The sequence below is a fragment of the Oncorhynchus clarkii genome, chromosome 4 (assembly GCF_045791955.1).
Source record: "Oncorhynchus clarkii lewisi isolate Uvic-CL-2024 chromosome 4, UVic_Ocla_1.0, whole genome shotgun sequence".
NCBI classification, from domain to species: domain Eukaryota; kingdom Metazoa; phylum Chordata; class Actinopteri; order Salmoniformes; family Salmonidae; genus Oncorhynchus; species Oncorhynchus clarkii.
Genome location: NC_092150.1, coordinates 27,730,521 through 27,802,609, shown reverse-complemented (window position 1 = coordinate 27,802,609; position 72,089 = coordinate 27,730,521). Strand labels below are relative to the sequence as shown.

Below are 72,089 nucleotides of genomic sequence, written 5' to 3'. Positions count from 1 at the left end.
TCTCACCCACTGTTACCCCTCACCTCTCACCTACTGTTACCTCTCACCTACTGTTACCCCTCACCTCTCACCTACTGTAACCCCTCACCTCTCACCTACTGTAACCCCTCACCTCTCACCTACTGTAACCCCTCACCTCTCACCTACTGTACCCCTCACCTCTCACCTACTGTAACCCCTCACCTCTCACCTACTGTACACCTCACCTCTCACCTACTGTTACCCCCCTCACCTCTCACCTACTGTTACCCCTCACCTCTCACCTACTGTACCCCTCACCTCTGCATGAAAACAAAATCATCCCTCCCTTTACCCCTTCCGTCCCTCTCTCCATCTCCACCTCCCATCTCTCTCCCCCAGAGGTATGTGGTTTAGGGTTAGGGTTATGGCTCGTGTTAAGGTTGAGCCAGGGTGTGGACATGTAGCTAGGGTTAGAGTTAGTTTAGGGCTCGTTTACGGCTGACCCTAGCCTTATGTTCAGGGGTAAAGAGAGGGAGATGACAAGGATGAACAGAAAGAAAGAAAACATTTGAGAAATGCATAAGGTGTTGATGAACTCAACAAAATCCCCTCTGCTCAGTTCCCCACAGCAGAGTCCAACTGGATCCTACCATGCAGGCCTTGCAGTCCCACACTGAAAGACTGGATTCTGAGAAAAAGTGTGTGAAAAAGTGAGTGAACAGGAGAGAGAGGTCGGAGAGCAGCTTGTGCTTCCGATAAATGATCGCTCACCTTCTAACACACCTCACATACTTTATCCTTACCCAGAGCCAAAGAAAGATTGGTGCAGTGTGTGCGTGTGTACGTGTGTACTTGTGCGAGTGTCCACGTCCCATTGGGAGTATCTAAACTTTCCTAGAGTTCTAGAGCAGTTTAAGCTTGCTACATTGGAGGTTGTTTCTAAGCTGTCTCCAATTTCTTTTCCATTACAATTTCAGAAATCAAAGCCACGAAAACAATTGAACTGAACTGAACTGAAGGACCAATATATAGCTACATGCACATTCTTACACACACACACACACACACACACACACACACACACACACACACACACACACACACACACACACGTTTAGCCAGCTGCAGAGATATGAAAACTGACATAATTAGGGAGGATGGGGGGGGGGGGTGATGGAAAGAGAGAAAGGTTATTCATCAGAACTTCACGATAGTTTGTGATTCATCAGAGAGAAATATTAGCTGTTTTTAAGCTTAAATTACAGTGTATTATGTTCAAAACAACATTTTTGGGCAATACAAGAATTGAGTTAAAGAAATTGATCAATGATGGAGTACTGTGGATACCATTCTTCCTGAGAGCTTCCCAGGACTATGTTGCCCACTATGGGTTAAGAACATAAATTGTTGTTGAATATTTCTGTTGAGTATTTCTCCTTTCTCCTCTCAGCCTCCAGTATTTATGCTGCAGTAGTTTATGTGTCTGGGGGCTAGGGTCAGTCTGTTATATCTGGAGTATTTCTCCTGTCTCAGCCTCCAGTATTTATGCTGCAGTAGTTTATGTGTCTGGGGGCTAGGGTCAGTCTGTTATATCTGGAGTATTTCTCCTGTCTCAGCCTCCAGTATTTATGCTGCAGTAGTTTATGTGTCTGGGGGCTAGAGTCAGTCTGTTATATCTGGAGTATTTCTCCTGTCTCAGCCTCCAGTATTTATGCTGCAGTAGTTTATGTGTCTGGGGGCTAGGGTCAGTCTGTTATATCTGGAGTATTTCTCCTGTCTCAGCCTCCAGTATTTATGCTGCAGTAGTTTATGTGTCTGGGGGCTAGAGTCAGTCTGTTATATCTGGAGTATTTCTCCTGTCTCAGCCTCCAGTATTTATACTGCAGTAGTTTATGTGTCTGGGGGCTAGAGTCAGTCTGTTATATCTGGAGTATTTCTCCTGTCTCAGCCTCCAGTATTTATGCTGCAGTAGTTTATGTGTCTGGGGGCTAGAGTCAGTCTGTTATATCTGGAGTATTTCTCCTGTCTCAGCCTCCAGTATTTATGCTGCAGTAGTTTATGTGTCTGGGGGCTAGGGTCAGTCTGTTATATCTGGAGTATTTCTCCTGTCTCAGCCTCCAGTATTTATGCTGCAGTAGTTTATGTGTCTGGGGGCTAGAGTCAGTCTGTTATATCTGGAGTATTTCTCCTGTCTCAGCCTCCAGTATTTATACTGCAGTAGTTTATGTGTCTGGGGGCTAGAGTCAGTCTGTTATATCTGGAGTATTTCTCCTGTCTCAGCCTCCAGTATTTATGCTGCAGTAGTTTATGTGTCTGGGGGCTAGAGTCAGTCTGTTATATCTGGAGTATTTCTCCTGTCTCAGCCTCCAGTATTTATACTGCAGTAGTTTATGTGTCTGGGGGCTAGGGTCAGTCTGTTATATCTGGAGTATTTCTCCTGTCTCAGCCTCCAGTATTTATACTGCAGTAGTTTATGTGTCTGGGGGCTAGAGTCAGTCTGTTATATCTGGAGTATTTCTCCTGTCTCAGCCTCCAGTATTTATGCTGCAGTAGTTTATGTGTCTGGGGGCTAGAGTCAGTCTGTTATATCTGGAGTATTTCTCCTGTCTCAGCCTCCAGTATGTATGCTGCAGTAGTTTATGTGTCTGGGGGCTAGAGTCAGTCTTTTATATCTGGAGTATTTCTCCTGTCTCAGCCTCCAGTATTAATGTTGCAGTAGTTTATGTGTCTGGGGGCTAGAGTCAGTCTGTTATATCTGGAGTATTTCTCCTGTCTTTTCTGGGGTCCTGTGTGAATTTAAGTATGCTCTCTCTAATTCTCTCTCTCTTTCTTTTTCTCTCTCTCTCTCGGAGGACCTGAGCCCTAGGACCATGCCCCAGGACTACTTCGCTTGATGACTCCTTGCTGTCCCCAGTCCACCTGGCCGTGCTGCTGCTCCAGTTTCAACTGTTCTGCCTGCGGCTATGGAACTCTGACCTGTTCACCGGACGTGCTACCTGTCAAAGACCTGCTGTTTTCAACTCTCTAGAGACAGCAGGAGCAGTAGAGATACTCTGAATGATCGGCTATGAAAAGCAAACATTTACTCCTGAACCACTGTGATTATTATTATTTGACCCTGTTGGTCATCTATGAACATTTGAACATCTTAGCCATGTTCTGTTATAATCTCTACCCAGCACAGCCAGAAGAGGACTGGCCACCCCTCATAGCCTGGTTCCTCTCTAGGTTTCTTCCTAGGTTCTGGCCTTTCTAGGGAGTTTTTCCTAGCCATCGTGCTTCTACACCTGCATTGCTTGCTGTTTGGGGTTTTAGTCTATGTTTCTGTACAGCACTTTGAGATATGAGTTGATGTATGAAGGGCTTTATAAATAAAAACAAATGTGGTAATATTGTAATTAAATCAAATCCATTTTTATTGGTCACATACACATGGTTAGCAGATGTTATTGCGAGTGTAGCGAAATGCTTGTGCTTCTAGTTCCGACAGTGCAATATCTAACATGTAATCTAACAATTCCCCAATAACTACCTAATACACACAAATCTAAGTCAAGGAATAGAATAAGATTATATATAAATGTAAATATATGGATGAGCAATGACAGAGCGGCATAGGCAAGATGCAATAGATGGTATAAAACACTGTACATATGAGATGACGAATGCAAGATATGTAAACATTCTTAAAGTGGCATATTAAAGTGACTAGTGTTCCATTTATTAAAGTGGCCAATGATTTCAAGTCTGTATGTAGTCAGCAGCCTCTCTGTGTTAGTGATGGCTGTTTAACAGTCTGATGGGGTCACGACTTCCGCCGAAGTCCGTTCCTCTCCTTGTTCGGGCGGCGTTCGGCGGTCGACGTCACCGATCCACCTTTCATTTTCCATTTGTCTTGTTTTTCCTTGCAGTGCCTGGAGACAGAGAGTCCCTCCAGCGCCCTCCCCAGCACCACTGGGGTCTCCAATACTCACCCTCTCCACACCCGGGTCCAGTGGGATTCGTCTCGCACTTCCCAGGGAATACGACGGGACGGCTGCACGCTGCCAGGGTTTCCTGTTACAGCTGGACCTTTATCTGGCAACCGTCCACCCAGCTCCTTTGGGCCGTGAGAATGTGTCCATCCTCGTCTCATGCCTCTCGGGGAATGCCCTGGAGTGGACCAACGCCGTGTGGGGAGAAGGAGATACGACTTTGGACCATTTCGAGGATTTCACCACCCGCCCAAGGGTAGAGTGGCGGGTGAACATCTCTTTCATCTGAGACAGGGGACGAGCAGCGCCCAGGAGTTTGCTTTGGACTTTAGGACCCTGGTTGCAGGCGCGGGATAGAACGACAGGGCCCTGATCGACCACTATCGCTGCAGTTTGCGCGAGGACGTCCGTCGGGAGCTGGCCTGCAGGGACACCACCCTCACCTTCGACCAGCTGGTGGACCTGTCCATTCGGCAGGATAACCTGTTGGCCACCCGCGGACGTCCAGACGGGGGTCTGTCGGTTCCATCCCCCAGCACTACCGCTCCGATGTCCATGAAGCTGGGAGGTGCTGCGCTCAGGGAGACCGGAGGAGGTACCGTCTCGTACACCATCTGTGGCTGCAGAGGTCACACTGCCCGTCGGTGTCGGGTTGGTTCCTCTGGGGGTCAAGGCAGCAGGCAGGGTTCTCTGGCATCACCCCAGGTGAGAAGGTACCATTCTCACCCAGAGCGCTCTGTTGCACACATGTTTTTGTTTGCTACTTTTCCCCGCATTCCCAGCATAAGGCGCTCATCGATTCAGGCGCGGCTGGGAATTTTATAGACCATTAGGGTCAGGGTTGATTAGGGAGGCCACCGCTCCTCTGGGCATGGTGACGCAGGGGGGTCACATGGAGAGAATCAGTCTTTTCCTCATTGACTCTCCTGCGTTTTCCATGGTGCTAGGCCTACCCTGGTTAGCTTGTCATGACCCCACTGTTTCATGGCAACATAGGGCTCTCACGGGGTGGTCGCGAGAGTGCTCGGGGAGGTGTTTAGGGGTTTCCGTTGGTGCTACTATGGTGGAAAGTTCAGACCATGTCTCCACCGTGCGCATTACCCCCGAATATGCCGATTTGGCTCTCGCCTTCTCCAAAAAGAAAGCGACTCAATTACCACCCCATTGACGGGGGGATTGTGCAATAAATCTCCTGGTAGACGCCGCACTTCCCAGGAGTCACGTGTATCCCCTGTCACAGGCGGAGACGGTGGCTATGGAAATATATGTCTCAGGATCCCTGCGTCAAGGGTACATTCGGTCCTCCACTTCATCCGCCTCCTCGAGTTTCTTTTTTGTGAAGAAGAAGGAGAGAGGTCTGCGCCCGTGTATTGACTATTGAGGCCTAAATCAGATCACTATGAGGTACAGTTGGGGCGGCAGGGTAGCCTAGTGGTTAAGTTCGAATCCCCGAGCTGACAAGGTACAAATCTGTCGTTCTGCCCCTGAACAGGCAGTTCCTAGGCCATCATTGAAAATAAGAATTTGTTCTTAACTGACTTGCCTAGTTAAATAAAGGTTAAATCAAAAATAATCAAAATAGTTACCCGCTACCTCTTATCGGCACTGCGATTGAGTCAATGCACGGAGCACGCTTCTTCACCAAACTAGATCTCAGGAGCACTTACAACCTGGTGCGTATCTGGGAGGGAGACGAATGGAAGACGGCGTTCAGTACGACCTCAGGGCATTATGAGTACCTCGTCATGCCGTACGGGTTGATGAATGCTCTATCAGTCTTCCAAGCCTTTGTAGACAAGATTTTCAGGGATCTGCACGGGCAGGTCCCTGATTGACTCCCAACACGGTAAAGGAGGTGCAGTGATTTCTAGGGTTTGCCAATTACTACCGGAGGTTTATCCGGGGTTTTGGTCAGGTGGCACCCATTACCTCACTGCTGAAGGGGGGTCTGGTCTGTTTGCAGTGGTCGGCTGAGGTGGACAGGGCTTTTGGACACCTGAGGGCTCTGTTTACTTCGGTTCCCGTGCTGGCCTATCCGGATCCCTATTTGGCATTCACAGTGGAGGTGGATGCGTCCGAGGCTGGGATAGGAGCCGTGCTCTCTCAGCGCTCGGGTATGCCACCGAAGCTCCGCCCATATGCCTTCTTCTCGAGGAAACTCAGCCTGGCTGAGCAAAACTATGACGTGGGGGACCGGGAGCTGTTGGCTGTTCTCAAGGCCTTGAAGGTGTGGAGGCATTGACTTGAGGGGGCTAAACACCCTTTTCTCATCTGGACTGACCACCACAATCTGGAGTAGAGATCGCGGTGGTACATCAGGAGACTGAACCCTCGCCAGGCAAGGTGGGCCATGTTTTTCACCCGTTTTGTTTTCACCCTTTCTTACAGACCAGGTTCCCAGAACGTGAAGGCAGACGCACTGTTCCGTCTGTACGACACAGAGGAGCGGCCCATGGATCCCACTCCCATACTCCCGGCCTCCTGCCTGGTAGCACCGGTAGTTAGAATTTAGGTAGCCTTGTTCTCAAATTTTCTTTGTTAAACTCCCCAGCTACAGTAAATGCAGCCTCAGAATATATGGTTTCCAGTTGCATAAAGTCCAGTGAAGTTCCTTGAGGGCCATCATGGTATCGGCTTGAGGGGGATATACAGGCTATGACAATAACCGAGGAGAATTCCCTTGGGAGAAAATACAGTCGACATTTGAATGTGAGGAATTCTAGGTCAGGTGACGCACAAAAAATGCAGGTGGCTGAACTCCGACAGCATATCCGAGAGAGCCATTTTTCAGTGAAACAGAGTATGTTACAATCCCTGATGTCTCTCTGGAAAGCAACCCTTGCCCTAATTTTGTCTACCTTGTTATCTTGAGACTGGACACTCAGTGAGTAATACACTCAGAAGCGGTGGGTGGTGTGCTTGCATCCGAAGTCTGACCAGAAAACCGCTCCGTCTACCTCTTCTCCGGTATTATTGTTTTGGGTCAGCCTCTGGAATCAGTACAAATGCCCTGGGTGGTACGGACAAAGGATACGCTTCGGGAAAGTCGTATTCCTGGTCATAGTGCTGGTAAGTTGACGTCACTCTGCTATCCAAGAGTTCTTCCCGGTTGTATGTAATAACAGATTTTCTGGCTAACAATGTAAGAAATAATAATAATACATAAAAAAATGAAATAGTGCAAGGTTTCCTAAGGACTAGAAGCAAGGCAGCCCTTAAATTGTATTGTATTGCACCCTCTAAACTTTTTCTGCCTTTCCCTTATCCCTTATTCAAAATCTGTTGTTGCTAGCAATATTCATAAAATTACATTGAATATATATATACTGTATATACAGTACCCCTGCACTACCGCAACACCATGCAACATTATCCCTCTATTGAATCTCTATTGAGATTCATCTGTGTCCAGGAAACACAAGTATATTCCAGGTTCTGCATGAAACATGTTCATGTCTGCAGTAGAAGTAATAATAACAACCTGTCCACATGGAGAACTAAGAGGACTGGCTCCTGGATGACTGCATGCTTATAGTTAGCTTTATTACTGGTCCTCGGAGCCTTGCTAGGTAGAAGATAAGGGCCTTTGCATGTACAATATGTTCTCCTAATGAACTCACTAGAGGAACACACAGGAGTGAAAGCCACTCTTTCCCACCACACACACCCAATACTGCTCCACCCAGACTCCCAGACATTCACACCACATACTCCTGAGGAATGCAGCTCATATGACAGCCTGCTAATGAGCTCATAAACAGTGAGATTAAACAATTAACTAACCCAGTGGAACCTCCGAACCTCAGTCCCATTCTCCAGCTGGGCTGTCGCCATGGAATGTCCCGTGTAAAATCTCGCCCTAGGAGAATATGGGACTCTATAGTCATATACTGTACGTAGCTATAGATAGTCTAGTATGTTAGATTACATTGTCTGTACAATGAAACAATCCCTAGAAAACTGTTATTTTGATGGTGGACTGATGTATTATTTGCATTTATAGACTGGTTTTACGCAGCACAAACTTTATATTAAAGATGCGAGAGAGGTAGGGCTAAGGTAGGGTTACTGAAGTAATTACATTACTGCTGTCTGCCAGGATTCTAAATGGCAGTACGGCGATACCGTAGGCCTATAGCTTCGTGAAACATGAGAAAATCCCAACCAAATAGCATCACATAATCTGATACCCTGTAGATAGGCAGCCGCGTAGACGTCACAATTTCAGGACCATGGACAGCGATCAGTAGTCTCTACTTTGAGAGTAAATTGAGTGTGTAGAATGCTTATTGGTCATAATATGGATATAGTTAGTATGCCAAAAGTTCCCGGATGTCGTACTACATTCGCAAAAACACGAACTATACAAGCAGTGGACACAATTTCCGTGCTTTTAGGGCCTATAATGGAATTCTTCAGAAAATGGGCGTGGCTTCACAGCATTTTGAGATTTGAAGAAAATGCTGAAAAATATGCAGTCAAAGTCCGATGAGCGCGGATACAAATTCATTGCTTTAACAAATGATGACAAATGTTAAGAAAATGTTAAGCAATGTAATAAAGTCATGACTTTTCAAATAAGTTACATTACACTTTATGTTGGCTGACAATTTGTTAGCTACGCTAGCCTTATGAACCGCATAGCATATCATTACAGCAGTTGCTTGTCTGTACCGGTATGTTAGCTAGTTACTAATACATCGAACTTGCCAGTATATTAACTATATATGCTATCTAACTAACTAGCCAATGTGCAGTGACTTGATTATTTACATCATTCTTAGCTTAGCTAAGTGGTATAGTCATTGTGCGTTGCCAATGGACATTGTTAATGAAGTCATAAGATGTCTAGCTAGTCATTTGTTATGCTAACAAGCTAGCAAGAAGTTGCATAACAACAGCATCAACTTCCGTCAGACAGGCGAAGCGCTAGTACACTCAACTGAAATGAAACCGTTCGTTCATGCGATACTAAAATGAACAAATAGTATGTAGTATATACTCATTAAGTATGTAGTATACAGCATGTTAGAATGGGTACTCGAACACAGCTTAGGATTCTGCTCTATTTTTCAAGCGGCGACGTTGGTGTTGATCACAGCAGAAAACGTAGCCTGTGCGGTGATACGTCAGCACATGCGTCCAACAACAGGACCATCTAACTTGCCCACTCTAGCTATAGCTAGCTAGCTAGCTGTCAGGCTAGCACTATCAGTTTAAAGAGTCACGTTTAATAATACAAATCATTGTTTCCTAATCGATTTTTGGATGTAAATACGTTTTATGCATGATTATGGTGTTATAGCAATTTACTTTATGCACGTCAATAATGTTTGTTTATTTCATTGCTATGGTCACCCGGCGGCTGTCACCCTCTTGTGTAAAGGCATTAGCCGTTTTGACGAGAGGGACAAGTGGTGTACTGTCTGAAAAGAGCTTAAAGCTGCAATATGTAACTTTTTGGTTGACCTGACTAAATTGACATGTGAATTATGGATCTAGCATTCTTATTGAAAGCAAGTCTAAGAAGTGGCAGATCTGTTCTGTGTGCACTATTTCTTCTTATGTTTTGGTTTTGCGTCTTTTACGTTCGGTTTCAGCTTCAAACATCTGAAAATCCGTTTTTGGTTATTGAAAAGATATTTCACAGAAGTTTAGTTGGTACAATGATTCTCTTCACTATACTTGCTTGTTTCGTCACATAAACTGAAATTAGGCAAACTATTAAAAAAATTGCAACCATTTAATGGTGGAGTGATTTCTGCATATTGCACCTTTAACACCTCCAACACTGTCAAAACATAATTTATGTGGGTGTCATATCTGATTGAATCTAGGCCTTTGCCCTGTTAACATCGTGACATATTTCATTACGCCGTAAATAATCTTTATGCAATCTTGTTCTGCTACTGGACAGAGAGCACAGGGTTTCACAACACAAGACAAGGTGGAGGAGAGTCTCTAGTCAGAGATCACATTTATTTAGGGAGATTGCGAAGTATGACGTTTTCATTCAAGACAGGAGAAACAGATGGTTTCAGTTGATAATAAAACAGGTTTCATTTAGTTACTTTTCCCAAAAGTTGTTTCTAAAACGTTCTAGCAAGTCAAGTTATCATACAAAGCAGCTAGCTAGCTAGCAACCTCCACCTAATAATTATAATCTAAAACAAACGTCATTACCATCACAATAAACTAAAACGGGAGGCAACAGTCAAAGTATAACTGGCTTAACAGCCAATGTGTATTATATTTTAACATACTATTATGATATTACTCACTTATAGGAATTGGCCATTGTTTACAAGTTGCTAGATATCCCATAAACCCATTCCAAACACGTAAAAGACGCACCCTTTCCCCCCATCCCTCAAATTAAGTGGAGACTTCTGATGACATATCATGACGTCTGACGAGTTTACACTTGCAGGGCAAGGGGCGAGGGAGGAAGGAATTCATTTTAAATGGACTGCTCTTGCCCGGAAAATAGTCACTCGTTTGTCCCGCAACGATTGTGTTTTTAGCCACCGGTAGCTTGTGGGTGCTTTAAATGCCCTACAGTCAATTATGATTGCATGTCTACTTATATAAACTATATAATTATTAATATACGCCTACTGTATGATAGCTGGCAAATTAATTTTCTAACTAACGTTAGCCTGTCTAGCTACTTCTGAAGAAGGATTTTTTTTTCAACCATTTCCAAAAGCTAACCAAACAAAAACAGAATTACTTTTATAAGACGTGTTTATGCATTAGTAGCACAATTTCTAACTTATTTACATTCGTTTTTACTTACACGTGTATGTTGACTCCATATTGACGTTGTGGTTTTAAGTTTTGGCGGACATTTCTTAGCAGATGTACAGTTATCACAAATTGAATTATGGGGCTTTTCAGGCCCGAAGTGAACATAATTGTACACTCACAAACTCCATTAAAAACGAGGACTGAGGGGCTTACATTGCAAACTTCCCTTGCTTGGCTAATCATTTGGACCAACGCCATATATATATATATATGTTTAACCTTCATTTAACTAGGCAAGTCAGTTAAGAATAAATTCTTATTTACAATGACGGCCTACACCGGCCAAACTCAAACAACGCTGGACCACTCCAGGGCCCTCAAATAAGGCTGCAGGGATTCCCCCCAAGGGCACAAGGTGGACGAGTGTGTGTCTTTTATGCCTTTGAAACGCAGCCATAGTAAAAAAAAAAAACACGTGTTTTCATGTTCTTCTGTGGTTTGGTGACTTCCTGTTCTTCATTGGACTCTGGCCAGACTAAAGATTAAGAGTTTTGAAAAATACGAGGTACAGAGAACGTATATAAACAGAGCCTTCAAATGCAAGGAGGCGTTAAGATTCCACTCTGTTGCGGACGCTCCCGATTCAGATGAATGACATTTGGCGCAATGTAACGGGGTGCTTATGGTTAATGTGAATGAGGCTTCCCGCCTCAATCACACCTACAGCATCATCTGGATATGTGTGCAACAAAGTTCAACGGTCACCTTCTGTTAACATTTATGTCAATTCGTCTACATGTACAATTTGATGCATACGTTCGATAGATAACTCCAACATATGCACCACACATAACGCACTGAAACTGCCACTGCAGCAAAAAGCCTTTGCCGTGATTGTAACGGCTGTCAAGGAGGAGTAGTAAAGAAGGATCGGAGGACCAATGCGCAGCGTGGTAAGTGTTTATATATTTTAATTAGGTAATAGAACACTTGAACAAAACAATAAACGACCAACGAACAGTCCCGTAAGGTGAATGACAAAAAAAACACTAATCGGGAAAATAGTTCTGGCTGGTGCAGACACACGACAGAAAATAATCACCCACGAAACACAATAGAAAACAGGCTACCTAAATATGGTTCTCAATCAGGGACAACGATTGACAGCTGCCTCTGATTGAGAACCATACCAGGCCAAACACAGAAATAGCAAATCATAGAAAACGAACATAGACAACCCACCTAACTCACGCCCTGACCATACTAAAACAAAGACATAATTAAAGAACTAAGGTCAGAACGTGATAGTGATCGAGGTTTTAGGTTTCTATTCAATGTGTATCGCGGAAGTTCAGCATTACGGCGTGTTTTAAATATAAGGACAATGTTCCCTCTTTAGCAGCTGCATAATAGGAGAATTACCGTTACATTTATATGACGGAATTTGCTTCAGCATTACAGATTGAAAATAACCCTTAATATGGACCATTGTAGGATTGTTTTTTTTAGGGCTTTGGTGGGTCTAGTATAATCCAATACTGTATGTACTCTGTTTTGTTATGACATTGTGTAACTATTGTTTTATGGTAATAAAGATGAGATATTAATGTCAATGTTTGTGTTAGGTAAATCAGACAGACACACAACACACAAGTCGGCCTCTCTTACGCATCACTTCCTTTTCCAAGTCTATTGTTTGTTCAGATGAACTTGGTACCTTCAGGCGTTTGGAAATTGCTCCCAAGGATGAACCAGACTTGTGGAGGTCTACAATGTTTTTTCTGAGGTCTTGGCTGATTTCTTTTCAATTTCCCATGATGTCAGGCATCACTGATTGGGAACCATACTTAGGTAGCTCTTGCCCACATGGGTTTTGTGGGTAGTTGTTTTCTGTATTGTTAGTTTCCTTACATAACTGTTCGTTTTCCTCTTTGTTATTTTTTGTTCTAGTGTTCTGATTTTAATAAAATATCATGAACATGTCTCACGCTACGCTTTGGTCCAGTCATTCACAGGAAGAGGATCGTTACAGCTTGTGTGTGTGTGTTGTCTCTGTCAGTCCTCTGTGTCTGTTTCAGATAACAGGATTTTCTCAGATTCATGTCAGAAAATATCCACTGTTGATTAGAAATGCTAGAATATAATTTCAATTAAATCTCAATGTGCTTTTTTGGATTAATACAACAGAAAAAGCATTATTGGAATTTTAAAAAAATCATGAACTCTATTTCATGTACAGTATTTTGGGAAACTGGAAGATGTAATTTTCCCATAAAGATCCTGCTTTTGGAACATAATCTTGGGTAAACCAGATTATCACTACTCCCTCATGTTATTGTTTGTCGCTGATCCACCACCTACGCATCTAGTCTGTCAGAGAATTGAATGAGATCATGGAAACCATTCAACTGTCTTCATTGTAATCTAACACCTTCACATAATTGGATTTACTAAAACTATGTTAGCAGCTTCTAATACCCTCTACATTTCCTCATGAATCTGCCTGTAGTGAGTAGATGTGTTTAGACTGGTGTTGTCTTCTGTCTGGTTTGAAACACAAACATGTTAGATGGATGCAGGTGAGAGGTGGAAGGCCATGGTACTAACACCACTGTCCTCTCAGAACCTGGGTTCTAACACCACTGTCCTCTCAGAACCTGGGTTCTAACACCACTGTCTTCTCAGAACCTGGGTTTCAACACCACTGTCCTCTCAGAATCTGGGTTCTAACACCACTGTCCTCTCAGAACCTGGGTTTCAACACCACTGTCCTCTCAGAACCTGGGTTTCAACACCACACTGTCCATTCAGAACCTGGGTTTCAACACCACACTGTCCTCTCAGAACCTGGGTTCAACACCACTGTCCACTCAGAACCTGGGTTTCAACACCACTGTCCACTCAGAACCTGGGTTTCAACACCACTGTCCACTCAGAACCTGGGTTTCAACACCACACTGTCCTCTCAGAACCTGGGTTTCAACACTACACTGTCCTCTCAGAACCTGGGTTCTAACACCACACTGTCCTCTCAGAACCTGGGTTTCAACACCACACTGTCCACAAAGAACCTGGGTTTCAACACCACTGTCCACTCAGAACCTGGGTTTCAACACCACACTGTCCTCTCAGAACCTGGGTTTCAACACCACACTGTCCACTCAGAACCTGGGTTTCAACACCACACTGTCCTCTCAGAACCTGGGTTCTAACACCACACTGTCCACTCAGAACCTGGGTTCTAATGCCACACTGTAATTTCAGAACCCTGGGTTCTAACACCACACTGTACTTTCAGAACCTGGGTTCTAACACCACACTGTCCACTCAGAACCTGGGTTCTAACACCACACTGTCCTCTCAGAACCTGGGTTTCAACACCACACTGTCCACTCAGAACCTGGGTTTCAACACCACACTGTCCTCTCAGAACCTGGGTTCTAACACCACACTGTCCTCTCAGAACCTGGGTTTCAACACCACACTGTCCTCTCAGAACCTGGGTTCTAACACCACACTGTCCACTCAGAACCTGGGTTCTAACACCACACTGTCCTCTCAGAACCTGGGTTTCAACACCACACTGTCCTCTCAGAACCTGGGTTCTAACACCACACTGTCCACTCAGAACCTGGGTTCTAACACCACACTGTAATTTCAGAACCCTGGGTTCTAACACCACACTGTACTTTCAGAACCTGGGTTCTAACACCACACTGTCCACTCAGAACCTGGGTTCTAACACCACACTGTACTTTCAGAACCTGGGTTCTAACACCACACTGTCCACTCAGAACCTGTGTTGTAACACCACAATGTACTTTCAGAACCTGGGTTCTAACACCACACTGTACTTTCAGAACCTGGGTTCTAACACCACACTGTCCACTCAGAACCTGGGTTCTAACAGCACACTGTACTTTCAGAACCTGGGTTCTAATACCACACTGTCCTCTCAGAACCTGGGTTCTAATACCACACTGTCCACTCAGAACCTGGGTTCTAATACCACACTGTCCACTCAGAACCTGGGTTCTAATACCACACTGTCCACCCAGAACCTGGGTTCTAACACCACACTGTCCACTCAGAACCTGGGTTCTAATACCACACTGTCCACTCAGAACCTGGGTTCTAACAGCACACTGTGCTTTCAGAACCTGGGTTCTAATACCACACTGTCCACTCAGAACCTGGGTTCTAACACCACACTGTCCACTCAGAACCTGGGTTCTAACACCACACTGTCCACTCAGAACCTGGGTTCTAATACCACACTCTCCACCCAGAACCTGGGTTCTAACACCACACTGTCCACTCAGAACCTGGGTTCTAACACCACACTGTCCACCCAGAACCTGGATTCTAACACCACACTGTCCACTCAGAACCTGGGTTCTAATACCACACTGTCCACCCAGAACCTGGGTTCTAACACCACACTGTCCACTCAGAACCTGGGTTCTAACAGCACACTGTACTTTCAGAACCTGGGTTCTAATACCACACTGTCCACTCAGAACCTGGGTTTCAACACCACACTGTCCACTCAGAACCTGGGTTTCAGCACCACACTGTACACTCAGAACCTGGGTTCTAACACCACACTGTCCACTCAGAACCTGGGTTCTAACACCACACTGTCCACTCAGAACCTGGGTTTCAACACCACACTGTCCACTCAGAACCTGGGTTCTAACACCACACTGTCCACTCAGAACCTGGGTTCTAACACCACACTGTCAACTCAGAACCTGGGTTTCAACACCACACTGTCCACTCAGAACCTGGGTTCTAACACCACACTGTCCACTCAGAACCTGGATTCTAACACCACACTGTCCACCCAGAACCTGGGTTCTAACACCACACTGTCCACCCAGAACCTGGGTTCTAACACCACACTGTCCACTCAGAACCTGGGTTCTAACACCACACTGTCCACTCAGAACCTGGGTTCTAACACCACACTGTCCACCCAGAACCTGGGTTCTAACACCACACTGTCCACCCAGAACCTGGGTTCTAACACCACACTGTCCACTCAGAACCTGGGTTCTAACACCACACTGTCCACTCAGAACCTGGGTTCTAACACCACACTGTCCACTCAGAACCTGGGTTCTAACACCACACTGTACTTTCAGAACCTGGGTTCTAACACCACACTGTCCACTCAGAACCTGGGTTCTAACACCACACTGTACTTTCAGAACCTGGGTTCTAACACGACACTGTCCACTCAGAACCTGGGTTCTAACACCACACTGTCCACCCAGAACCTGGGTTCTAACACCACACTGTCCACTCAGAACCTGGGTTCTAACACAACACTGTCCACTCAGAACCTGGGTTCTAACACCACACTGTCCACTCAGAACCTGGGTTCTAACACCACACTGTCCACTCAGAACCTGGGTTCTAACACCACACTGTCCACCCAGAACCTGGGTTCTAACACCACACTGTCCACTCAGAACCTGGGTTCTAACACCACACTGTCCACCCAGAACCTGGGTTCTAACACCACACTGTCCACTCAGAACCTGGGTTCTAACACCACACTGTCCACTCAGAACCTGGGTTCTAACACCACACTGTACTTTCAGAACCTGGGTTCTAACACCACACTGTCCTCTCAGAACCTGGGTTCTAACACCACACTGTCCACTCAGAACCTGGGTTTCAACACCACACTGTCCACTCAGAACCTGGATTCTAACACCACACTGTCCACTCAGAACCTGGGTTCTAACACCACACTGTCCACTCAGAACCTGGGTTTCAACACCACACTGTCCACTCAGAACCTGGGTTCTAACACCACACTGTCCACTCAGAACCTGGATTCTAACACCACACTGTCCACTCAGAACCTGGGTTCTAACACCACACTGTCCACTCAGAACCTGGGTTTCAAAACCACACTGTCCTCTCAGAACCTGGGTTCTAACACCACACTGTCCACTCAGAACCTGGGTTCTAACACCACACTGTCCTCTCAGAACCTGGGTTCTAACACCACACTGTCCACTCAGAACCTGGGTTCTAACACCACACTGTCCACTCAGAACCTGGGTTCTAATACCACACTGTCCACTCAGAACCTGGGTTCTAACACCACACTGTCCACTCAGAACCTGGGTTCTAACACCACACTGTCCACTCAGAACCTGGGTTCTAACACCACACTGTCCACCCAGAACCTGGGTTCTAACACCACACTGTCCACTCAGAACCTGGGTTCTAACACCACACTGTCCACTCAGAACCTGGGTTTCAACACCACACTGTCCACTCAGAACCTGGGTTCTAACACCACACTGTCCACTCAGAACCTGGGTTCTAATACCACACTGTCCACTCAGAACCTGGATTCTCACACCACACTGTCCACTCAGAACCTGGGTTCTAACACCACACTGTCCACTCAGAACCTGGGTTCTAATACCACACTGTCCACTCAGAACCTGGGTTCTAACACCACACTGTCCACTCAGAACCTGGATTCTAACACCACACTGTCCACTCAGAACCTGGGTTCTAATACCACACTCTCCACCCAGAACCTGGGTTCTAACACCACACTGTCCACTCAGAACCTGGGTTCTAATACCACACTGTCCACTCAGAACCTGGGTTTCAACACCACACTGTCCACTCAGAACCTGGGTTTCAACACCACACTGTCCACTCAGAACCTGGGTTTCAACACCACACTGTCCACTCAGAACCTGGGTTCTAACACCACACTGTCCACTCAGAACCTGGGTTCTAACACCACACTGTCCACTCAGAACCTGGGTTTCAACACCACACTGTCCACTCAGAACCTGGGTTCTAACACCACACTGTCCACTCAGAACCTGGGTTCTAACACCACACTGTCCACTCAGAACCTGGGTTTCAACACCACACTGTCCACTCAGAACCTGGGTTCTAACACCACACTGTCCACTCAGAACCTGGATTCTAACACCACACTGTCCACCCAGAACCTGGGTTCTAACACCACACTGTCCACCCAGAACCTGGGTTCTAACACCACACTGTCCACTCAGAACCTGGGTTCTAACACCACACTGTCCACCCAGAACCTGGGTTCTAACACCACACTGTCCACCCAGAACCTGGGTTCTAACACCACACTGTCCACTCAGAACCTGGGTTCTAACACCACACTGTCCACTCAGAACCTGGGTTCTAACACCACACTGTCCACTCATAACCTGGGTTCTAACACCACACTGTACTTTCAGAACCTGGGTTATAACACCACACTGTCCACTCAGAACATGGGTTCTAACACCACACTGTACTTTCAGAACCTGGGTTCTAACACCACACTGTCCACTCAGAACCTGGGTTCTAACACCACACTATCCACCCAGAACCTGGGTTCTAACACCACACTGTCCACTCAGAACCTGGGTTCTAACACCACACTGTCCACTCAGAACCTGGGTTCTAACACCACACTGTCCACTCACAACCTGGGTTCTAACACCACACTGTCCACTCAGAACCTGGGTTCTAACACCACACTGTCCACCCAGAACCTGGGTTCTAACACCACACTGTCCACTCAGAACCTGGGTTCAAACACCACACTGTCCACTCAGAACCTGGGTTCTAACACCACACTGTACTTTCAGAACCTGGGTTCTAACACCACACTGTCCTCTCAGAACCTGGGTTCTAACACCACACTGTCCACTCAGAACCTGGGTTTCAATACCACACTGTCCACTCAGAACCTGGATTCTAACACCACACTGTCCACTCAGAACCTGGGTTCTAACACCACACTGTCCACTCAGAACCTGGGTTTCAACACCACACTGTCCACTCAGAACCTGGGTTCTAACACCACACTGTCCACTCAGAACCTGGATTCTAACACCACACTGTCCACTCAGAACCTGGGTTCTAACACCACACTGTCCACTCAGAACCTGGGTTTCAAAACCACACTGTCCTCTCAGAACCTGGGTTCTAACACCACACTGTCCTCTCAGAACCTGGGTTCTAACACCACACTGTCCACTCAGAACCTGGGTTCTAACACCACACTGTCCCCTCAGAACCTGGGTTCTAATACCACACTGTCCACTCAGAACCTGGGTTCTAACACCACACTGTCCACTCAGAACCTGGGTTCTAACACCACACTGTACTTTCAGAACCTGGGTTCTAACACCACACTGTCCTCTCAGAACCTGGGTTCTAACACCACACTGTCCACTCAGAACCTGGGTTTCAACACCACACTGTCCACTCAGAACCTGGATTCTAACACCACACTGTCCACTCAGAACCTGGGTTCTAACACCACACTGTCCACTCAGAACCTGGGTTTCAACACCACACTGTCCACTCAGAACCTGGGTTCTAACACCACACTGTCCACTCAGAACCTGGATTCTAACACCACACTGTCCACTCAGAACCTGGGTTCTAACACCACACTGTCCACTCAGAACCTGGGTTTCAAAACGACACTGTCCTCTCAGAACCTGGGTTCTAACACCACACTGTCCACTCAGAACCTGGGTTCTAACACCACACTGTCCTCTCAGAACCTGGGTTCTAACACCACACTGTCCACTCAGAACCTGGGTTCTAACACCACACTGTCCACTCAGAACCTGGGTTCTAATACCACACTGTCCACTCAGAACCTGGGTTCTAACACCACACTGTCCACCCAGAACCTGGGTTCTAACACCACACTGTCCACTCAGAACCTGGGTTCTAACACCACACTGTCCACTCGGAACCTGGGTTTCAACACCACACTGTCCACTCAGAACCTGGGTTCTAACACCACACTGTCCACTCAGAATCTGGGTTCTAACACCACACTGTCCACTCAGAACCTGGGTTCTAATACCACACTGTCCACTCAGAACCTGGATTCTAACACCACACTGTCCACTCAGAACCTGGTTTCTTATACCACACTGTCCACTCAGAACCTGGGTTCTAATACCACACTGTCCACTCAGAACCTGGATTCTAACACCACACTGTCCACTCAGAACCTGGGTTCTAACACCACACTGTCCACTCAGAACCTGGGTTCTAATACCACACTGTCCACTCAGAACCTGGGTTCTATCACCACACTGTCCACTCAGAACCTGGATTCTAACACCACACTGTCCACTCAGAACCTGGGTTCTAATACCACACTGTCCACTCAGAACCTGGGTTCTAATACCACACTGTCCACTCAGAACCTGGGTTCTAACACCACACTGTCCACTCAGAACCTGGGTTTTAACACCACACTGTCCACTCAGAACCTGGGTTCTAACACCACACTGTCCACTCAGAACCTGGGTTCTAACTCCACACTGTCCACTCAGAACCTGGGTTCTAATACCACACTGTCCACTCAGAACCTGGGTTCTAACACCACACTGTCCACTCAGAACCTGGATTCTAACACCACACTGTCCACTCAGAACCTGGGTTCTAATACCACACTGTCCACTCAGAACCTGGGTTCTAATACCACACTGTCCACTCAGAACCTGGGTTCTAATACCACACTCTCCACTCAGAACCTGGGTTTCAACACCACACTGTCCACTCAGAACCTGGGTTCTAACACCACACTGTCCACTCAGAACCTGGGTTCTAACACCACACTGTCCACTCAGAACCTGGATTCTAACACCACACTGTCCACTCAGAACCTGGGTTCTAATACCACACTGTCCACTCAGAACCTGGGTTCTAACACCACACTGTCCACTCAGAACCTGGGTTCTAATACCACACTGTCCACTCAGAACCTGGGTTTCAACACCACACTGTCCACTCAGAACCTGGGTTCTAACACCACACTGTCCACTCAGAACCTGGGTTCTAATACCACACTGTCCACTCAGAACCTGGGTTCTAACACCACACTGTCCACCCAGAACCTGGGTTCTAACACCACACTGTCCACTCAGAACCTGGGTTCTAACACCACACTGTCCACTCGGAACCTGGGTTTCAACACCACACTGTCCACTCAGAACCTGGGTTCTAACACCACACTGTCCACTCAGAATCTGGGTTCTAACACCACACTGTCCACTCAGAACCTGGGTTCTAATACCACACTGTCCACTCAGAACCTGGGTTCTAACACCACACTGTCCACTCAGAACCTGGGTTCTAACACCACACTGTCCACTCAGAACCTGGGTTCTAACACCACACTGTACTTTCAGAACCTGGGTTATAACACCACACTGTCCACTCAGAACCTGGGTTCTAACACCACACTGTACTTTCAGAACCTGGGTTCTAACACCACACTGTCCACTCAGAACCTGGGTTCTAACACCACACTGTCCACCCAGAACCTGGGTTCTAACACCACACTGTCCACTCAGAACCTGGGTTCTAACACCACACTGTCCACTCAGAACCTGGGTTCTAACACCACACTGTCCACTCACAACCTGGGTTCTAACACCACACTGTCCACTCAGAACCTGGGTTCTAACACCACACTGTCCACCCAGAACCTGGGTTCTAACACCACACTGTCCACTCAGAACCTGGGTTCTAACACCACACTGTCCACTCAGAACCTGGGTTCTAACACCACACTGTACTTTCAGAACCTGGGTTCTAACACCACACTGTCCTCTCAGAACCTGGGTTCTAACACCACACTGTCCACTCAGAACCTGGGTTTCAACACCACACTGTCCACTCAGAACCTGGATTCTAACACCACACTGTCCACTCAGAACCTGGGTTCTAACACCACACTGTCCACTCAGAACCTGGGTTTCAACACCACACTGTCCACTCAGAACCTGGGTTCTAACACCACACTGTCCACTCAGAACCTGGATTCTAACACCACACTGTCCACTCAGAACCTGGGTTCTAACACCACACTGTCCACTCAGAACCTGGGTTTCAAAACCACACTGTCCTCTCAGAACCTGGGTTCTAACACCACACTGTCCTCTCAGAACCTGGGTTCTAACACCACACTGTCCACTCAGAACCTGGGTTCTAACACCACACTATCCCCTCAGAACCTGGGTTCTAATACCACACTGTCCACTCAGAACCTGGGTTCTAACACCACACTGTCCACTCAGAACCTGGGTTCTAACACCACACTGTACTTTCAGAACCTGGGTTCTAACACCACACTGTCCTCTCAGAACCTGGGTTCTAACACCACACTGTCCACTCAGAACCTGGGTTTCAACACCACACTGTCCACTCAGAACCTGGATTCTAACACCACACTGTCCACTCAGAACCTGGGTTCTAACACCACACTGTCCACTCAGAACCTGGGTTTCAACACCACACTGTCCACTCAGAACCTGGGTTCTAACACCACACTGTCCACTCAGAACCTGGATTCTAACACCACACTGTCCACTCAGAACCTGGGTTCTAACACCACACTGTCCACTCAGAACCTGGGTTTCAAAACGACACTGTCCTCTCAGAACCTGGGTTCTAACACCACACTGTCCACTCAGAACCTGGGTTCTAACACCACACTGTCCTCTCAGAACCTGGGTTCTAACACCACACTGTCCACTCAGAACCTGGGTTCTAACACCACACTGTCCACTCAGAACCTGGGTTCTAATACCACACTGTCCACTCAGAACCTGGGTTCTAACACCACACTGTCCACCCAGAACCTGGGTTCTAACACCACACTGTCCACTCAGAACCTGGGTTCTAACACCACACTGTCCACTCAGAACCTGGGTTCTAATACCACACTGTCCACTCAGAACCTGGATTCTAACACCACACTGTCCACTCAGAACCTGGTTTCTTATACCACACTGTCCACTCAGAACCTGGGTTCTAATACCACACTGTCCACTCAGAACCTGGATTCTAACACCACACTGTCCACTCAGAACCTGGGTTCTAACACCACACTGTCCACTCAGAACCTGGGTTCTAATACCACACTGTCCACTCAGAACCTGGGTTCTATCACCACACTGTCCACTCAGAACCTGGATTCTAACACCACACTGTCCACTCAGAACCTGGGTTCTAATACCACACTGTCCACTCAGAACCTGGGTTCTAATACCACACTGTCCACTCAGAACCTGGGTTCTAACACCACACTGTCCACTCAGAACCTGGGTTTTAACACCACACTGTCCACTCAGAACCTGGGTTCTAACACCACACTGTCCACTCAGAACCTGGGTTCTAACTCCACACTGTCCACTCAGAACCTGGGTTCTAATACCACACTGTCCACTCAGAACCTGGGTTCTAACACCACACTGTCCACTCAGAACCTGGATTCTAACACCACACTGTCCACTCAGAACCTGGGTTCTAATACCACACTGTCCACTCAGAACCTGGGTTCTAATACCACACTGTCCACTCAGAACCTGGGTTCTAATACCACACTCTCCACTCAGAACCTGGGTTTCAACACCACACTGTCCACTCAGAACCTGGGTTCTAACACCACACTGTCCACTCAGAACCTGGGTTCTAACACCACACTGTCCACTCAGAACCTGGATTCTAACACCACACTGTCCACTCAGAACCTGGGTTCTAATACCACACTGTCCACTCAGAACCTGGGTTCTAACACCACACTGTCCACTCAGAACCTGGGTTCTAATACCACACTGTCCACTCAGAACCTGGGTTTCAACACCACACTGTCCACTCAGAACCTGGGTTCTAACACCACACTGTCCACTCAGAACCTGGGTTCTAATACCACACTGTCCACTCAGAACCTGGGTTCTAACACCACACTGTCCACCCAGAACCTGGGTTCTAACACCACACTGTCCACTCAGAACCTGGGTTCTAACACCACACTGTCCACTCGGAACCTGGTTTCTTATACCACACTGTCCACTCAGAACCTGGGTTCTAATACCACACTGTCCACTCAGAACCTGGATTCTAACACCACACTGTCCACTCAGAACCTGGGTTCTAACACCACACTGTCCACTCAGAACCTGGGTTCTAATACCACACTGTCCACTCAGAACCTGGGTTCTAATACCACACTGTCCACTCAGAACCTGGGTTCTAACACCACACTGTCCACTCAGAACCTGGGTTTTAACACCACACTGTCCACTCAGAACCTGGGTTCTAACACCACACTGTCCACTCAGAACCTGGGTTCTAACTCCACACTGCCCACTCAGAACCTGGGTTCTAATACCACACTGTCCACTCAGAACCTGGGTTCTAACACCACACTGTCCACTCAGAACCTGGATTCTAACACCACACTGTCCACTCAGAACCTGGGTTCTAATACCACGCTGTCCACTCAGAACCTGGGTTCTAATACCACACTGTCCACTCAGAACCTGGGTTCTAATACCACACTCTCCACTCAGAACCTGGGTTTCAACACCACACTGTCCACTCAGAACCTGGGTTCTAACACCACACTGTCCACTCAGAACCTGGGTTCTAACACCACACTGTCCACTCAGAACCTGGATTCTAACACCACACTGTCCACTCAGAACCTGGGTTCTAATACCACACTGTCCACTCAGAACCTGGGTTCTAACACCACACTGTCCACTCAGAACCTGGGTTCTAATACCACACTGTCCACTCAGAACCTGGGTTTCAACACCACACTGTGCACTCAGAACCTGGGTTCTAATACCACACTGTCCACCCAGAACCTGGGTTCTAACACCACACTGTACTTTCAGAACCTGGGTTCTAACACCACACTGTCCACTCAGAACCTGGATTCTAACACCACAACTATTTAGTTATGTTCAGTTCTTGAAAGACTTCTCTCTCCTGAAAACGGACTTTACTGCAGATAAAATTACATTGCCCTTTCCTCACTCAGTCACACAACATGACACTGTACATACACACTCACACATTCACACACACACACCCAGGCACGCACACACATACACTTGCTCCTCTGCTCTGCCAAAGTGGGAAATCAACTCCTCTGAGCCCTCTCGAGTTCACTGTGTATGTGTGTGTAAATTACACCCGTATGACCTAAATACTTATAATTACAGTACTTCCAGTCCTATTTCCTATGGTGTCTGTGGTGTTTGTTGTTGACTGGAACTGTTGCTGGTGTCTGTGCTAACACATTTTACCTTCAAGAAAAGTATAAACACTATTTTAAAAATGGGAGGTTCTTCTCGAGTCCAGCTCCTGTGCCAAGATAGATGTGTGTAGAATACTACCTTCAGTAACAATTTGTTTTTAAAGTGTTGTTCATGACATAAGTGTTGTCAATATCTTACTGCTAATGTAAAGAAATATAGACAAATATGACTCTCAAGTTGTTGCAGTTGACATAAGCTTTTATAACATTTTGGCCACGTTTTGAATCGTGTTATGACACTTATGGACGCTCTTAAGACACTGTTACGGAGTTGTCATGAACAACACTTCAAGTGTTACCTTATTTTCATTAGACCCAGTTCAGACATGAAACTGACACTACAGACCATCAACATAAACCCATACAGTCAAGACTAGACTTCACATAGTTGTGTTTATAATGGGATTTTTATTTAAAACCACATGTAGTAGAGCTAAGTACATTAAGCAGAAACAAAAATGTTGCTAATAATTATTTTGTACAAAATGAGACAATACAAAAATACTAATAGTGAATTTTAATACAATTGTAGGTTTGTTTTCAATGCAGATTAAAAACTTACTACCACAAATCTACAATATTTGAGTTAACTAAATAAAAAAATCTGTAAATCAATGCTTTTTAAGCAGCACTTGGTAGAGAACAGAGGTTGTCGTTTCATAGTGGACAATAGTTAAACATAAGAAATAATATCTTACAGAGTTAATTTTTGTGAACTATACATTATTTATATATTTATAAAATGAAAAGGAAAGGGTTTGCCAAAAAGATAGGACGGACTAAACGTGATTAGAAAGATGTGCAACGTTTTGAAGTGGTGATGTTGAGAAGATGTCTTAGGTTCCATCCAAAATGGCACCCTATTCCCTATCTAGTGCACTTATTTTAGCCAGAAGTGCATCCTATAGGGAATAGCATGCCATTTGAGATTTGCCCTGAGTAAGCTGAAGTGTAAAATAAAATGACTGATGGGGAGCAGTTAGTTAATGACATGACTGGACTAGCACTGAACATGTTAAAGATGCATCGTAGCAGAAAATACAAATATTAAATCCACAGTTTTCTAACGTTCTCTGGACAGGGTCTCAGTCCTCCACCTCTGGCCCTCTCTGACACACACACACACACACACACACACACACACACACACACACACACACACATATAGTGGCACACATTCTTGGCACAGACAATGGTGTGTGTGAGGAGGGTTCATTCTACACACACACTACCCGGAGGGTTCATCAAAGACACACACACACACACACAAATACACAGGACACACAAACCTATACACATCACACATACACAAAAGCAGAGACACTGGCAGGCACCAACACAGTAACACACAGGACACATACATACATACCGCTAACGAGTGATTGGATGGGCCAGAGCCCCTCCCTGCCAGCGGAAAGAGCCCCTACCCCATAATGTCCCAGTTTAGCTGTCAATCAACCCTGTGTCCATGGTGACAGACCACACCCCCACATACGCAGCCAATCAAGCGGCAGCATGGCACAGCCACGCCCCCAGACAGGGTGACAGGTGGCTGAGAGATATTTACCTCCACCTCCTCTTCCTCCCCCGAATCCCCCAAACTAATACCAATCAATATCCCTAATATCCACCCCCCTCTTTCAGAAAGCATCATCCCAGGTTAGGTTACCCAGAGGGGCAGCTAGAAGAGCCTTGTCGAACTGAGAACTAGACTAGTCCAAACTTCTACTTGGTGGTAGGAGCTAGAGTAGTATGGGTCTGGTTCCTCTCCAGGTCTCTTCCTTCTCTAGTAGTAGTCAGTAGCTGGTGGACAAGTTAACTATTTACAGGTTTACTTTATCCCTCTACGTCACGTGTCACACTCATTCAACGGAGGGCAGAGTGCCTGCGGGTTTCCGCTCCTCCCTTGTACTTGATTGATGAATTAATTAATAAGTCACTAATTAATAAGAAACTCCGCTTACCTGGTTGTCTAGGTCTTAATCGAAAGGAAAGACCAAAAACCAGCAGACACTAGGCCCTCCATGGAAAGAGTTTGACACCCCTGCTCTATGTGATCATCAACAAGTGTTCTAATAGCTGCTCCATCTGGTGGCGAGTAGTGATAATTGACAGTCAACTGGATTATAGTGCTGTAAGTTATTCTGCTCTATATTGTTACTCATATACTGTATGTGTCCTTTGCTAGTAATTTTGCAGTAATATCGTTCCTATCACTAAGGAAGTTGTTATCCTATGTCAAGGCCTCAGACAGAGACTGTCTTTCTTTCCTTGCTTCATTCATTCACTCATTCATTTATTTTTTTTACACTTTTTTCCCTTTGTGTAGTTACAAAGTGTTCTGTTTCAGTGGCTCTGCACTGCTGTCTGTCACTTCTTGTCTTTTAGCTTTTGAGTCTTCTTTTTGCTCTAACTTGGGCTCAAATCAGAATAGTAGTAATAACAATAGTAGTTAAAGAATCTGGATAGTGAGAGTGGTCTCTGCAGGGCAGGTCTCAAATAACAGGCTATTTCCTAAGTAGTGCACTACTTTGGACCACAACGCGTGATAAGTAGTGCACCACTTTGGACCACAGAGCGTGATAAGTAGTGCACTACTTTGGACCACAGCGCGTGATAAGTAGTGCACTACTTTGGACCACAGTGTGTGATAAGTAGTGCACTACATAAGGAACAGAGTGTGATATGAGACACGGCGACAGTCTCTCTGGTCGCTACATTCTACTGTCCAATGGGAGGCAAACAGTGCTGTGATAGGCTCCTCGGTCATGGGAAGGGCGGGGCCTGTCTCACACCATGTTGTGGTGGTTGTTCCGCTCGATGATGTCAGCAGGGGGGAGGAGCTCCTTCTTGATGGGGGAGGGAGGGGTTGAGGCAGGCTTCACCCTCGGCTTGAACAGGTCAGATACATAGAACACCTAGAGAGTGATAGAGATAGAGAGAGAGATAGAGGGAGAGAGAGGTGGAGGGAGAGGGAGCGAGAGAGAGATAAAGTACCTACACATAATAAGCAGCATCATATAATGAGGAATTTGACCAGAGGAAATGACTGAATATGGCTCACAGTGACCACAGCCCTACATCATCATCATCATCATCATCATTAGGACTAGAACACAGTGAGCCAGGCGTTTCTCCCTTCCTCAGCCCTCTCTCCACCCTCTTCCTCCCACTCCCCCTCAGGTAGTGAGCTCACTGTGCCCTAGCGTGGGAGGCAGAGGGAGGAAGAGAAACGGAATTGCCAGTCTCTTCCTGAGGTCACCGCTCTATCCTTCTCTTTCACCCATCTCCTCCCTGAGAACTAGACTAGTCCCCTCTCCTCCCCACTCTTTCCACCATCCGCCTCACCCTTGGTCTCCCGAGAGGGAGGAAGAGATATGGAGGTCCTGATGACATCATCGGGCCAAACAGGAAACCGGGAAGACTGGGCAGGAAGTGGGCCTATGGAAAAGGCTCTTAGCAACGGGATTATCAGCCCTTAGCAACGGGATATTACAACTTAAGCCCTGAAGACCCCTTCTCTCCTTCACTACTCCTTCCTTCTCTTCCTCTTTTCCCCTTCTTTCTCTCCATTCTTCTCTTCCTCTTTTCCCCTTCTTTCTCTCCATTCTTCTCTTCCTCTTTTCCCCTACTTTCTCTCCATTCTTCTCTTCCTCTTTTCCCCTTCTTTCTCTCCATTCTTCTCTTCCTCTTTTCCCCTTCTTTCTCTCCATTCTTCTCTTCCTCTTTTCCCCTTCTTTCTCTCCATTCTTCTCTTCCTCTTTTCCCCTTCTTTCTCTCCTCCTTACTTCTTTCCTTCTCCCCCACATCCAAACAGGCTCAGCTGATGGGGACCGATATAAAGGTGAGGGGTCATATTCCAGACCGCCTGCTGTCAGAGCATGACCTTTAACAACCTTTACTAATGACCTTTGACGGAGTCATGACATCATCATAGAGAGACCCATAATAGACTCTACCAGCTCAACAACACACAAAGACACTTCACTAGAAAAAGGCCCTGTGTGTGTGTGTGTGTGTGTGTGTGTGTGTGTGTGTGTGTGTGTGTGTGTGTGTGTGTGTGTGTGTGTGTGTGTGTGTGTGTGTGTGTGTGTGTGTGTGTTTGTATGTCTGTTTGTGCCTGCGTGCATGTGTGTGTGTAGATTCGTACATACAAATGTAAATTCATATGTGGCGTGTTAGAGTTTATTTGTATTTTTACAAGGACAGTGCACATGAATCAATGTTTCAGTAAAAGGGCCGGTTACAATAACAATGCAGACAATCAATGAGCAGTGAGCCCATGCAGAGCAACATAGGACAAGCAAGACATTGCATGCAGACAGAGCAACATAGCACAAAAAGCAACAAGACAAAATCCATAAAAGCAACAAAGTGTTTCCACACCTCACAAGCTACAGACAACAGACAACATGAAAAGCGGCAATACACTACTAGGGATTATGTTCACAAGTCTGATTAGCCATGTCTTCGTGTTTTTTGTGAAAGTGTGATAGGTGCTGCAGTTATGTGTGTCTGATGGCAGTGTATTCCAGACATGGGAAGCTCTCACAGAGAAACCAGATTGACTAAAGGTGTTTTTCCTTAAGGGAACTGTACAGTCACCTCTCATGGCAGACCTTGTGGATCTGCTGCCATATGTTTGGGTTTTCAATTTAACAAAAGTACTGATTGGAGGGGGAGCCAAGCCATTTAGGATCTTGAATACAAGACATGCGTCGGTGTATTGCACAAGATTTTCCCAACTCAGGAGCTCATGCTTTCTGAGGATGTAACAGTGATGATGGCTATTGGACTTCCTATCAAGCACTTTGAGAGCCAGTTTGTAGACAGACTGAATAGGTTTTAATGTTGTACAGCAAGCTTGGGCCCAACTAGTCAAGCAGTATGTTAAGTGGGGGAGTATCATAGATTTAAAGTACAGTTTTTCTACCTCTGAAGTCAAACAATTTCGTATAAATCGGAAATTAGCTTGGTTGAATTTGGTTATCTGAATTACCCTTTTCACCTGCTTTTTAAAAGAGAAGTTGGAATCAAGTATGATGCCAAGGTACTTAAAATCAGATACCACCTGGAGCTTCTCCCCTGACACATAGACATCTGGCTCAGTAACATCAGTTGCCCTCTTTGTGAGGAACATGCAGACTATTTTTTTTACATTGAGATGCAAACACGAGTCACTGAGCCACTTCGTGACCTGGACCATTCCAGTAGTGAGTTCTTGTGCAGATTGTTGTTTGCTCTTTGCATGCACATATATCACTGTAGCATCTGTGTGTAGCAGCGCTTTGAGCAGAGTGGTGAATGGTATCATATATCTGCCCACTATAGTTAAAGATGTGGGCGGCATTCCAAAACCCTTCCTCAGACGGGATGCATTCCAAAACACTGTCCTCACAAGGACCTAGTCATCCAATCAGAGCAGGCCTTGTCCCCCTGCTGACCATCTCTGACCTCTCACCCCTGGCTGGTCGTAGCATTATCACAGCAAAGAGGCTTCCTGTGCACACACACACACACACACACACACACACACACACACACACACACACACACACACACACACACACACACACACACACCACCTTCCAGCCTATTGTGTGAGAAATGCAGACTCAGCAGCAGACACCAGGAGAGTAGGGGAATGTGTGCTCCTAAATATGGTCCTACTGGAAACATGCCAGTGGAATATTTAAAGGGGGCACACTGTCTCAGGGAGTCAGGGAGAAGTCTGGTGTGTATAGAGTGTGATAGATAGAGGATACAGTCATCCCCACTGATGGAGGCGTGTTTCGTCCCTCTATCCCTCCTTTCATCAGACCGCTCCATCACTGCGTACAGCCTGGCACGGGTCTGCATTTGCCGAGGCGAGATTGCAGTCATAATACTATTTTTGACGGCAGTCTGCTAGTCATGTTTAGAGTCCTCTGTCACACCATGTGAATCACGAAGACACTGAGTCAGACATTGTGGCATGGCAGGAAGGAAGTGAGCATGTCTAAAATGAACAAGCACAGCTCACTGTGTTTTATAGAATACAGCGCCTGATACAACCTGTGGCTTTCATCAGAACCTACCACAGCTCATAGCGTGTCTAAAGCAAACCTCTTGCTCCTACAGCTTGGTGTGTGTGTGTGTTTTTCTAAAGCTAACCCCTCGCTCAGAGACCGCATGAGATAGCAGTATGGGGAATTGTCAGATTATATATAGAGACCTTCAACATCACTAACAGAGAAGCCTCTATACACTGAGTATACTAAACATTTGGAGCACCTGCTCTTTCCAGGACATAAACCAGATGTATTTAACCCTACGAAGTCCGGAGCCTGCTGGTTTTCTGTTCGACCTGATAATTATCCCATCAGTCGGAGCCTGCTGGTTTTCTGTTCGACCTGATAATTAACCCATCAGTCGGAGCCCTGTCTAAGCCGGGGGAGGGGGTTCTGCTAAGCTATACAGAATTGTTTTAAGAAGGTCATACCAAGGATCATTTAGTTATTTGATTTTGGATTTTATATTCTACCAAAAATATATATATATTGTTATAAAAAAGTATTTTTGGCCTTACTGCTATTAGCCCATACAAACGCATTGAATAACAGATTCACTACATGGAACAACAAATAATCCCCCACAAAAAATCTAAAGGAAGTTCATTCTGAAGTGTCTCTCCTATATCTGAGAGATAAAATAAAGATCAGGAGGACATCGACCTTAGTGCATTAATTGCACACACCTGGTCAAAATCAGTCCCTGATTAGAGGGGAGCAATGAAAAAATGCAATGGAACTGGCTTCGAGTTGAATTTGAAGGACATGCAGTAGACTGACCAGGTGAAACCTATGATCCCTTATTGATGTCACTTCTTAAATACACTTCAATCAGTATAGATGAAGGGGAGGAGACAGGTTAAAGAAGGATTTTTAAGCCTTGAGACAATTGAGACATGGATTGTGTGTCATTCAGAGGGTGAATGGGCAAGACAAAATATTTAAGTGCCTTTGAACGAGATATGGTAGTAGGTGCCAGGTGCACCAGTTTGAGTGTGTCAAGAACTGCAACGTTGCTGTGTTTCACACTCAATGGTTTCCCGTGTGAATCAAGAATGGTCCACCAACCAAAGGACATCAAGACAACTTGACACAACTGTGGGAAGCACTGGAGTCAACATGGGCCAACTGTCATGCCCTGACCATAGAGCGCTGTTTATTCTCTATGTTGGTTGGGTTGGGGTGTGATTTAGGGTGGGTTATCTAAGGGAATTGTGTTTCTATGGTGGCCTGATATGGTTCCCAATCAGACAGCTGTTTATCGTTGTCTCTGATTGGGGATCATATTTAGGTAGCCATTTTCCCATTGTGCTTTGTGGGATCTTGTCTAGATATAGTTGCCAGTGAGCATTATTATTAGCGGTTAGTTTTTTTTCTTTTTACCACGCTGCATCTTGGTCTGCTCCTTATGACGAATGTGACACCAACATCCTTGTGGAATGCTTTCGTCACATGTTCCAGACGAATTGCGGCTGTTCTGAAGGTGTTCCTAATGTTTTGTAGACTGACATGTCTGTGTGCTTCTATAGAAGTTCTTCAGACATCAGAAAAGGCCAGTGGGTGAGAGTGGTATGAACACGCAGGTACCTTCATCTCTCCACTGTAGCTTATTGAGAGGGTTAAATACCTCTAAATTGCTAGAATCACCCATATCTCCACCTCCCTCCCTCCCCCTCTCTTAACAGCCCCTCTAAAGTGATCCCAGATGTTTCTGTGTTTCAACTCTGATTGGAGAAGGCAGCAGCGTCGTTAAACTAGCTAAGCCGATAGCCGCGACCTGCAGCAGTGTGTGTATGTGTGTGCAGGTCTCTTGGCTGTTGCGCTGAAGAATAGCTGAGCTCTCTATGAAATACACATGTACACAGAGCTAAGAACTCCTCCCTCTCTTCTCCTTCTGCCTTTCTCTCCTCTTCCCTATCGCTCCTCCCTCTGTCCTCTCATTCGTACAGTCTTACAAAAAAGGGTTCCAAAAGGATTCTGTGGCTGTCCCTATAGAAGAACCCTTTCTGGTTCTAGGTAGAACACTTTTGGGATCCATGTAGAACCCTCTGTGGAAAGGGTTCTACTTGGAAGCAAAAGGGGTTCTTCAAAGGGTTCTATGAGGACAGTCGAATAACCCATTATCTGAACTCATTTCAGTATATGTTGATGTTTCTCTTATTAATATTTATATTGTTCCAGATGATTGACAGGGCAATAAGAACAGCTTACACAGTTTAGATTGGACCAGAACCTCTCCCACAACCTCTCCTACCTAGTGGAGTTTTGGGCAGGGAAGGGAAGGTTCTCTAAGTTCAGCCTGGTAGAAACGTTCTAAAAAAGAAAAGGGGTGCTGTCAGTACCCCAGCCCAGCCCTGGCAATATGTGTGTAAAGGTTGCCAGAGTGGTGTGTGTGGCAGTGCCAGAGATATGTCAGTAGCTGAGTCTAGGCGCCACCATGGCCTCTCCCACTTTATGAATCTAACCATTTCCATTCCTGAACTGAATGGGGGCAAGGCAGGAGTGTGTGTGTGTCATGCTGAGGTGATAAAACCAGAGCAGCCAAATAAAAAACAAACAAATAATTAACAACCTCATTTTTGTTTCAAAGTCCAATCTCCCCGATCTCTCTCTCTCTCTCTCTCTCTCTCTCTCTCTTTCCCCTCACCCAAATGTTTTCCTTGGCAACATACGGCTTATAAAGCTATGATGGTTACAGATTGTAGGGACTCTCGCTCTGCCTCTCTCTCTCTCTCACACACACACACACACACACACACACACACACACACACACACACACTCTCCCTCCCTCCCTCTCTCTCACACACACACACACACACACACACACACACACACACACACACACACACACACACACACACTCTCCCTCTCTCTCTCTCTCTCACACACACACACACACACACACACTCCTGGGGAGCTGGCTCCAGGCAATGTGCTATTCATTAAAGGGAATCAGATTCTCTTCACTTCGGAGCCTGTTTTTTTTCACAGAGGGGTAGAGAGAGAGGGAGGTAGAGGGAGGTAGCAAGAGAGAGAGAGTGAGGTAGAGAGAGAGAAAGAGGGGTAGAGGGAGGTAGAGAGAGAGGTAGAGGGAGAGAGAAAGAGAGAGGTAGGCGAGAGAGGTAGATAGAGAGGTAGAGGGAGAGAGGGGGGTAGAGGGAGGTAGCGAGAGAGAGGGAGTGGGAGAGAAAGAGAGAAAGAGAGAGAGGTAGGGGGTAGAAAGACTGAAAAAGAGAGAGCAAGGAAAGGGGAAAGGCGGAATTGAGAGAGAGAAAAAGTAGGGGACAAGATCTGGAGAATGTCTTGTAGTAGTTTAATGCCTCAATACATTCTCTCTCTCTCAGCCCTAATATCTCTGATTACCTGATCTGGTCTGACTCACAGCAGACTAACCTTGACCTCTAACCCTAACCCTTACAGTCACAATACAATAGATTACTAACAGTGACTCATCATGCAGTAGGCCAGCGTTTATTAGTTCTGATCCTGGGGACCCAAAGGGGTGTTCAGTTTAGTTTTTTTCTCTAGAACTACACACCTGATTTAAATAATCAACTCATCAAGCTTTTTGAACTGGGACTGAGTGGAATCAGGTGTGTAGTGTTAGGGCAAAAACAACATGTACCTCCCTACTAGTGGAATCAGGTGTGTAGTGTTAGGGCAAAAACAACATGTACCTCCCTACTAGTGGAATCAGGTGTGTAGTGTTAGGGCAAAAACAACATGTACCTCCCTACTAGTGGAATCAGGTGTGTAGTGCTCGGGCAAAAACAACATGTACCTCCCTACTAGTGGAATCAGGTGTGCAGTGCTAGGGCAAAAACTAAAATGTGTGTGTGTTTGTGTGTGTCTGTACTCACTATGCAGTAGGCCACCAGGGCGCCCTGTACAAAGCCGGCCAGTACATCTGTGGGGTGGTGCTTGTGGTCGGAGACACGTGATAGGCCGGTGTAGAATGCCATCATCAGCAGCGTGAACTGGACGAGGGGGCGGAGCAACCGGGCACCTCTCCACGTGAACCTGGACTGGAGATAGAACTGATGGAGAGAGGGAGAAAGAAAGGGAGAGAGAGAGAGAGTGAAAGGGATTATTATTTGAGTGGATGACCACAGAAAGACATTGAGCAGTATGTGTTTGATCTTACACAGAAAGATTTATAGTGTTACACAGACAGATTTATAGTGTTACACAGACAGATTTATACATCAGATATGAAGCACATGTGTAGATATGTATTTCATCAGGAGAAATTCCTTGGTAAAAGGGAATACGTGTGAAATATATTGTGTTATATTACTGAGATGAGTGTCTTTAAGAAGCCAAGGTCTCCCTCACCCCCTCTCTCACCCAACCACTCTCACCAAGTCCTAATAAGCAGACCTACAATAACAACAGCCCTGCCTAACTCCCGCTCCTCCCCCATAATGCCATGGATTCCCAGAGGAAGGTATGGAGGAGGCTGCTGGCTCTTCCTGGAAGACAAGCTCATCATTATTGTTGTCTTCGAGGAAGGAGAGGAAGGCACCCTCCCATTCCTCACTCCCTCTCTCCTCTCAGGGATGTTTAGAGTTCTGGCTTCCGCAGTCAGTGGCGGACTTACCATTAGACAGAAGAGGCAATTGCCTCAGGCCTGACATCATCAGGGGCTTCGTGAACTGGTCATTATAATAAAATAAAATAAAAATTGTAATCAAAACTGAATATAATAATAATTGATCAGCACGAGGCCCCGCCTCATACAGACGAATAATAATGCATCATAAAATCAATGATTTCTTTCCATACATATCAATATTAATATAATCCACGTTTTTCTAATAGCCGCCTATTTAAATGCATGATTGTAATGCTGTGTAATAACATGAATGTAATGCTGTGTAATAACATGAACGTAATGCTGTGTAATAACATGAACGTAATGCTGTGTAATAACATGAATGAATGATTGATTGAGACATATTGAAGCAGGTTAGGATAAAACAGGACAGTTCGATGGTGGATAGATTATACTGTATGAGGCTACTATAGCCAATACAAGAGTCAAGAGCAAAATAATACAATTGATTACATTATTACGTGCTAAATGTTTCTGATCAGTGATGAGCAAACTAATGAATGAGCTACCACCTCCACTTATTTGACCAGACAGAATTCAATTAACAATTGATTATCAGACAAGTCACTAAGTCCCCCCCTGTCCGCAGGTCTGGGGGGGGAACGGTGAAGGGAAGGAGGGAAAAGGTGGAGACCAGGCAAAAGGAAGAGGGTAAGACAGGAATATCTGTCCTTCACAGCCATGATGTTAACTAGGCCTACTGTAGCAGTGTCAAGGGCTGTCCTAGTCTTAGAGAGATAGAGGCTGGAGTTCCAGTCCTGGTCCTAGAGAGATAGAGGCTGGAGTTCCAGTCCTGGTCCTAGAGAGATAGAGGCTGGAGTTCCAGTCCTGGTCCTAGAGAGATAGAGCCTGGAGTTCCAGTCCTGGTCCTAGAGAGATAGAGGCTGGAGTTCCAGTCCTGGTCCTAGAGAGATAGAGGCTGGAGTTCCAGCCCTGGTCCTAGAGAGATAGAGGCTGGAGTTCCAGTCCTGGTCCTAGAGAGATAGAGGCTGGAGTTCCAGTCCTGGTCCTAGAGAGATAGAGGCTGGAGTTCCAGTCCAGGTCCTAGAGAGATAGAGCCTGGAGTTCCAGTCCAGGTCCTAGAGAGATAGAGGCTGGAGTTCCAGTCCAGGTCCTAGAGAGATAGAGCCTGGAGTTCCAGTCCAGGTCCTAGAGAGATAGAGGCTGGAGTTCCAGTCCAGGTCCTAGAGAGATAGAGCCTGGAGTTCCAGTCCAGGTCCTAGAGAGATAGAGGCTGGAGTTCCAGTCCAGGTCCTAGAGAGATAGAGGCTGGAGTTCCAGTCCAGGTCCTAGAGAGATAGAGGCTGGAGTGCCAGTCCAGGTCCTAGAGAGATAGAGGCTTCTGTGTGAGTATGAGATACATTTTCCCACCACAGACTGAGGAATGTCTTAGATAATTTGTTTTGTGTTTGTGTCCTAAGAAAAACAGCAATAAAAAAACAACAATAGTCTTCTCATAAGTTTAGTGGTTTCTTAGAAAATTCTACTCGAGAAGAGAGATGTTTTCTCTCTGACTCACATAATAACTCCGGGACAGATATAAAACACACAACTGAGCAAGAGATAGAAAGAGAAAGAGATTTCCTGCCGTCATTCCGCACCAGCACAGAATGCCTGTAATATTGTTTACTAGCCATCTATTTGAAAAACAGGATCCTTGGAGTGTGTGCTGATGCGTGTGTCGCTGTGTATAGTGTACAATCTGACTTGTTGGTCAGTTTCTATTTCCTAGGAGAGTTGGCTATTCTCTCCTCGCTCTTTTCCTTCTTCCCTCTCTTCTTGCTCTTCTGTGACTTCACCGCACTCCACCTCCCAGAAGACTTGTTCGTGGTTTAAATATCAAGCCTGTGCTCTGAAAGCACCACCTCTCTCCTTCCCTCCCTCTTTTACACTCCCTCTCTCCATTCTAACCGAGAGGCTGCCAGAGAGAGGCGGGGATATATCCAGAGCTCGCCACAAAATACCAAACAAAACCCCAGGAGGCATGGGCCAACCAACCATGCACACCCAACAGCCTGTACAACCCAGCTCAGCCAAGCTAAACCTAACCTAGCCCAGCCCAAAACACTGACTGAGTCACACTAGGTCAGTAGTGAGCATAGTTGTGGAAATATCTGCAGTCGTAATAGAGGAGAAGAGGGAACGAGAGATGGAGGGGATAAAGAGGGGAGGGCGAGACAAAGAGATAGGGGGAGAGTGGGGGTAGTGGATGTAATACTAATTAGTGTGTTGGTAGGATGGAGGCCCCCCGGGGCACAGAAACTGACCTATGAACCACAACAGGTGGAGAGAGGAAGGGAGAGAGAGAAGGAGAGAGGAAGTGAGTTCAGCTGTTAAGAGGAAAAGAGGTGGAGAGCATCCATCCATCCATCTAGCCATCCATCCATCCATCTAACCATCCATCCATCTATCCATCTATTCATCTAGCCATTCATCTAGCCATCCATCCATTTATCCATCCTTCTAGCCATCCATGAAGAGGAAGAGAGAGACTTCAGCTCATTAAACCTACTTCCCATAATGCTCTCTGTCATCTGCACTCTATTGTTTCTGTGTACCACAGTGTGTGTGTGTGTGTGTGTGTGTGTGTGTGTGTGTGTGTGTGTGTGTGTGTGTGTGTGTGTGTGTGTGTGTGTGTGTGTGTGTGTGTGTGTGTGTGTGTGTGTGTGTTACTCACAGTCAGGTAGAGCATAGTAAACATAGAGAAGGAGGCATGTCCTGAGAAGAAGGATTTCCTGAAAAACAAACAAACGTGTACCACCATGAGGGCAGACACCAACAGAGCACAGTATGGAGTATCACATAGTAGAGGGGGCCAGGACTCAGAGTGTGTGTGTACTGACCTGGCCTCCTGTACTTTGCTCTCAGGGCCATTACAGGTGTAGGAGGTGATGTATCCAAGGGAACAGTTGATGGCTGACCAGTCAGGATTACACACATCCAGGAAATGAGGTCTCATTCTGCCCACTGACACCTTGGCAATGTCTGTGAACGACTGGCTGATGGCACATCCAAATATAAACACTCCAACCTGGAGGATGCAAACAACCATTAGTACCACGGTGTACAACTATTAGCATGAACACATTTAGGTATTTTTTTATGTATCATTTATGGTCTGTCTCTACCCTCCCACACCTCTACTGGTACTCACCTGTTTGTAGAGAGATGAGACATAAGGGTTCCCAATGAAAGACTTAGATCCCTCTCTGCGATGGTGAATCCTGTAACACTCTCCTATAACAATCTATATAGAGGAGAGGAGAGGAGAGGATTTGCAATGAAAAGGTGGAAAGAATTGAACCTTACAAACAAACTCTTGATGATGCTCCGATGAGTGATACTGTCAACTCTCATGCTGTTAGGTCAAACACGCATGCATGGACACAGTGACAATCTATCGTTAATCATTCTCATGTTGAGTAAGTGAAGACATGGATAAAACAGGGAGGATGGAGAGACAGAGACAGTGAGGATGATGAATAGATAATAGACAGATGGAGAGATGAGCATGGCCTGACGTTCCCTCAGGCACCACTGGTATGGTAACTAATGATGAGGCTTTAATGACCGAGGAGCTGATGGAGGGGAGGAGGAGGGGATGAGATGGACAGATGACACCTCTAACAGAGACAGATAGAGATAACACAGCTTATATCTATGGCTCTGGCCTTAGCTCTGTGGGTTAACACTGTCTCATACAATCCTGCAGTGATGTTGTAACACTAGAGCTGAACTTTTCTAGCAGGGCTGGGCTGCGGTGGGGTACAGCCTAACCCCCCCCCCCCCCCCCCCCCCCCCCCCAAGAGACACAGAGGCACGCCATCCCGTTTGCAGACCCCCTGGATCTCCGAATGTCCACACACAGCCCTCTGTGCAACAACCACCCACCCTCTCCTCTCTCACTATATCTCTCCTTTCCTCTGAGACAGCTAGAGATCTACTGTACCTCAACATTCTCCCCATATACTATCCATCTCTCTCTCTCTCTCTCTCTCTCTCTCTCTCTCTCTCTCTCCCTCCCTCCCACTCTCCATCACTCTCCACGCTGCCTATCTCATCTCACTGTGCAGACAGAATCTGTCAGGGATGGCAGCAGGAGATGGAGGGTGAGAAGGGGAGAGGAGGGGAGAGGAGGGGGTTTCCCTGGGGAAAACACAGCCAAGAGGCCATGCTAGGAAAGTGTGTGTGTGTGTGTGTGTGTGTGTGTGTGTGAGAGAGTTTCTGCATGCGTGTGTCCGAGTAGGATTGGTGTCAGAATCACAGGAGACACCACTAATGATATACAGATGTGTGGACTCCACCAGCTTACCCACACCATGAGCTGTGAGAACACACACACACACACACACACACACGCACACACACATACACTCCTGGTTTGAATAAGCCGAAGCGCTGAGCTGGTAGCTAGATTGTACCACCATGAGGGCAGACGCCAACAAAGCACAGTCTAGGGTCTCATATAGTAGACGGGGCTAGGACTCAGTGCAGGGTGTGTGTGTGTGTGTGTGTGTGTGTGTGTGTGTGTGTGTGTGTGTGTGTGTGTGTGTGTGTGTGTGTGTGTGTGTGTGTGTGTGTGTGTGTGTGTGGTGAGCGAGGGCACTGGGGGCACCAAGCCTTGAGGGCAGGCAACAAGAGGCATGGAAATGAAGTGTATCACATCAACAGCTCAAACCAGGAGTGTATGTGTGTGGTTCAAATGCACAAGCACACACACACACACACACACACACACACACACACACACACACACACACACACACACACACACACACACCCTCCCTCACTCATCAGAAGAATGGAAACAGTCTGGAGACAATGCTGGTATGGCGATGGAAAATTACTTCACACAGAGCACACAACACATGAAACAACACATACATAGACAGACAGAGAGACAGACAGACAGACAGACAGACAGAGACATGGAGGGATGAGTATGGAGTATGAAGTGAGGGAGAGGAGTGATAGTAAGAGAGGTAGACTTACAGAGAGGATGGCAATAAGAATGCCAGCAGCACAGAGCACAGCATCGCTGATAGTGTCTCCATTTTTATATGGGTACCGGATGGACTCGTCAGAACAGTAAAAACCTCTCTGGTACGGCCGTATGGTGCTAGACTCTATTATCAGGAAGGGCAGGCCAGCTGCACAGAGAGAGAGAGGTGGGAGAGATAGAGGGGGGAGAGAGACAGGCGGGAGAGAGAGAGAGAAAGAGGGAGATCGAGAAGAGAGGGGGAGAGAGGGAGGGAGGGAGAGAGACATAAGGTTAGTGACATGGACACAAACGGGAGGTCGAAGTAGGGGGCTGGTTGCACCAGGGGAACATGGGATAGCAAAGGAGGAGAGAGAAACAGAGGTTGGTCCAACATGGTCGTCTGAGTCTAGAAGAGTGGCGGTTGTTGGAGCTCAAATCAGCCAGAGATAGTGATTTAATCACCACCCAGTTAACTCCAAACTTAACCCACTATTTAAATCTTTAATCTAATATGGTCACTCTGTCTGACCCAGTTGACCATGCAGACCTCTAGACCTCCAGGCGTACCCCCTCTCTCCTTCCAGCCTTCCCCAGGCAGAGTGCTCTGTGGTAGGGCAGACTTACGACCACAATGGGCACAATGAGCCCCACAGCAGTGAGGACGGATGAGGGGATGATGGAGTTCTTGTAGGAGTAACGCAGACTGACGTCGCTGCAGTAGAATCCACGCTGGTATGGACGCACTGAGGACCGGTGGAGAACCAGGCTTGGCAGCATGACTGCACACACACACACAGGTCACCACACACCTGGGACAACTCTCAGCCTACACACCTGAGCACGCAACACACACAGTCAACTTACCTGTGACCTGTGGGGAGAAGCCTACTCTGGTACACAGTGTGTGCTGATTAGTGGTTAGCAGGACATTCATTAAACCCTTTGTTTACATGGTAAACAACCTCCTGTTGATTTTTTCTGTACTGCGTCAGTCTACTCTGTCAGTTATATGTGTCGATTTTCCTTCCTTCTCCCTCCCTCTGAGGAGAGAGAGACTGGGGAGAGAGAGACTGAGGAGAGAGAGACTGGGGAGAGAGAGACTGAGGAGAGAGAGACTGGGGAGAGAGAGACTAGGGAGAGAGAGACTGAGGAGAGAGAGACTGAGGAGAGAGAGACTGGGGAGAGAGAGACTGGGGATAGAGAGACTGAGGAGAGAGAGACTGGGGAGAGAGAGACTGGGGAGAGAGAGACTGAGGAGAGAGAGACTGGGGAGAGAGAGACTGGGGAGAGAGAGATTGAGGAGAGAGAGACTGAGGAGAGAGAGACTGGGGAGAGAGAGACTGAGGAGAAAAAGACTGAGGAGAGAGAGACTGGGGAGAGAGAGACTGGGGAGAGAGAGACTGGGGATAGAGAGACTGAGGAGAGAGAGACTGGGGAGAGAGAGACTGGGGAGAGAGAGACTGGGGAGAGAGAGACTGAGGAGAGAGAGACTGAGGAGAGAAAGACTGGGGAGACAGAGACTGGGGAGAGAGAGACTGGGGAGAGAGAGACTAGGGAGAGAGAGACTGAGGAGAGAGAGACTGAGGAGAGAGAGACTGAGGAGAGAAAGACTGGGGAGACAGAGACTGGGGAGAGAGAGACTGGGGAGAGAGAGACTAGGGAGAGAGAGACTGAGGAGAGAGAGACTGAGGAGAGAGAGACTGAGGAGGGAGAGACTGAGGAGGGAGACTGGGGAGAGAAAGACTGGGGAGACAGAGACTGGGGAGAGAGAGACTGGGGAGAGAGAGACTGAGGAGGGAGACTGGGGAGAGAAAGACTGGGGAGACAGAGACTGGGGCGAGAGAGACTGGGGAGAGAGAGACTGAGGAGGGAGACTGGGGAGAGAGAGACTAGGGAGAGAGAGACTGAGGAGAGAGAGACTGAGGAGAGAGAGACTGAGGAGGGAGACTGGGGAGAGAGAGACTGAGGAGAGAGAGACTGAGGAGAGAGAGACTGAGGAGGGAGACTGGGGAGAGAGAGACTAAGCGTGGGGATCTCTCAGTCTGACGACTCACACTAAAATTCTCCCGGTGCTCTGTCATTCACTACATACTTTAGTCTGAGACCGCCATCATTGAAGTTGTTTGTGGTGACGAGTGGCGTTGTACGAAACAAAGTCATCGGCGATTGCATATCAAAGCCAATGATTCATTTTCAAAACACTGCTTTACCCACGTGTGTTCTGGCTCTGGCCCAACCCATCGGATCCTGGACCAATCAGACGGCCCCAAATGTGTTCGGAATCGGTGAAGGGTCAGGGAGGTACTCAGATAGCAGGTTGATGGTTGTTGTCATGAATCTTGTCCTGAAGGCAGAACCGAGCGATTTCTGCTAGATAGGCCAGCCACAAAGACAAAATTGTCTAAGTAGTAAAAATGAATTGAAACAAAAATGTGCTTTTTGGTCCTAATTTAAAGTTAGGGTTAGGCATTACGGTTAGCAGTGTAGTTAGGGTTAGGTTTAGTGGTTCGGTTTATGGTTAGGGTTCGGTTTATGGTTAGGGTTAGGTTTAGTGGTTCGGTTTATGGTTAGGGTTAGGTTTAGTGGTTCGGTTTATGGTTAGGGTTAGGTTTAGTGGTTCGGTTTATGGTTAGGGTTAGGTTTAGTGGTTCGGTTTATGGTTAGGGTTAGGTTTAGTGGTTCGGTTTATGGTTAGGGTTAGGTTTAGTGGTTCAGTTTATGGTTAGGGTTAGGTTTAGTGGTTCGGTTTATGGTTAGGGTTAGGTTTAGTGACTACTCTACAGAGCTGCCTCCAGGGCAAGATTCATGACAATAGATGCCAACCTACAATCAGATCCAGACTCATTGCGGAGAAGCAACTAACATCCATGGGTGTGGCATAGCGTTTGGTCGAAGCAAGAAGTCTGGGTAGCCAGGCAAGGTTTCTGTCACCCATGTACATAGCTATCTCAATGCTCTGTTGAGTCTACTTTCAATACACACACCCTGTGAGACTTCCAGAGATCCATATGGTAAACAGCCAAGCCCATTCTGAGGACTCTCTCCCTCTTTCTCTCTCTTTCTCTCTCTCTCTCCCTCTTTCTCTCTCTTTCTCTCTCTTTCTCTCTCTCTCTCTCTCTCTCTCTCTCTTTCTCTCTCTTTCTCTCTCTTTCTCTCTCTTTTTCTCTCCCTTCATACTCGCCAGGTCCTCGGCGGGAGGGGGGATTCACATGCTAATGAGGAGGAGTGAAAGGAGGTCATGGGCTTAACAAACGTGGGAAACACACACACATACACACACACACACACACTGTGCTGACCTCCACTAACCTACCTAAACCACTCAAAGAGCTGGGAAGCTCAAGAGGGTGACACAAAAAAACGGACGAGGAGAAAGAGAGAGAGAGAGAGAGAGAGAGAGAGAGAGAGAGAGAGAGAGAGAGAGAGAGAGGGCAGCAGTGGGATAAAGAGGAGAGAGGGAGAGAGAGAGAGGGCAGTAGTGGGATAAAGAGGAGAGAGAGAGAGAGAGAGAGAGAGAGAGAGAGAGAGGGGCAGCAGTGGGATAAAGAGGAGAGAGAGAGAGAGAGAGGGCAGCAGTGGGATAAAGAGGAGAGAGAGAGAGAGAGAGAGAGGGGGCAGCAGTGGGATAAAGAGGAGAGAGAGAGAGAGAGGGGGCAGCAGTGGGATAAAGAGGAGAGAGAGAGAGAGAGAGAGAGAGAGAGAGAGAGAGAGGGAGAGAGAGAGAGAGGGGGCAGCAGTGGGATAAAGAGGAGAGAGAGAGAGAGAGAGGCTGATGTCGGACACTCTCCTCTCTGCCTTGAATGCCTGTTTATAAAAGTCTCTCTGTCCGTGCTGTATCCACTCCCTTTCTCTCTCCCTTCGCCCTCTCTCTGCCCAGTAGATGCCCAACAAGATATCACCGTTTTATCAATTTAACTTCAGATTCTGACGTTTATCCACATTTCTCCAAACACAAAGTGTTTTTGACACCGTGGGTTGCTCCTCCTGCTCTGCATTGTTCTGAATGGTCAAGTTAAGAGTTAAAGCTTTTGGATAGGATAAAACATGATGTTTAGGCATTCACTCCGACTGGTTAACTTAAGGGTTAAGATATGGGATAGGGTTGAAATAGAAAACGAGTGTCTACCACTGCGATTGAACACGCGACCTTCGGCTATGGAGTCATGGGATTACGGCCATCCACCACCCTCATCCACGACACAGTCAAATCAGTCAATCGGCCTTCTCTGTTAGCGCTACAATATACTGGAATGCAACTTGAGAAGCTGCACTGATTATTGTATTTTAAAATTTAAATGGGCTCAAATCTATCCAAACCTTTACACATCAAATCAAATGTTATTTGTCACATGCACCGAATACAACCTTACAGTGAAATGCTGACTTACAAGCCACTAACCAACAAAGCAGTTTTAAGAAAAATACCTAAAAGAAATAAGAAATAAAAGTTACAAATAATTCAAGAGCAGCAGTATAATAACAGTAACGAGGCTATATACAGGGGGTACCGGTACAGAGTACGGGGGCACCTGTTAGTCGAGGTAATTGAGGTAATATATATACATGTGGGTAGATTTATTAAAGTGACTATGCATAGATAACAACAGAGAGTAGCAGCAGCTGGAGTCTTTGACCATTTTTAGGGCCTTCCTCTGACACCGCCTAGTATAAAGGTCCTGGATGGCAGGAGATTTGGCCCCACTGATGTACTGGGCTGTACGCACTACCCTCTGTAGTGCCTTGCGGTCGGAGGCCGAGCAGTTGCCATACCAGGCAGTGATGCAACCAATCAGGATGCTCTCGATGGTGCAACTGTAGAACTTTTTGAGGATCTGAGGACCATTGCCAAATCTTTTCAGTCTCCTGAGGGGGACAAGGTTTCGTAGTACCCTCTTCACACATGAGTTACTGTATCTGTGGTTCCTCATATGTAAGACAACAGCTGATGATAGTGTTGTTGTTGTTGTTAGAATGATATATTATTGGATGTAATGTATTTGTATTTTGAATTGTTTTAGTGAGTATTTGTATAGTGGCTGTGTAAAAGCCCTTACCTGCCCAGGGACTACGGGTGCAAATGATCTTTTGGCTAACCCCGGCACATTTACATGGGTGTTGCATTATTGATGTTAATGTGCATTGTTCCCTATAAATAAAATAAATAAATAGTGGCCGGTTCTGAAGGCATTTCCCGACGTTCTCAGGAAATGGACAGACGTCCAGTTTCGAAGTCAATCTTGAGCGATCTGGCTGCCAGTCCTGTATTATCCTGCCCACCATGCCATCTCTATGAGAGCAGCCTGGTATGTAGGCATTCTCTTCATTCCCCCCAAAGTGAGTGAGAGAGAGGGCGAGAGCGAGGGAGAGGCGAAAAGAAAGAAAGAAAGAGGTGGGCAGGGCTGCTGGCGAGAGCCCAGCTGGACTTGAGTGAATTAAATAAAGATCTTTCATGGGGTCACATCCAGAGATATGGGAGAAGGAGGGAGAGAGAGACAGAGGAGAGAATGGAGGGAGGAGGGAAGAGGGACGTGGGTGGTTTTACGAGCAGAGTCGTGGTTGTGCTAAGTGGAAAGTTTCTATTAGTCTTATCGGATTCTGGTATGCACTTCTCTCCTCTAGACTGAGAGAGAAACCGCAGAACACGCGTGAGAGAGAGAGAGAGAAAGAGAGAGAGAGCACAGTAAGAGAACGGGAGAGGGAGAGGGGAAGAAAGCTGTTTACACACAATTATATTTCCAATATCCAACTTGTAATCTACTGACAACAATATGAGCAATTACCAACCGCAGGACCTGTAGGTGTGCGTGTGTGTGTGTGTGTGTGTGTGTGTGTGTGTGTGCGTGCGTGTGCGTCTGTACATGCATGTGTGTTGTGTGAGCGTGTATGAGAGAGATTACAGCTGGCGCCTGTTTGATTGGCTTTGTGGTTAATTTTGCCGCTGCCAATTAGAGGACCGATTCCTCTCTGAAACTCTAGTGGCACTATACAGGGCTTTAGAACTGTACCCTGAACTACACCCTGATGACTAGGGGAGGGAGGGAGGGAGGGAGGGAGGGAGGGAAAGGGGAGGATGGGGGTGAATGACGGGAGGTGTAGAGGAGAGGAAGAAGCATTGTGATCTGCTCTAAACAGAGGATTTCCTCTTGTGTCTTGCTGTCTCAGTTATACCAGCCCTGCCTGCGGAGACAGGGGGCCAGGGGTCAAGGATAGAGGGGGAGGGGAAGAGACTAAAGGGTTTGACCCTGTTCGCCCTGCTAGTCTATTAAAGCTACAATCCTCCTCCTCTTCTCCTCCTCCTCCTCCTCCTTTTCTGTCTCTCCTCTGCATGAAGATGGATCAGCTCAGCATTAGTGTGCATGCAACTCCGTGCACGTGCGTGTGTGTGCGCACGTACATTAGTGATGCGCGGGTTGACTCATAACCCGCAGTCCCAGCGGTTATATCCGTGGGGCGGGTGGGTTTAGGGTCATTAAATACTGTGTGGATGAAGGGCAGGTAGGTGGCTGGTGGATTGAATAAAGAGAAAACAATACTTTAAAAAATCCATAAATGTATCATTCTTGTGCAATTTATAGGCTACTTTGAGGTCTGTCTTTCATTATTTTAGGCTATCTGGCATTAGTGCGTCAGGCTAAACTTCAGGGCCTAACTGTACACACACCAAATAGCCTACACGCCAATAGCCAAATGCTTTTGGGAACGGGCAGAAAAAGTTCACATCAATCCACAGAGGCAAAGAGGACAATGTCGGAGTTTAATTTAGTAAGAGAAAAGCTGCGAAATGGAGAGTTGAAAATAAAGAGATGGGAGGGAGAGAAAAGTAATGTTTGGGAAATATCTGATGAACTGGTAAAAGACGATGATAGCAGTGATGAGGCGATATACACATTTAACAGTCACAAGATGGGGACTACAAATAGGGAACCACATAAAATATGCATCGTAGTCCCACTGAAATCTCATCAGAAAAATAATGGGTCGTTTTCGCAGCTTTCTACTTCCTTACAACCGGTCAAACTGATTTAGATTTTTCCAATTTTTTTGTAACGGTGCATTCAACCCTAAGCTTCTTTGCTCTGCGAAAGTGAAAAGGGGGATACTTAGCCAGTTGCACAACTGAACGCATTCAACCGAAATGTGTCTTCCGCATTTAACCCAACCCCTCTGAATCAGGGGTGAAGTTAATCAAAAACAACACTACGAAAAGCTCATCCAGCTGACAGAGAAAACTTTACCGATGTCAACTAGATTGAAGCGTTCATTCTACTGATTAATTGGTTTACTTGGTCTTCCAGGGCTACATATAATGAAAGAAGAGAAGCTGCATGTATCTAATTATATACAAGTTGACTATTAGAAATGAGAAATTATGAGCAGAAACATACTGTATCTAAATCAGGCAACAACAACAAAAACTGAAACCCCTGTCCAAAAATAATTCCACCGTCTCTGACTGTAGCCTACAGCGCATTTTCTATATTAGCGTCACTTTATCACAAATAATCTGGCGGATGCGGACGGGTTGTTAGCAATTGCGGGTGGGTGCGGGTGAACAAACAGCACCATAGGACCACTAGCGTGCGTGTGTATGTGCGTGTCTACTCGTGACAAGGCTCTTTGAGAGAAAGCTGGACAGACTGGGGAGAAAAAGGGAGGGAAATGACAGGGAGAGAGATAGAGGGGTTGAAAGAGTTCAGGAGGCTACCTGACAACTTTCTGAGGAAGTGAACATTCTCCCTGCTCCTTATTGATGACATAATAAAGGTCTGCTAATCCAATCGTTAGCTAAGCTCCAGTTCCGGATTAGAACAAAGGGTTAAAACTCCCTAGCAACTCGATTCACACAGGTACCACAGCTCTAGTGTGTCTGGTCCATTAACTGCGTTATCAGGGCCTTTCTGAGCCCAGGGCAGTTGGGGGCCTGGTCGCTGGTCTGCTCTGATAAGCTGTGTGTACGTGTGTGCATGTATCTGTGTGTGCGAGTGCATGCGTGTGTGTGTGTGTGCGTGCGTGCGTGTGTACGTGTGTGTGTGTGTGTGGCAGGAGGAGGAGCTGTATGAAGAATGGGTGGCTGGGCACCAGTTCCGCTAGCCCGGCGGCATTGTTCTGATCTGACCCGTCAATGCCAGCGTGTGTGTGTGTGTGTGTGTGTGTGTGTGTGTGTGTGTGTGTGTGTGTGTGTGTGTGCTACATGGGCATTAAGGTATGTGGACCCTGAGGAACTCTTTAGGAGTGTGCTATTCCACTTTGCAAGGTTAGAGGTCAGGGATCAGGGGTCAGGGGTTATGGGTTAGGAGAGAACCCTCACATGAGATCAGTGCAAGCCTGAAATACTGTACTACCAATGACTTGAACAGCTTTAGCATAGCAGCTACAATCTCTCCTCTCCTCTCCTCTCCTCTCCTCTCCTCTCCTCTCCTCTCCTCTCTCCCTCTCCCTCTCCCTCTCCCTCTCCCTCTTCTCTACTCTCTCTGCTCTCATTTTCAATTCTACTTTTCAATTCTACTCCATAGCTGATCTGTGTATGAGTGTGTTTGAGAGAGTTTTGTCTGTGCAAGCTGCTGATGTCACTCACACATACACAAACACACACACAGAGAGAGACAAGCCGCTGCATCAGCAGAGCACTGTACAGTGTGAATGGCCTCTTTTCTCCTGCAGTGAAAGGGCAGCCAGCTAGGCAGGGTTAGGGCTAGGCAGGGTTAGAGCTAGGCAGGGTTAGGGCTAGGCAGGGTTAGGGCTAGGCAGGGTTAGGGCTAGGCAGGGCAGGGGGTGCGGGGTGCTTGCTCTGAGAGATTGCTCTGAGACACACAGGCACCTGATAGGACAGCCTCTGGGCCAGGGGTCTTTACAGACAGGCACCTGCAAAATACAGCCTCTGAGATCCTTGCTCCAGCTCCCCTTACCCCTGACCTCTAAGCCTTAATCCTACATACATTTTTGGTACATCAATTTTTGGACTTATAAATGAATGACACATACCCCTTGATTCTTGAAGAATATGCCTCATTAGCTTAGATCAACTGTCCTACCCCATCAGAACCCAAGATATAAGCTTGTTTTACTCCAATGTTTGTAAACAACGTAAATGTAAACAAACACTGCATAGCCTCAAACATGGTTAAAACTATACATTTGATATCATGGATGGTCAGTCCTTGATTTTCTGTCATTGATTTTGTTTGGTGCAGTATTTCTCAAGTGAAAAAACGTGCATGAACACGATTCGTCTCTCCTTGAATGACAACACACACCTAATTGAAGAATCCCTAATGTTGACCAATCGTAGACTTTGGGGACCGACTTCGGCTTGCCTCGAGAAATGTTTTGTGTGTGCAGCCGAAAAAAACATCCTTGCCAAAGACCAAAACAAACCAAAACGTCACAAAATGTCGTCATAATATATGCACGAACTGTTCCAGACTGTTTTGGATGGGAAGCATTGATATCATGGATGGTCAGTCCTTGATTTTCTGTCATTGATTTTGTTTGGTGCAGTATTATATGCCTTTAGTCTTCGCTTCATAAGGGGGGGAAAAACAGCATTTTTTCCATAGGAAAGCACAGAGCTGCTGTGCTCAGAGATCAAATGATATGATCTTCCACCCGCTCCTGTGCCAGACCCCCTGGGGACTGGCGAGTCCAGCACACTGCTTCCATCATGTTATATCTGCTTTAGGAGGGAAACCCGAGACCCCATAGGACCCCAGCAGCACACAGATCCCAGGGCTTTATAGTATAGAGAATAAAGGACAGTGCATAGAATAGAGCAGTCTGTCAGGCCTGCTGGGCGTTCCTCTACATTACCCTGTAGGACAAAGACCTGGTCTGGAAAGTAGGGCTGGAGGCCCTTTGAAAGCTGATGACTCCCCCCGCCCTCCCCCCACCCCCACCTCATTCCTCTATTCCTCTACTCATTCCCCTCTCCTCAAACCCTCCTCCTTTCTCCACCCATCCTTACCGCCAGGCCCCGATATCAGAGGCTCAGAGCACCAGAGCGCCAGCTGTCACTAAGGGAAGAGTGTACCGTCTCTGTCTGGGCTAGAGATCAGGGCCTACTACCCCGGTCAATTCCATTCAATTCAAGAAACATATGTTAACATTGCCAAAGCAAGTTAGGTAGATAATATACAAAAGTGAAATAAACAATAAAAATTAACAGTTAACATTACACTCACAGAAGTTCCAAAATAATAAAGACATTACAAATGTCATATTATGTATATATACAGTGTTGTAATGAAGGTTGTCTCTCTCTGTGTGTGTGTGTGTGTGTGTGTGTGTGTGTGTGTGTGTGTGTGTGTGTGTGTGTGTGTGTGTGTGTGTGTGTGCGTGCGTGTGTGTGCGCGTGTGTGTACATGTTTAACTAGAGCAGTCTGTCAGGCCTGCTGGGCGTTCCTCTACATTACCCTGTAGGACAAAGACCTGGTCTGGAAAGTAGGGCTGGAGGCCCTTTGAAAGCTGATGACTCCCCCCGCCCTCCCCCCACCCCCACCCCATTCCTCTATTCCTCTACTCATTCCCCTCTCCTCAAACCCTCCTCCTTTCTCCACCCATCCTTACCGCCAGGCCCCGATATCAGAGGCTCAGAGCACCAGAGCGCCAGCTGTCACTAAGGGAAGAGTGTACCGTCTCTGTCTGGGCTAGAGATCAGGGCCTACTACCCCGGTCAATTCCATTCAATTCAAGAAACATATGTTAACATTGCCAATACAAGTTAGGTAGATAATATACAAAAGTGAAATAAACAATAAAAATGAACAGTTAATATTACACTCACAGAAGTTCCAAAAGAATAAAGACATTACAAATGTCATATTATGTATATATACAGTGTTGTAATGAAGGTTGTCTCTCTCTGTGTGTGTGTGTGTGTGTGTGTGTGTGTGTGTGTGTATGTGTGTGTGTGTGTGTGTGTGTGTGCGTGCGTGCGTGCGTGTGTGTGTGCGCGTGTGTGCGTGCGTGCGTGTGTGTGCGCGTGTGTGTACATGTTTAACTATACTTGTGGGGACATTTTGTTGGTCCCCAAAAGGTCAAATGCAAATTTCTAGGGGGTTTAAGATTAAGGTTAGAATTAGTGTTAGGGTTAGAATTAGGTTTAGGAGCTAAGGTTAGGTTTAGGGTTAGGTTTCGGATTAAGGTTAGGTTTTGAGGTTAAGGTTAGAGTTAAGGTTAGGGTTAAGGTTAGGTTTTGAGGTTAAGGTTAGGGTTAAGATTAGAGTTCGGTTTAGGGGTCAGGGAAAATAGGATTTTGAATGGGACTGAATGTTGTATCCCCACAAGATTAGTTGTACAATTGTATTTTTATATTTTCTATTTCAGCTTTATTTAACCAGGTAGGCTAGTTGAGAACAAGTTCTCATTTATAACTGTGACCTGGCCAAGATAAAGCATAGCACTGCGACAAAAACAACAAAACAGAGCTACACATGGGATAAACAAACATACAGTCAATAACACAATAGAACATCTGTGTGCAAATGAAGTAAGGAGGTAAGGCAATAAATAGGCCATAGTGGCGAAGTAATTACAATTTAGCAAATTAAGACTGGAGTGATAGATGTGCAGATGAGGATGTGCAAGTAGAAATACTGGTGTGCTAAAGAGCAGAAGAAAATATACATATATATATATATGGGGATGAGGCAGGGAGTTGGTCGGATGGGCTATTTACAGATGGGCTGTGTACAGCTGCAGCAACCGGTAAGCTGCTCTGACAGCCGATGCTTGAAGTTAGTGTGTGTGTGTGTGTGTGTGTGTGTGAGTGTGTGTGTGTGTGTGTGTGTGTGTGTGTGTGTGCGTGCACGTGCGCGTGCGTGCTTGCATGCTCAAAGAAGTAAGTGTGAGCTTCTATTTCTATCAAGACAATGGATGTTAAATCCCGGCTATAGTGTGAGCGGCCTCAGTATTGTTCTCCAGTTTAGCAGTGACCCGCTCCTCTCCAGCCCTCTGTATGTAAACAGGACAGAGAGAGTGTCAGAGAGGAGGATAAGAACTAACAGCCTTAAAACAGCCTTTTAACCGCCTCTTGCTGGATAAGACTACATCCAAACAATAGAATCACAAAGTCTGAAATAGAAAGCCTCTGTAACATTCATCTCCTGTCAACTAAATAACCAGCCAATGACACGGCGGAAGGGCGGGAGTATCTGAGAGATACACAAGAAGTGAGGAACTAACTCTCTATCTCCCCTTTCTCCAGCTCTCCCCTCCATCCCTCTCTCTCTCTACCCCGAGGACTATTAGTGCTCGTTAGCGGCACAAAGAGCCCAGACGCATCAAAAGAACCATTGTTCCCCAAAACAGTGAATATCTCCCCACCCCCAGAGAGAGAGAGAGAGTCCGTATTGAGGCCAGAGGGGCCAGTGTGACAGTGAAGAGAAGAGATGGAGAGATGAGGCCCTGTCAAGGATGGTAGGGACAAAGTGAAGAGAGAGGGAGAGACTGGAGAGAGAGACAGAAGGGGCTGTCAGATGTTTATGTGTGATGCCCACACACAGAATTCCACAGAACACACACTCGAAACGTCAACTTGAAACCCACACTTAGAACATACAGCTAAACACCATGGAATTATAATCAAGAGTTCAAGACGCATGCACGATCAGACACCCACACACACAGACAGAGGAGTAAGATCAGACACCCACACACACAGACAGAGGAGTAAGATCAGACACCCACACACACAGACAGAGGAGTAAGATCAGACACCCACACACACAGACAGAGGAGTAAGATCAGACACCCACACACACAGACAGAGGAGTAAGATCAGACACACACACACACAGACAGAGGAGTAAGATCAGACACCCACACAAACAGACAGAGGAGTAAGATCAGAGGAGCAGAGGACAGTTCAAGTGAATCGGCATCATTATTCCTATCACACACGCTGGCTACAGAAAGCACTAAGGGCACCGCATATGGCAAGCACAAATACGCTGCCCGCACAGCCAGTCCAGTCTGTTACACTAACATATCTAATGACAGCCCTGAGGCCTCAGAAACCCCGCAAGTGTATCATTATCATCTAGCCGTACAACCAGTAGCCTCAAACACCAGCTGTGATTGTGTGTGTGCGTGTGCGCCCGTGCGTGTGCGTGTGTGTTTGCCATATGCCGTCCTCTTGTGTATGCTGTCACGTAACCAGTACAACCAGCAGCCGGAGACCAGGTGGCTGTTTAAGAGAAACACATCAGCCTGGGCACGATGCCACTTAGATTATAAACACGCACTCACACTCTTGGAAGTCTGGGTGCCCTATATGAAGGTTGGCGTAGACAACATGCAAGGAGCTAAGTCTAGTTATGTAAGGCAGTAATACTGGAGCTAAAGCCTCAGGAGCTAACTCACCTTCTACGCAACAGAACACAGGCTCTGAATAGAGAAGGAATCCATACCATAACAAACACATAGGCCCAACCCTAACCCCATAGCAACTCAACCATAGTACCACCATATCACAATACCAAACCAGAAATGTCCTGTATACTATAGACATCATGTTCACATGCGTAACCCTCTACAGCAGGGTTATTCAACTCTTTCGCTACGAGGTCCAGAGCCTGCTGGTTGTCTGTTCGACCTGATTGCACACACCTAAATGTCTAAATAAGTCCCTGATTAGAGGGGGGAAATGAAGAAAGAAAACGCAGTGGAACTGTCTTCAACGTCCAGAGTTGAGTTTGAGGGCTCTATAGGTTAGTGTGGCCCTGTATCAATGCACAGAACTGTAAATAATGGGGTTTGTGTGTGTGTGTGTGTGTGTGTGTGTGTGTGTGTGTGTGTGTGTGTGTGTGTGTGTGTGTGTGTATGTGTGTGTGTGTGTGTGTGTGTGTGTGTGTACTTACAATAAATAACATTGCATGCCTCTCTCAGACTAAAACCTCTGTAGCAGAATACAGCCATGGAATAGCAAGAAGAGGAATGAGTGGAGGTGTACATAGCATATCACATAGACTCCCATAGACTCCCACTCGAACTGCTGTCTGTCTGTAGTGCGTGAGCCAAGTCACTGTGTGTCCTCTAAAACAGGGCACTCCGACCTTGTTCCTGGACAGCTAGGGTTGGAGAGACCTGGTCTAGAGTAGACCCGTAAAAAGATGTAATACTGTACTTCCTGGAGCGACCCGATCTGTAAACCCAACTGTGTTTGGTCTACTGGAGAATAAACAGCACCACTCACAACAATTAACCCAAAATCTGTTTGGTATGTGTGTGTTAGTGTGTGTTTACAGTTGTGACGTGAGCCACCTATGGTTAGATTAGTCATCCATCCAACAGGCGCCTGGCTAACACTAGGGCTACCAGCCTGCAAGTAAACTACTCACATTCCTCCCTCTACAGGGTCCCACTACCACCATCACTCCACTGATTGAGATAGGGAGAGGGAGAGGGGGCTGGCAAAGTGGGGTTAGAGGGAGGAAGAGGTGTGGGGGAGGGAGGAGGAGGGAGGAGGAGGAGGGAGGAGGCTGGAAAGGGGACAGTATTACGTTTCACAGCAAAGTGAGACACACCTACATCCGACTCACACTACCTTTCCCGTTTCCCACCCTTTCCTGAGTGCCCCTACACACAAATGCACACACACACACATGCACGCACGCACGCACACACGCACACCGCACACACACACACACACACACACACACACACACACACACACACACAATTACGGCAGATGTCAAGAGAGTTCGGTACTGCTGGCTGATGAGGAATGTAAGAAATCCTGTTAAATATTTATAGAGCCGGTCAGTCAGTCAGAATAAAGTGTCTGAGGAGGGATACTGATACTGGGGAGATAGAGTATAGGGTTAAAGTTATGTACGTGTTTGAATGGGTTAAAGTTAGGTAAAACTGCTGTAATGTATTGCTGTAAGTCTTAATGGGAGGTAGAGACAAGGGTTATTGCTAACAGCCGCTATAGGTGGTGAACGTTAGTATAGGCTAATTCCCCTGGGGTTATTGCTAACAGCCGCTATAGGTGGTGAACGTTAGTATAGGCTAATTCCCCTGGGGTTATTGCTAACAGCCGCTATAGGTGGTGAACGTTAGTATAGGCTAATTCCCCTGGGGTTATTGCTAACAGCCGCTATAGGTGGTGAACGTTAGTATAGGCTAATTCCCCTGGGGTTATTGCTAACAGCCGCTATAGGTGGTGAACGTTAGTATAGGCTAATTCCCCTGGGGTTATTGCTAACAGCCGCTATAGGTGGTGAACGTTAGTATAGGCTAATTCCCCTGGACTCTAATGCTATACAGAGACTGACGTCAGGTCAGACTGCACACACAAACACACATTACCTCAAATCTCAAATTCAGCTAATTCAATGACATGAGGAAATGACAATAATAATTAATATGTACCGCCTTGTCCCCATCTTCCCCCCTGGCGCTCGAGGGCGCCAGGCTGCCCTGCATTACGCACTCCTGCCTTCCCTCGTCACGCGACTCACCTGGACTCACTCATCACCTGTTTATTACCTCCCCTGTGTTTGTCAGTCCCCTGCTCTGTTCCCCACTGCTGTATTGACTGTTGTTTGTCATTGTGTATCGGTGTTCTGACGCTGTTTCTGTCTTGCTCTTTGTCTGTTCATAATTAAATGTCAACCTGCTTCTCATCTCTGGCCTCGGTCCTTACAGAATAAGATTTGTCGCTATAGAGACATTTGCTTAGCTACATTTACTTAGCATTTACTTTCACTGTTTGTTGCCTTCTGAGCAGCCAACTGGATTAAAAGTCAGAGTGGAGAGGAGAGAGAGAGAGAGAGAGGGAGGGACTGGAATTTATATTCTGAGAAAGATGCCAACCTTGAATAGTTCCCCAGCTCTAGTCTGAACATGAACACACAGGCACACAAATACACACACAGACACAGACACAGACACACACACACACACACACACACACACATACACACACACACACACACACACACACACACACACACACACACACACACACACAGTGCTCCACACACACACACACAGTGCTCCAATCCCGCAGCATCTCTCCACCGAGAACACGTCTTCTAACAAACATCTGCAACATCTGCAATCTCCCACTCTCAAACAGCCCTGGGATGCGTGCGTGTGGCGTGTGTGTATTTCCCATGTTCCTGCATGCTCTTTCCAACTACGACAATCAGCAGATGCTGTAATATGTGTCCAACAGCCAGTATGGGATTAAGTGTTTACTGTCTGTCTGTCTCAATCCCTCTCTGGGCTGCTGTTCTCACTGACAGTATAGAAGCTGATGTATATATTATATCTGATTTATACAAGAGGAACAGGAGGGTCTATAAACTGTCTGCCTAGACTGTGTTCACCAGAACCCTGCATGTGTTAGGGGAGTGGCAGGTAGTACTCTGTCTTATCCCTGAGGTTCTCCTGCCACTTAAACATCACCATCGGACGCCCTCACACACACACCCACTTGCAGCACACACTCGGGTAAGGACAAAGCCCATTCCCAATCGTACATTCTTCAAGTCCTCCACACTCGCATTCCTCCCCCTTTCATTCCCCCTGATAGCCCCCCTCTATCTCCTCTTCTCTTTCTCTAGATTCATCCCTCCCTCCCTCCCCCCTCCATCCCTCACCCCCACGCCACTAAACCAGGCCAGTGAATAAAAACAGACAGCTTGTCCAAGTTTAGCATCACAAAGAAAGAGAGTGAGAGTGTGTGTGTGCGTGCGTGTGGGTATGTGCACGTGTGTGTGTGCATACCAGCCTGTGTTTCTAAAGTGGAAGAAGTTGGTTTGTGGAGGAAATGTACTCCACATGGATTCAAAGTCTCAAGGTGTTTATATAAAACAGTGTATCTGTTTCTGAGTTTATATAAAACAGTGTATCTGTTTCTGAGTTTATATAAAACAGTGTATCTGTTTCTGAGTTTATATAAAACAGTGTATCTGTTTCTGAGTTTATATAAAACAGTGTATCTGTTTCTGAGTTTATATAAAACAGTGTATCTGTTTCTGAGTTTATATAAAACAGTTATCTGTTTCTGAGTTTATATAAAACAGTGTATCTGTTTCTGAGTTTATATAAAACAGTGTATCTGTTTCTGAGTTTATATAAAACAGTGTATCTGTTTCTGAGTTTATATAAAACAGTGTATCTGTTTCTGAGTTTATATAAAACAGTGTATCTGTTTCTGAGTTTATATAAAACAGTGTATCTGTTTCTGAGTTTATATAAAACAGTGTATCTGTTTCTGAGTTTATATAAAACAGTGTATCTGTTTCTGAGTTTATATTCTAGAGATGACATAGTTGAAACAGTGTGTGTGTTTAGGGTTTTTTCAATACCAAACCAATAGAAATGTAACTCACTGGTTGAAAATCAACTGTTTCTAGACTGAATTCAGCTATGTTTATGAAGCAAATGCTACACTGAGTGTACAAAACATTAGGAACACCTGCTCTTTCCATGACATAGACTGACCAGGTAAATCTAAACAGATGGAAAGGGATCTTAGAAAACATCTATCAGAAAAAGTCATAAAAGGTATTAGAAATTAATCAAAACACAATAATGTTGAAGTTAAGACCCCTGACAACTAATATCAACACTTATATTTAGTTATGGAGAAATGATGTATCTTCTGTAAGTTTAAGAAAAGGGACCTTCTGCCTTGTAATTCTGTTACCACATATCTTGGAAATATTTATTTAGCTCATAAGGAAGGAGAATAATGAAAGTTCACTGAAGTGAAAGGTAAAGGTAGACCTACCAATTAGTTATAGTGTTTTTACTGATATCAACTTTATGATTTATTAAGTGATTAAAACTTGTCATTCTGTTACCAAATCGGTGATAGAATTACCCAAAAAGGCTACAATGGGAAATCACAGTTGTGTCACCTGCTTCTGTCCTCCCTTCCACTGGCATACTGTTATGTTCAGCTCATAACTGTTTTCTTTCACTTTCTAATGTCTCGTGGTTAAAGCAAGAGCGTGAAAACTGTCAGGACAACCCTGCCCTCTCACTCTCTGCCACTCTCTCTCTCTCTCTCCCCAGTTAATGTCACCTCTCATACTGAAACCTACCATGACACCTACCACCTACCCTCTTTCCATTTACTGTAACAAGCATCCTCACCCACGGAGCACCCACCAACACCGGACACCCATCGATGTTGAAAAGTAGTTGAAACTTGGTCAGTCCGCCCTGGCTGGACCAAATCTGAACTGAACTGAACTGAAATCATAGGCATCTATGTTTCCCATGTTTGGACAGCACAGGAGAGTACGATAGAGAACAGTACAGTACAGTATTTTACTGTACATATCTACTTTACTGTACTCTACTTTAAATTGTTTACGTATTCAGCAGACTCTTATCCATAGTGACTTACAGGAGCAATTAGGGTTAAGTGCCTTGCTCAAGGGCACAACAACAGATTTTTTACCTAGTCAGCCTTTGATTTGAACCAGTAACTTTGAGTTTTTTTTTACTTTTTTGTATTTATTTAACTTTTATTTAACTAGTCAAGTCAGTTATGAACAAATTCTTATTTACAATGACGGCCTACACGGTTACTGGCCCAACGCTCTTAACTGCTAGGCGACCTGCCACCCCCTTCCTACCTGTGCTCTGCTGTGCTGTTCTGTTTTTTCACTCTGCTTCCATCCAGCAAACGGTACCGGAGCATCACGGCTCTCGGACCAACAGGCCCCGGAACAGCTTCTTCCCCCTGGCAATAAGAGTGCTACACCCGGACTATCTGCATTGACACTATCTTGCACTGACGGTGCACACAAACGTGTGAAACATAGACATTTATGATTGTTCCAGATTTGGAGTTCATTACAATAATAGCCAGTGTGTATAACAATACCCACATTTGCAAAAGAAGGATATTGCATATTTCTACCTTTGTGTACCTATTCAGAATACATCGCCATAAAGAGAATGATATTCATATCCATAATTATGCATTTCTGTATAGTAAAGATAAGAGACCCATGATGTAATTCTGTAACTGTACTTCCATTACCGGACGTAAATCCATTTCACCTACTGTAATTTAATAACCCAAATATTATTTTCAAGGTGTTATGTCATAACTGATACTCCCTTATTTCTGCAGAATCTTAATTCAGTGCAGATATTTAACAGAGTTTTTTGGAAAATTTGGTTGCATAACAAAACTGTGGGACATTTTACCGTCATTCTGTTACCAAACTTTGCATCTGCACAGTTCTTCAAGTAAATGTGTTTTTGTGAAATTTTCTGTGTAAATTGTTCAAAGTAGTCCTTAGAGTTGTATGGTTTGTTAAACTTTGAAATCAATGTTTTTTCAAAGAGTAATTTGGTTGTCGTGGAATTGCCCATCTATCTCTGTGCACAGAGCAGGGTTTACAGTTGAGAGACCTTCCCCCTGACTCACAACACATGTTTAAGCAATTAGAGAGAGAGAGAGAAGAGAGAGAGGAGAGAGAGGAGAGAGAGAGGGGAGGGAGAGAGAGAGAGACAGAGAGAGAGGGGGGAGAGAGAGAGAGAGAGAGAGAGAGAGAGAGCGAGAGAGAGAGAGAGAGAGAGAGAGAGAGAGAGTTAATCTGCTGTAGAGTGATGGGGTACGGACAGCTGAAGGGGATTTTCTGGAAGGTTGTGGAAGAGAATGTGTAAAGTTAGGCTTGACTCCCTAATCCTGCTCTCAGAGAAAGAGGGTGAGAAAGAGGGAGAACGAGAGAGAAACAGAAGAGATGGCTGGCATTGGTAACACTCAAGGGGGTCTACAGTTCAAACGAGCTATCATCACCTCAGAAACACACAAACACACACACACATACACATTCCATGTCTATTCGAATTCCACACCATTCCTTTTCAATTTCTATTCCAATTCCTCACCATTCCTTGTCTATTTCTATTTCAATTCCACACCATTCCATGTCTATTTCTATTCCAATTCCTCACCATTCCTTGTCTATTTCTATTTCAATTCCACACCATTCCTTGTCTATTTCTATTCCAATTTCACACCATTCCATGTCAATTTCTATTCCAATTCCACACCATTCCTTGTCTATTTCTATTTCAATTCCACACCATTCCATGTCTATTTCTATTCCAATTCCTCACCATTCCTTGTCTATTTCTATTTCAATTCCACACCATTCCTTGTCTATTTCTATTCCAATTTCACACCATTCCATGTCAATTTCTATTCCAATTTCACACCATTCCTTGTCTATTTCTATTTCAATTCCACACCATTCCATGTCTATTTCTATTCCAATTCCACACCATTCCATGTCTATTTCTATTCCAATTTCACACCATTCCATGTCTATTTCTATTCCAATTTCACACCATTCCATGTCTATTTCTATTCCAATTTCACACCATTCCATGTCTATTTCTATTCCAATTTCACACCAATTTCACACCATTCCATGTCTATTTCTATTCCAATTTCACACCATTCCATGTCTATTTCTATTCCAATTTCACACCATTCCATGTCTATTTCTATTCCAATTTCACACCAATTTCACACCATTCCATGTCTATTTCTATTCCAATTTCACAATTTTTATTTTTATTCTTAAACTCTAGTCCTAGTTTCATACCATTCCTGTTCTCTAGATGGAAAGACAGCTCAGCAGGTAATATGAGCAATAAGGGAAAGGGAGGATGGCTGGAGGGGAGGTGGGGGAGAGGGCCTGGCGGGCTATTTAATTAAGGTGCAGTATAATGTGCAAGTTACAGCACTTTAAAACATCTGCAACATTTCTCCCCCTGGACACACACACACACACGCATGCATGCACACACACACACACACACACACACACACACACACACACACACACACACACACACACACACACACACACACACACACACACACACACACACACACACACACACACACACACACACAGAGCCCTTCAGGAGGTTGAAAAGTTATACAGCTGCACCATCGAGAGCATCTTGAAGCTGCACTTGACGCATTTATGAAACTACTTATTCCAGTTAGTAATTTAAGAAAAAAACTGTAAAAACTGTTAAAAACCCTTACATTGATGAGGAATTGAAAAATTGTATGGTTGACAGGGATGAGGCAAAATGTATGGCAATTAGGTCTGGCAGCACAACTGATTGGCAAACGTACTGCAAATTTAGAAATCATTTGATTAAACTAAATAAAAATAAACTACACTATGAAACAAAGATACATTATTTAAAGAATGATAGTAAAAAGCTTAAGGGCACCTTAAATTAAATTTCGGGAAAAAAGCCAACTCGGTTCCTTCATTCATTGAATCAGATGGCTCATTCATCACAAAGCCCACTGATATTGCAAACTACTTGAATGACTTTTCATTGGCAAGATAAGCCAATTTGGGGATGGCATGCCAGCAAAAGACGCTAACACTGCACATCCAAGTATATCGGACCAAATTATGAAAGACAAGAAGTATACTTTTAAATTCCGTAATGTCAGTATGGAAGAGGTGAAAAAATGATTGTTGTCTATCAACAATGACAAGCCACCAGGTTCTGACAATCTGGTTGTGACAAGCCACCAGGTTCTGACAATCTGGTTGGAAAATTACTGAGGATAATAGCAGACAATATTGCCACTCCTATTTGCCACATCTTTAATTTAAGCCTACTAGAGAGCGTGTGCCCTCAGGCCTGGAGGGAAGCTAAAGTCATTCCGCTCCCCAAGAATAGTAAAGCCACCTTTACTGGCTCAAATAGCCGACCAATCAGCCTGTTACCAACACTTATTAAACTTCTGGACTAAATTGTGTTTGACCAGATACAATGCTATTTCACAGTAAACAAATTGACAACAGAATTTCAGCATGCTCATAGGGAAGGACACTCAACAAGCACAGCACTTACACAAATGACGGATGATTGGCTGAGAGAAAATGATTGTGGGGCCATCTTGTTAGACTTCAGTGCAGCTTTTGACATTATCGATCATAGTCTGCTGCTGGAAAAACGTACAGTATGTGTTATGGCTTTACACCCCCTGCTATAATGTGGATAAATAGTTACTTGTCTTGTCTAATAGATCACAGAGGGTGTTTTTTAATGGAAGCCTCTCAAATATAATCCAGTTAGAATCAGGAATTCCCCAGGGTAACTGTTTAGGTCCTTTGTTTTTTTTTCAATTTTTACTAACGACATGCCACTGAGTGTCTATGTATGCGGATGACCAAACACTATACACGTCAGCTACTACAGCGACTGAAATGACAGCAACACTCAACAAAGAGCTGCAGTTAGTTTCTGGGTGGGTGGCAAGAAATAAGTTATCCTTAAATATTTCTAAAACTAAAAGCATTGTATTTAGAACAAAACACTCACTAAACCCTAAACTTCAAATAAATATTGTAATAAATCATGTGGAAATTGAGCAAGTTGAGATGACTAAACTGCTTGGAGTAACCCTAGAATGTAAACTGTCATGGTCAAAACATATTGATGCAGTAGTAGCTAAGATGGGGAGAAGTCTGTCTATATTAAAACTTAACAACACTTTCAACAAGGCATGTCCTACAGACTCTAGTTTTGTCGCACCTTGACTACTGTTCAGTCGTGTGGTCAGGTGCCACAAAAAAGGACAGGAAAATTGCAATTGGCTCAGAACAGGGCAGCACGATTGTCACTTAGATGTACACAGAGAGATAATAGATAATATTAATAATATGCATGTCAATCTCTCCTGGCTGAAAGTGGAGGAGAGATTGACTTCATCACTACTTTTATTTATGAAAGGTATTGACATGTTGAATGCACCGAGCTGTCTATCTAAACTATTGGCACACAGCTCGGACACCAATGCATACCCTACAAGACATGCCATAAGAGGTCTCTTCACAGTCCCCAAATCCAGAACAGACTTTGGGAGGCACAAAGTACTACATAGAGCCATGACTACATGGAACTCTACTCCACATCAAGTAACTGACGCAAGCAGTAAAATTAGATTTAAAAAACAGACAAAAAAACACCTTATGGAACAGCGGGGACTGTGAAGCAACACAAACATTGGCACAGACACATGCATGCATGCATGCACACACACACACACACACACACACACACACACACACACACACAAATGGATTTAGTACTGTAGATATGTGGTAGTGGTGGAGTAGGGGCCTTGGGGCACACAGTGTGTTGTGAAATCTGTAAATGTAATGTAATGTTTTTAAAATTGTATAAACTGCCTTAATTTTAATACATACAAATACAAATATCAGTCGGTTTCAGAGGAAAGCCCGAAAAAATGACAAAGACTTCAGCCACCCAAGCCATAGACTGTTTACTCTGCTTCCATCCAGCAAACACTGTACCGGAACATCGCGGCTCTCAGACCAACGGGCTCCGGAACAGCTTCTTCCCCCTGGTCATAAGACTGCTAAATGGTTACCCGGACTATCTGCATTGACCCTATCTTGCACTGACTTTGCACACTCACAATACTATACAGTATATACACTATTTAACACACTCACACACACTACACTGACACTCTCACACAAACCACCACAAAATCACATACACTACATACACACACACACAAAACACACACGCATGTCGATGCCACACACACATACATACAGTTTCACACACATCCTTTCCTCCTGCTACTTTGTTCGTTATTTTACTCGTATTATTATCTATCCTGATGTCTAGTCACTTTACCCTGCCTTCATGTACATTTCTACCTCACATACCTCATACTCCTGCACAGTGATATGGTACTGGTACTCCGTGTATATATCTTCATTCTGTGTATTTTATTCGTTGTGTTACGATTGGTATTTTTCTGCTTTTTAAAACTCTGCGTTGGGTAGGGCTCATAAGCAGCATTAAAGTCTACACCTGTTGTATTCGGTGCATGTGACAAATACAATTTGATTTGTCACACACACACAAACACGCACGCACACGCACGCACGCACGCACGCACACACACACACACACACACACACACACACACACACACACACACACACACACACACACACACACACACACACACAGGGACCTTTCCTACTGTTAATTGAGATAATCTAATATCCAATTCTAGACTCTGAAAACTGTAGAGTTAATAACATTTATAAACGATTTGACTTAACTGCAACTTAATAAATTGAGTTAAGTTAATGTTCAGAGTCAGAGTCTTGTTCAGTCAGACAGCGGCCTTTAGGACACCATATGCCATGTTGGCTGACCACTTCACATCATGTCAACAACCACAATGTGTTCTCTCTCAGTGGCACTTAAAACGTAGTCCCATGGTCCTGGTTCTCACTGTCTGGCGTCTATTTCACGGTCTGACTCTGATCACGTTAACGAAGTGTGTTAGGTGGACATGGTGCAGGTTGTTAACATATTACATTATTTTAAATATAGTATGTCCCTTTGGACATATTGGATGCAGTTGTGTTCACTCTCTCTCTCTCTCTCTCTGCTCAGGGTTGCGTGCCCACTCCCGCCGCCTCTCTCTCTCTGCTCAGGGTTGCGTGCCCACTCCCGCCGCCTCTCTCTCTCTCTGTTATGACACACTGACAGTTGTTCTGTTTTCACTGATAGTACATTATAGTGAGCGCAGTTTTATACATATTGGTCACACCCTTTAACGTGTGGAATATGTTATGTAATTGCCCAATTTGTTATAGGCCGCACTTTTCCCTGGTGACATTACTGTGTGACACTATTGTCACGTTCTTGTCACGTTAGTTCATTCCGTGCTGTCAAGTAATTTCATTTGTTTACAGTTGGGACTAATATGTCTTTGAAACTCACCTAGTAGCAGGCAGAAGAGGTCCAGTCCTATCAACAGTTTCCTCTTGGTGTTATCGATGCCGTTGTTGTTGTTTAATGAAGTCCCTCCGTTTCTGTTCTGTTGTGCCATGGCTTTCTCATACAAAATACTGTTGCATGTAAGAATTCCGTCTCCAGTTAAAATCCCACAAGCGTGCTAAACACAAACTAAATCACGTTATTCAGTCCGTCAAGGTTTCCAGCCGAAAAGATGCGAATGTCACTGAGTAGCCAACTATGTGAAACTAACTTCCCAACTAAGAAGAGGTTCTGCAAACGTATCAGTGATGCAACGATGCGATGCCTCGTCTTAAACAAATAAAACATGTATTTTAGCCTACTATTAGAGACGTTTAACTTTTCCACTGAAGTCGCTCTTCAGATCCTGGATAAAAAAAACTTTACGTCTGTCCGGTCCACGCTTTAGGGATGGTAAACGTGTGTAACGGCGCTATAATGAATGAAGCCTGCTTCTCCCTCTCCTCTCTCTCAGTCCGCTTCAAAGCCTGGCAGAAAATAGCGCTCTGAGCGCTGGGAGAGAGACCGTAGTTTTATCAACCCCCCCCCCCCCCCCCCTTCTCTCTGCTACAGCCCAGTAATAAGCTCCAGACCTCCTGCTAGAAAACTTTCTCTGGACCTGGATAAAGAGCAGTCCGACATTGCTCCCAGCGGTGGTTACGGAGAGGCCAACACAGAACACATCATAAAAGGGCGTTTGTGTGCAGTGGCGATTTTAGCATGTGCATCTTGATGGGGCAAACTGAACCCATTTTATTTTTAGACGCATGCCAGCAAAGCCACTACACAACATTTTATTATTTTATTAGGCCTGTGTGGTCTAAAAAGGAACGAAAATACAATCACGAGGATCCACTTTTATATACAATATTCCAGCGCAAAGACAGCGCATTGCGCAACAAAAAGAACCCTTGAAATATCAACTGGAATTACATGGGTCTATTATTGAAGTTTTTGTTGACAAAATATATTTGAATGGGAAGAGACTGTCACTGGTTACAGACCCAACAACATTATATAGTATCCCCTCCTCGTGAAGAAAAGCACATGAGCTAATTATAATACACAAAGTAGGCAAAACAATTAAATAATTCCAACATTCCCTAAAATGATGACTAAGAGACTAATGAGATAGACCTATATAAGCAATATAACACTTGAGATGTACAAACTATGGCATCGGTGGCGATCCGTCATTCAGGGCAGAGGCCCACCTGTTTTGAGCCCCACATTTTTAGCAAAAATGACGTCAATGATCTTCAGGATGACGGTTCAAAACGTATTTTCCCAGTCCAAGCTCGTTTTTTCACCCCAAGATCCCAGCTGTCTTGAATGCATTGAAGTCTGAGTTTTACCAGTTCTGAGTTTTCGGTTGTTTTGAATGTGGGGCAGAAGTCATGCTGGATTGGCAGCATGGCCAACGTATTCAACCTTTTCTGGCCCATGGTGTTGCCTGTGAATGTTTATCCTTTTAAGCTTGGAAAATAAACCCTTTCAGATAGATGTTTTAAATCCTTAAACTCAGACTTGGACAACACACCCTCTCCACTGAACAGCAGGCAGGGGAACCAAAATAGTGATAGCTTTGAGCTGCTTGCAGTTAGCCATTGATTCCTTCTAAACCACTCATTGTTGTATTTGCAATTTCCGACTTGTTGTGTAATGTTTATGTCCAATGGCTGATGATCACCGATATGTTTTATCCGTAATTTCTCTTCATATGACAAGGATTGACAAGGATATGCCAGAAGATTGTTGACTGGAATTGTGATACAGTGAATTATAAGTGAAATAATCTGCCTGCAAACAATTGTTGGAAAAATGACTTGTTTCATGCACAAAGTAGATCTCCTAACCGACTTGCCAAAACTATAGTTTGTTAACAAGAAATTTGTGGAGTGGTTGAAAAACGAGTTTTAATGACTACAACCTAAATGTATGTAAACTTCCGACTTCAACTGTATATTTACATCGTTTGCAAACTGATATGTGACACAAATGAATGCCAAAATAACATGCAAAACAGGCAACCAAAAACATAAAACTGCTACTGTGGCCTACGATATTGTGCTACTGATGGAGAAAACCATAGGCCAAATATCTGGGTTGTGTCCAGTTGGCATGAAATGGAAGAAAACGCCCAGAAATTGAGTGAAATGGGTGTATCTGAATGTGTGAAAAGAAACGTTTGTTTTCATTTCCAATTTATTTGCCAAATGTTTTAAAACATTTGGTTCGGTGTGCCCTAATGTACACGCTTGTAATTCGCACAGAAACTACTTTGTCACAATTTTGTTTTCTAACACTTTCCCTGGTTGCTACTACTCTTAATCAACAAAAAAAATGTCTGTCTGATCAAAAAAAAAGTAAGTCACTACAACAAAACTATTTTGAGGTAGCTGTATCTAATATTTCAGAATTTGGAAAAAGTTACAAATGTAATCTAAAGTTAGATCTATAAACTATAGATCCACTTATGGGAGCCTAAAGATAAATAATCCACTTGTATAGAGAGAAAATATATTTTTTAAATAAAGCAGTCAAATTTAAGGTAGGTAAATTGTCTTTATCTTACCCGGCAAACTAGACCCACTACAATTTGTATACCCTAACGCCCCAACAGATCCACAGACAACACAATCACCACTGCACACTGCCCACTCCCAGCTGGACAAGAGGAATATCTATGTAAGAATTCTGTTCATTGACTACAGCTCAGCCTTCAACACCCTAGTGCTCTTCAAGCTCACCACTAATCTCAGGACTGAGCTGTAGTCGGGGGTCTGAACCCCTCCCTGTGCAATTGGGTCATGGATGGGCCGACCCCAAGTGGTGAAGGTAGCCAACAAAATCTCCACCACACTGATCCTCAACATGCTCAGCCCCCTCCTGTACTCCATATTCACCCATGACTGCTTGACCACACACACGTCTCCAACTTAATCATCAACTTTGCAGAGGACACAATAGTGTGTCATCTGCCTGATTACCAACAACGACAAGACAGTCTACAGGGTGGAGGTGAGAGTCCTGGCTGAGTGGTGCCAGAAACATAACATCTTTCTCAACATCAACAAAACGAAGTAGCTGATCGTGGACTATAGGAGACAGCAGACAGATCACGCCCCCATTCACATCGACAGGGGCGCAATGGAAAGGGTCAAAAGCTTCAAGTTCCTCTGCGTGCAAATCACTGATGACCTGCAATGGTGCCTTCACACTGACAATGTGGTGAAAACTGCGCAACTGCGCCTATTCAACCTCAGGAGGCTGAAGAAATTTGGCTTTGTACCATTGAGAGCATCCTGTCAGGCTGTACCGACACCTGGTATGGCAATTGCACCAACCACAACCACAGGGCTCTCCAGAGGGTGTGAGGTCAAGCCCGACGGGGGCACACTGCGTGCCCTCCAAGACATCTACAGCACCCGGTGTCACAGGAAGGCCAAAAAGGTCATCAGCCACCCAAGCCACGGCCTGTTCACCTCACTACCATCTAGAAGAAGGAGACAGTACAGGTGTAAGCTGTTTTACCCACTTTATATGTATATACAGTGCCTTCAGAAAGTATTCACACCCCTTATCTTTTTCCACATGTTGTTGTGTTACAGCCTGAATATTAAATGGATTACTGGCCTACACACAATACCCCATCATGTCAAAGTGAAATAATGTTTTTCGATATGTTTACAAATTAATTAAAAATGAAAAGCTGAAATGTCTTGAGTCAATAAGTACTCAACCCCTTTGCCCCACCATGGGACAGTTGGAGATCGAATTTGAATATTAAAACAATGTTGCAAATGTCGGAGAGAGACAGACAGAAAGGTTTATATAAATCTCCACTGTTGAAAATGACATTTTAGTTGAAAAGAAATGTGAGATAAAGTCTAGATGTTTTTTATAGTGGAGATCTGGTTAATAATTTGCCTGGCTGGGCTGATGAGACAGTGGATCAAATGGAACAGAGTAAAAAAAAAAATGTATCCCCAATTGGTAGTTACAGTCTTGTCCCATCGCTGTAACTCCCCTACAGACTCGGGAGAGGCGAAAGTCAAGAGTCATGCGTCCTCCGAAACACGACCCTACCAAGCCACACTGCTCACTTAACCCAAAGCTAGCCCCACCAATGTGTTGGAGGTAACACCGTAAGACTGCAGGCGACCGGTCTGCCACAAGGAGTCGCTAGAGTGCAATGGGACAAGGACATCCCGGCCGGCCAAACCCTCCCCTAACCTGGACGACGCTGGGCCAATTGTGCGCCACCTCATGGATCTACCGGTCATAGTCGGCTGTGACACAGCCTGGGATCGAACCCGGGTCTGTAGTGATCTCAGTGTAGCACCATTTGGAGGTATTCAGGCCCCCGATAGTCTCTTCTGTCCAACACCTTCTTAGTTATTATGTCCAAACCTCATGATGTGGTCTCTGGCGTTGTACTGTAAAGTTGTTGAAGCCAAAATAGATATTGTCTGTCTGTGTAGAGTTCAGTTTAGAATAAGCCTGTCTTTTTTTCTGTCTGCATATTGAGAGTTTCATCGGTCGGTCTGTCTGTCTGTCTGTTTGTCTGGCTGTCATTGACAGTTGAGTAGTGTTGTCTTCAGTCTGTTTGTGAGGCTGATAGACATAACACGAAGGGCAGCGATCCCAGGCATGAAAGTGTGTGACTGATCAACACCAATGAGGCCAGGGGATCAGCACTGAGCTCTGTCTGACATCTAGTGGTGGTGGAAATACATAACTACACGCAGTAGAGGTACAGATTTTTCTATTGTGTTAGTGACTGTACATTTGTTTATCCCATGTGTAACTCTGTGTTGTTGTTTTTGTCACACTGCTTTGCTTTATCTTGGCCAGGTCACAGTTGTAAATGAGAACGTGTTCTCAACTGGCCTACCTGGTTAAATAAATGGGAAATAAAAAAATAATAATTCACACCAATACATTGCTCTGTTCAGAAACAACCCCTGTCCTCCAATCTGGACAGAGTACTGATGTTTGAATCAGTCCCTGATTAGAGGGGAAGAATAATGAAAAACAGCAGTAGTGTTTGGGATTGTGCCTCTCACTAATGTGAGGCATCCAGCCCACTAATAATACTGTAGATGTGTAGTATATAGGCCATTATCTGTAACAACAGGTCACATGAATTGGCATACATTAGGCCTAGCATCAATGACCTGTTCTGTAATAGAATTCTGACCCAATATAAATGTAAAGGCTATAGGCCTACTCTAGCCAACGGAGCATACTGTAATCGCTGAGATGATTGATGAGTGTGCAGACTTTGAGCCTAAATAGCATGTGGAATGTTCATCTGTTTGGAATGTTTAAAAGCTCATGGCATGTTTTTAACCTACACAACCCCCACACCCCTCCTCCCCTCAACTGGAGCTATACTGTAAACCACACAGTCGGTGTTCGATAGGATAGATGTTGCCTTGTCCAGTGCAGGTTTTCCCAAACCCAGGGCTGCGTTCAATACATTTTTACATTCTGGGACGTTCAATTAAACGGAAACGGCGCTGTACTGAATCACCAGTTAAAAAACGGGGAGCGTTTGGGGTACGCTGTCAGCATGGCCGCTGCCCTTTAAATACGTTACTCTTTGCTTCAAGCCACAACCACCAAACGGTAGCAAATGTACCTCAAAGTCTGTTCAAGAACGTTTTGGGGAAACGTGTCGTTTAGTACAAACCGTTCCGCAACGTAGCAAACGTTCAAGCGAACTGAACGCACAGGTCTAGTGTACCGCGGTCTCGCGCACCGTGCAGACAGCCAAGCTCGAGCCTACCGGAGCGTTGTAACGTTCTGAACGGTAAAGATGGCAGAACGACAGCAGAAACATGAAGGCGGCCGAGTGAAGATCGGACATTACCTCTTAGGAGACACTCTGGGCGTCGGCACATTCGGCAAAGTAAAGAGTTAAGTCGCGTGCTTGTCAACAGTCATGTCGTGGGAACATTTGTTGTTATTGATTGTAACTTTGCGGCGGACTATTTAAATAGCTACGCAAAATGCGTAGCTGTGGCTGCGTAGTTACGAATATGCTAGATTATTGTTGTCTCGGTTGATATGTAGAGAATGTGGTTTAGGTTTGTTGAAATGTGAATTATTCCAGCAACATATCTAGCTAGCCTGTCTGCTCCTTCTTATCAGTAATGATAGGCTAAGCATGCATAATTACCCTTGACAACAATGATGGTGTAAAAACAAACAGGTCACACATAATTGTAACGTCTGACCGCCAGTGAATGTTGGAGGTTGACTTTGCTAGTGACAGTAACGTTAGACATTTAGACTTGCCCTATATGGCCATGGAAAGGACATTTTTAAAATGAAAATAAACATGAACGTTATAGCTTAATAGTGCTCATCATCACCAGTGTTCTCCGATTATGTAAACCATACAATGGCATGGACAGAATGAGAATCTAGAACGCCTCGTCAAGTTTCCTATTTTCTAGCAGTCTCAACGTGACCTTGTAGAATTCAGACCCCCTCCTCCTCTCCCCCCTGCACTGCGGGAGGTGTGTTTGATTCGAGACATTAGTGTGACTGTGTGTAACAAGGTACTAGCCAACAATAATTGTTGCTACAGACAATATTGCTAAATTGTTAGACTGACTAACCATGAGCTACAGAGTACAGACAGACTATCAGACAGATACATTTGATTTATCAACCTTGTAATCTATGTGTATGGCTTTAGGTTTACTGTAATTGCTGTGTTTGTGTTTTCCCTGTTTACAGGTTTGTTATCTACGTTT

The 72,089-nt window shown here is 45.4% G+C and overlaps 2 protein-coding genes across 4 annotated transcripts in view; one reads left to right on the top strand and one right to left on the bottom strand.

The window, feature by feature from the left end:
- Nucleotides 1-25,225: 25,225 nt before the first annotated feature.
- Nucleotides 25,226-65,940, bottom strand: LOC139406677 (phospholipid phosphatase 3). 2 transcript variants are annotated; one of them, XM_071149550.1, is made up of 7 exons: nucleotides 65,284-65,940; nucleotides 40,497-40,654; nucleotides 38,659-38,751; nucleotides 38,348-38,535; nucleotides 38,182-38,239; nucleotides 34,750-34,926; nucleotides 25,226-27,755 (listed from the first exon to the last, which is right to left on the bottom strand). In XM_071149550.1, the coding sequence occupies exons 1-7, from the start codon at nucleotides 65,390-65,392 to the stop codon at nucleotides 27,627-27,629; spliced, it is 912 nt and encodes a 303-aa protein (XP_071005651.1). In that variant the 5' UTR covers nucleotides 65,393-65,940; the 3' UTR covers nucleotides 25,226-27,626. The 2 variants fall into 2 exon arrangements, with proteins under 2 accessions (XP_071005651.1, XP_071005652.1); XM_071149551.1 differs by lacking the exon at nucleotides 40,497-40,654 and adding an exon at nucleotides 41,110-41,264 and having other exon boundaries at nucleotides 65,284-65,898.
- A 4,805-nt stretch (nucleotides 65,941-70,745) lies between these two features.
- LOC139406673 (protein kinase, AMP-activated, alpha 2 catalytic subunit) overlaps nucleotides 70,746-72,089 on the top strand; it is a 21,377-nt gene continuing 20,033 nt past the window's right edge. The window contains exon 1 of one of the 2 annotated variants that reach the window (XM_071149541.1): nucleotides 70,746-71,243. In XM_071149541.1, the coding sequence (XP_071005642.1) occupies nucleotides 71,144-71,243 (100 nt within the window). In that variant the 5' untranslated portion in view covers nucleotides 70,746-71,143. The remainder of the gene's footprint in view (nucleotides 71,244-72,089) is intronic. The other variant, XM_071149542.1, reaches the window with a different exon arrangement.

Excerpts from the sequence above, each read along its gene's own strand:
- LOC139406677 (XM_071149550.1), bottom strand. The coding sequence starts at position 65,392 with ATGGCACAACAGAACAGAAACGGAGGGACTTCATTAAACAACAACAAC. Across the intron at positions 38,752-40,496 it reads TTCTTATTGCCATCCTCTCT|ATTGTTATAGGAGAGTGTTA; the intron begins GTAAGTCTACCT and ends TCCTCTATATAG. Across the intron at positions 27,756-34,749 it reads CCCTGGTGGCCTACTGCATA|GTGTTCTATGTATCTGACCT; the intron begins GTGAGTACAGAC and ends ATCACTCTCTAG.